Source organism: Macrotis lagotis, chromosome 1 (genome assembly GCF_037893015.1).
Source record: "Macrotis lagotis isolate mMagLag1 chromosome 1, bilby.v1.9.chrom.fasta, whole genome shotgun sequence".
NCBI classification, from domain to species: domain Eukaryota; kingdom Metazoa; phylum Chordata; class Mammalia; order Peramelemorphia; family Peramelidae; genus Macrotis; species Macrotis lagotis.
The window spans coordinates 932,761,296-932,830,120 of record NC_133658.1 but is presented as its reverse complement, the minus strand read 5'-3'; the positions used below and the strand labels follow the sequence as shown (position 1 = coordinate 932,830,120).

At 52.6% G+C, this 68,825-nt stretch overlaps 3 protein-coding genes and 2 long non-coding RNA genes across 8 annotated transcripts; 2 read left to right on the top strand and 3 right to left on the bottom strand.

Annotated features, from left to right (window-relative positions):
• Positions 1-7,770: 7,770 nt before the first annotated feature.
• ZNF787 (zinc finger protein 787) lies at positions 7,771-11,266 on the bottom strand. Its single transcript, XM_074220212.1, has 3 exons — positions 11,183-11,266; positions 10,541-10,635; positions 7,771-9,529 (listed from the first exon to the last, which is right to left on the bottom strand). The coding sequence occupies exons 2-3, from the start codon at positions 10,617-10,619 to the stop codon at positions 8,385-8,387; spliced, it is 1,224 nt and encodes a 407-aa protein (XP_074076313.1). The 5' UTR covers positions 10,620-10,635; positions 11,183-11,266; the 3' UTR covers positions 7,771-8,384.
• A 639-nt stretch (positions 11,267-11,905) lies between these two features.
• Positions 11,906-20,746, bottom strand: LOC141510140 (uncharacterized). The gene is made up of 3 exons (XR_012474778.1): positions 19,334-20,746; positions 17,314-17,404; positions 11,906-14,462 (listed from the first exon to the last, which is right to left on the bottom strand). It is a non-coding gene; the product is annotated as an uncharacterized LOC141510140 (long non-coding RNA).
• A 997-nt stretch (positions 20,747-21,743) lies between these two features.
• Positions 21,744-28,736, top strand: ZNF444 (zinc finger protein 444). 4 transcript variants are annotated; one of them, XM_074220209.1, is made up of 4 exons: positions 21,744-21,993; positions 22,409-22,727; positions 22,813-22,921; positions 25,054-28,735. In XM_074220209.1, the coding sequence occupies exons 1-4, from the start codon at positions 21,974-21,976 to the stop codon at positions 25,701-25,703; spliced, it is 1,098 nt and encodes a 365-aa protein (XP_074076310.1). In that variant the 5' UTR covers positions 21,744-21,973; the 3' UTR covers positions 25,704-28,735. The 4 variants fall into 4 exon arrangements, with proteins under 4 accessions (XP_074076310.1, XP_074076312.1, XP_074076308.1 ...); XM_074220211.1 differs by having other exon boundaries at positions 22,409-22,731; XM_074220207.1 differs by lacking the exon at positions 21,744-21,993 and adding an exon at positions 22,000-22,159 and having other exon boundaries at positions 22,409-22,731; positions 25,057-28,736.
• Positions 28,737-39,036: 10,300 nt separating this feature from the next.
• On the top strand, positions 39,037-45,882 carry LOC141510196 (uncharacterized). Its single transcript, XR_012474790.1, has 3 exons — positions 39,037-39,243; positions 40,608-41,075; positions 41,520-45,882. It is a non-coding gene; the product is annotated as an uncharacterized LOC141510196 (long non-coding RNA).
• Positions 45,883-46,163: 281 nt separating this feature from the next.
• Positions 46,164-68,451, bottom strand: LOC141510148 (uncharacterized). The gene is made up of 5 exons (XM_074220157.1): positions 68,236-68,451; positions 67,917-67,996; positions 53,635-53,830; positions 53,098-53,196; positions 46,164-49,102 (listed from the first exon to the last, which is right to left on the bottom strand). The coding sequence occupies exons 1-5, from the start codon at positions 68,246-68,248 to the stop codon at positions 46,299-46,301; spliced, it is 3,192 nt and encodes a 1,063-aa protein (XP_074076258.1). The 5' UTR covers positions 68,249-68,451; the 3' UTR covers positions 46,164-46,298.
• Positions 68,452-68,825: the final 374 nt, after the last annotated feature.

Here is a 68,825-nt window from a genome sequence, read left to right as displayed (position 1 = left end):
CTCTCATTTGCTCCTCACAGCTATATTTGGAGGGAGTTGCTATTATTATTCTCATGTTATAGTTGAGGAAACTGAGGCGGGCAGAGGCAAAGTGACTTGCCCAAAGTCCACAGCTAGTAAGTTTCCAAGGCTGGATTTGAACTCTGGTCTTCCTGGCCTGAGGCTCAGTGTTGTGGATACAGTACCACCTAGCCACTCTTAGGTAAGTAAGGATAAAAAGGGAAATGATTGAAGAGAGAAAAAAAAATCCTTTGGATCAAATTTCTCTGATAAAAAAGTTTGGTATCCAAGCTATACAAATACAATACACATTTATGTATACATGTATGTATGTATGTATGTATGTCTATACATCTCTATAAATCAATATGATTAATAGCCAGGTCCTAATAGAAAAGTGGTCAAAGGAAATGAACAAAGAGCTAGCCAAGGAACTGCAAAATAGTCACCACCACATGAAAGAATACTCCAAATCACTGATAATTCAAGAAATACATATCAACATGGCCCTCAGGTTTCACCTCACATCTGCAAATTAGCAGAGATTATTTTTAAAGGGCAATAGTCAATGTTGGAGAGGTTATGGTAGTTGTCCTCTGTTCTCAAAGTGACATCACTATGCCAGACACAAGGTACAGTGTATCCAACTGAGATGGATCAGACCAATAAGAGCTCGGAATACTCTATCACACAGCAGGCCCAAATGATCCACGTGAACACCTGCGGTGGGTTCTTTAGATTTGCACATCACATTTGCACATGTGGGAAGACAGGCACACTAATACATTGTTGGTAGAGCTGTGAAAGTGTACATCTATTTTGGAAAACAATTTCTAATTGTTATTAAAGTGACTAAAATATCCATGCTCTTTGAATTAAAAGTTCCATGACTAGGATGGTAGAAACTACTACCAAGTAAGTCATCAAGAAGAAGAAAGGTACCAAATACTCCAACATATTTATAGCGCTACTTTTGGATAACTAAGAATTGGCAGCAAAGGAGATATTTATCCACTGGTTAACGACTAAGCGTGGAATGGACTGTTCCTAAACTATGAGAAATATTCTGTGTGATGAATATAGAGGAGCAAATTAAGATCAACATGAACCACCACAGAGTCAGCAGAGCCAAGAGAATACAAGAGAATACATTGCAACAATGGAAATGGAAAGAATAGTGCACACATACACAAAAAAAGCACAATGTTTTAAAAAGTATAAAGATGGAGCAGGGCTTAGAGGAAGAGATCGAAGATTCCAATCCATTCCTTTGTACAGAAGGAAGGTCTACAAGTGCTACATGGAGCACAGGTTTTAGAATGCTTTTTGAATGTATCAAGCAGCTGTGCTTTTTCCCTCTCACTAAATAATACTATTTGTCAGATAGGATGGGATATATGGGATAATCTTGACGGTGAACTGAACAGAAAATATCAAAATCTAATTTAGAAATCAAAAAATAAACTTAAGGCTCTCTGAAACTGCTGCCTCCACTTCCTTTCTTCTCACTCTCTTAATCCCGAGGTGACTCCTTCCAAAGTCACCCTTCATCTTACCAAATTCAATGGCCTTTTCTCAATTCTTCTTCTCCTTGACCTCCCTGCAGCTTTAGACAAGGTTGATCACTGGATACTCTGCTGAATACTCTTCTCTATGGATTTTCAAGACACCCCTCCCCTTCTTGGTTCTCCTCCTACCTCTCCCACCACTCCTTCTCTGCTCCTTTCCTGACTCCTCTTCCAGATCACACCCTCTAATCACAATTATCCCCCAAGGTGCTGTCTTCTCTCTTTACTCTACTTCACTTGATGATCTCATGGATTCCATTTTCATCTCTATGTCGATGATTCTTAGACATATTTGTCCACCTCTAACCATTCTGCTGCTATCTAGTCTCACATCGCCATCTGCCCACTGGAAATGTGGACTTGGAAGTCTCATAGACATCTTAAATTCAACATGTCCAAAACTTGAACTGGTGCACCTCCCCCACATACACACATAACCTCTGTCAACATCAACAACCTAGGAGACATCCTGGACTCCTCACTCTCTCTTATCCCCCAGGTCCAATTTGTTGCCAAGGCCTGTTGATTTCACTCTCACCCCATCTCTTGCATATGCCCCCTCCTCTCCTCTGACACTGCTATCACTCCGGTGCAGACTCTCATCATCTCACACCTAAATTACTGTGCTAGTTGCTGGTGGTTCTGACGACCTCATGTTTTTTTCCAGTCCATCCTCCACTAGACTATCAAATGGGATCTTCCTAAAATACCAGTTCTAGTCATTTCTCTCTTACACACACACACACACACACACACACACACACACACACACACACACACACTCACTCTCTCTCTCTCTCTCTCTCTCTCTCTCTCTCTCTCTCAAAAAACTCCAGTGACTCCCTATCCTGTTCAGGATCAAATGTAAAACCCTCTGTTGGGCCTTCAAAGTCCTTCATAACTCAGCCCCCTCCTCCCTTTCCAATTTTCTTGTACCTTACTGCCCAACACAGTCATTGATGCAATGGCATTGGTCTCCTGGCTGTTCCTATACAAGCTCCAAGCTCTAGATATTTTCTCTGGCCATTCCCCATCCCAGGAATGCTCTCCCTCCTCCTAATCCCCTCCTGGCTTCCTTCAAGTCCACATACAACACTATCTCATCCAGAAGCCTTTCTCTCTTTCTCATTTTAGAGCCTTCCCCCTGCTGTCTCTAGTCCACTGTATGCAACGGCTTGCATGTTGAACTGTGAGCTCCTTGAGGCCAGAGGCTCTCTTTTGCCAACCCTTAGGACCAGGCATGGCATATAGTAGGTACTTAATAAATTTTATTGACTCTTGGAGAAGGGGGTGGGGAACAATTTATATAGGAACCACACAAGCAATTTTGAAAGACTTGGGAACTCTGACCTATTCAATGACCATGATCCCAGAGGACTCATAAAAACATGCTGCCTATCTCCTCGCATGAAGGATTCAAAGGATAGAGACAATCTTTTATTTTTTGGATGAGCCCAATGCTGGAATTTATTTTTTACTTTTCTATACATATTTGGAGTGGGGCAGAGGGTTCTTTTCTTTCTCATTTTTGGCAGGGGTAAATGGTAGATTTTCTCCCAATCTGATCTCATACAATTCACCAAAAATTATTACATATCAGTCGCATTCAGGGTCATGGGGGGGGGAGGGTTCAAAAACAGTGCCTGCCTTCAAGGAACTTAAGTTCTCACGGGGACATAAGACACAAACAGACAAGTTACCACCAATCTTTCCAGAGGAGGAAAAGGTAGCCACCTCTGGGGTACAGAGTTCAGAAATTCAATAAGTGGGGGAGGGAAAAGGAAGGCATTCTTATTCATGGGGAGCTTGACTAATGAGAGAGGCCAATCCTTGAAGCCTTTCCTAGTGACCCATGTGGAGACCTTCCTCAGTTTTAATCAAACATGTTTGCAGAGCCTTCTTTCAGTCATAAGGATTAAGACACAAGTAAATTTCTACTTTATTGAGAACTGGGCTGGAACCAAGTTCCCACTCAAAAGGTTTAAGCAAATGAGTTCACTGTCTTGGGGTGATGTTCTGCTTGTATTGCCAGGTGGAGCAAGAGCCAAGGCAAGCTGGCTCCAATCCCCTCCTGGCCACCATGTCCCTGAGTTCACAGGGTCTCCATTTGTAGAATGTCTCTTCTCATCTTAGATGAATGAGTCTTTTGTGGGGGGGGGGGGGGGGGATGCTTAGGATGGAGCTCCATCCAAGTTCCCTGAAGTCCCACCAACAGTCTGAGGCTCAGAGCCAGTGACAGCAACAGCATATTACAGAAAGAGGTGAAGACTATGTCCCAATGATCTGTGTGACCCAGCACTATCATGCACCAAGCATCAGTGGAGACACGATGATACCACATGGGTCATCCGTTGGGCAAGAAAAGAATTGGATGATCAAGCCACTCCTTTACACCAGGTGGACTTTAAAGGTGGGAGTGACAAAAGGGACTTATAGGACCAGGATTTAGAAGGGATCCTTTGGGCCCGAGTTCTCTGTAGATTTGCATCCTAAGCACCAACATTGGCCAAGTGCAGTATCTCTAGCACTAGAAGTTCCCTAGGTTAACCCCCTAGAATCCCAAGGAGAGGGCCAGTCACTTACCCTCCATGGACACAATCTGTCAACACAAGTGGAGGTTGGGTGACTGACCTCTGAGGGAGGGTTCTACAAGGCAGAGAGGTTCGGCCTATCTTGAACCTTGGAGGGGGAGATTAAATACTGAGTTTGGCAAACAACATGGTCAGGTGAGCTTAATGATGTTTTTGATGTTTGAACCTGAGAAGAGAGAAGTTGCCTTGAGCAGAAGAACTTTGAGCTCCAGCTGTAGGGGAGTGATGTGATCAGAGCTGGTTGGGGACAGCGGCAACCAGGGGTGAGGTGGGAACCTGAACTAGGGCTTTAAGATGGAGAAGGGGATAGAGGCAAGCAATTATGTCTTTTTAAAAGGTCAATAGGGGAGAAGAGGTATAGGGAAGTGAATTTCATAGGTTTTAATCCAACATGAAGAATGTGGAGACCAAGGGGGTGAAATACTGACACACAATACAACAAAAGGAGTTTGTGGAGGAATGGCCTCCATTTCCTCAGGTCACCTGCTGAGAGGGAAGGCAAGAGGTGGTTGGAGATGGAAGACTGGATGTTGGAGATTCTCAGTGAGAGAAGCACATGAGGATGCCCAGGCAGCAGTGGAGGCCCTGCTGGGCAATGAGAACATACTCTGTTTTGGACCTACTTGGCATGATGGATTTCCCCCCGCCATGATTCAGAAGCACATACAAAAGCACAGAACGCTGGTGGGGAGCTATGGAGAAGCGGACAAGAAAAGCTAGGGCAATGGCCCTGAGCAGCACCTTTGGCAGGCCATTCTACGGGGTGCCTAGACCTAGGAAAAGGAAGCCTCCAACTATACCCCAAGTCCTCAGTGTCCCTTCAGGAGGGGCCTTCTGGCTAAGATGTTGGCAACTGTTCTGGCCCTGACCCTAGTCACCTTCTCCTTAGTTCTGGGGCTAGAAGGATTGATTTGGGCTGTGCCACCTGGGCCTCACCAAGAACAGACCCTCTTCATAGGTCATCTTACAACAACCAATTCTCTTCCTTGCTTTTCATTCAACACCCCAGTAGTTATTGTTGGGTGACTGTTAAGTAGGCCATTTTTAAAAGGCATTTGTTTGCAGATAATCCTCCCCACTAACCCATTTCACTTGGCTGGCCTCTCCTTATCCCCACCCCCTCTGTGGTGAACAGCACTATTCACTCAGTAGCAGAATCATCAGGTGCTGGGGTCCAACTCCCCAAAGTTCGGCTGGGGTGGGATGTGGGGAAGAAAGATTGGGGCCAAGCAGGAGACCATCAGACAAAGGCCCAGCTGTCTTTGCAGCACTTGTACCTGATGCCAAAAGCTGACTGGTCAATGAGATGCTGGGGCAAAGCCCACTTACCCTGCCCTCACCCAAGCCATCTGACTTCATTCTCCCTCCCCCAGGTCCCAGACTGGAACGAATGTCTTCACCTGATGATTTCCTGCAAGTAGGAGCTACCAGTGAAGGAAGGCTCCAGGAGAGGCTTCTTTTGAAGGGGTAGATGGGACTCCAGACCCGAAGACCCTTCTCATATGCAGTTTGTTTGGAGTCTATAGTTCAAGCCCTAGGGCCCCTGGCTCCAATCCCTGCAATCTGACTTTAGCCCCACCCCCTGCATCCTGGTCTTGTCAGAGGAAGATGAAACCTCAAAGGCCTCTGCTGTGAGGCCAGAAAGCTCTACCCAAGCCTAGGCCAGACGTGGCAGCTTCTGTGTGAAATGCCAGAGACCAGGGAAGGATCTGATACAATGTGATTAAATGTGATGCTGTCATCATTTAGGTCGAGGCTATCTTCAGCACCAAGGCCAGAGGGAGGCCTGCTGGGCCTGGGAGCCACCGACTCAACTGGGACCAGTAGGATCTCCTCCAAGACCCCCTTCCACTGGTCCGGTCCATCTCTGTCCCCTAAATCCAATCTTTGCTTATTTTGCAGACAGCTGGAAGTCCAAAGTCAAGACTGCAAGCCCACCCTGCTGCCCCACCCTAACCAAACCTCAGGGTCACTGTCTTCACCTTCCCTTCTGCTTTTCTCATTTGTACACAAGAGGTCTGGCTTCCCAGGGAGCCATGATGTGACCAGAAGGATCTGGGCCTGGAAAGCCTAAGGTCTCCCTCTGCTCTTCCTGGTAGGGTCAGAGCTGGAGCCTGGACCAAATGTCCCCAGAAGGGTCACCAGGACAGCTTCAACGCAGTCTTCGCACCCGAGGGAAGGCTGAAGGAGCTGGGAGAACTGAGCTCAGAGAAATCAGACCCAAAGGCTGGCTCAAGGGGCTTGGCACCACTGGGAGGGCAGAAGGAGAGCACGAGAAGGGAAGGCACAGGTGGCCATGGCCAGGGCAGGCACCCCCTAAGGCCCACCTCCTCTCAGCTTGGGTTTTTCCCTCCAGTTTCTGCTGAGTTTCCCACACCTTCTCACAATCAAACCCCTCCAGCTCAGGAGAGGATGCCCCCCTGGGCCCCACCAAGCCCCCACCTGCTTCATTTGGAGGAGTGAAATAACTGAGCCAGGTCTTGGCCATCTTGAATCCTGCATCCCAAATTCCCCAGCCCAGGGGAGACCAGGAACAACGCCAAGAGGACTGATAGGCCATGGGGCCCAAGGCTACTTTGGCTGTTTCTCACTCCCCATGACTATTGGCTTAGTATGTGGTGCAGAGGCAGGCTCCAACACTTCCTCCTCCTTCCCATCTCTCCCTGGGGCCATGCCCCTCTCCAGTGACCTAGTGTCTGGCCTGGCTTGGACCCTCTCCCAGGTCATGCTTCTACCCTTTTCTTAGAATCAGTCCAATGCTCAGGGCAGTCAGCCTAGGTCTGCACCTCCCTCTGCATCAGGTTTAAGAAGCAAGTGCCATGGGGCATTTCCAACAATTCCAAGCCCAGACCCACCCCCCAGGACAGCCCCTGGCCAAGCCCACAGTCCTTAAACCATGCCAAGGATAGCTCCAAACCTGGCCATCCAACGAGGCCCAGGTAAACACTGCCCTATGCAGGATGGACTCTGCTAGCAGACCCAGGTCGGCCCTCTGGGGCTCCCGTCGGCCTTCCTGGCCATTGACTCCCACATAGAGGTGGCAGTCTGCCCTTAGAAAATTCCTGACCTGCCACCAAGTCATGGCCATACTGCCCAGTGAGGCATCCAATGATGCCTCTCAATGGTCCAGAAGCTAGCATCGTGCCCCCCCCCCAACTCATTTCCTGATCCCACCATCCTCCAAGTCAGTTAGGGTCATTGGCCAGGATTTTGTCCCAGAACAGACTGCAGCCCTGAGCTCTGCCCCACTTGGGTCTTCATCCCTCCCCAATGAGGCCCAGCTACTTGCTAGGCGAGAAGTCACCAACCATAGTGTCAAACACTCTGGTCCTACACTCTGGGGCCCTTCGTTTGCCAAAAAAGGACCATGTACACCACCAAGGGCAAAGCAGGAACTCTGAGCCCATCTGGCCTCTCTGGTCTGCCGCCATCAACCACACAGGTTACCACCCCATGCCTCCACACCTTGGGGGGGGGAACCCCACCTCTCTTAGGCCTTCTCTGCTGCTGGCCTCCTCCCACCCTCTTCCTCCAGATGATGATAGTCTAGTCACCCCTAACCTTGCCCTCTTCCCCTTTCCCCACCCAAAACTCAAGAACCACACAGGGAGGGACAATCTGATGGCTCCATTTATTGTTCCCCACTCCCCCTCCCCCTCCCCCAACCTTGTCTGGGGAGGGCAGATCAGCATGGCTGCCCCAATGGAGGAAGGGGAGGGAGAACCCCTAATGGAGTAAAGATTAGGAATAGAAAAGGAAGGGGGAAAGGAATGAGAGGAAGGAGGGGGGAAGAGAACTAAAATAAAATGCTAAATGAGAGAGAAAAGGGACTCCTCTTCCTCTTTCCTCCCCCCCCTTGGCTCAGGGAGGAGGGGAGATTTCTCCCCTTCCCTCATGGTTCCCCAGATAAGGGGGGGCGGGGGGGTCCTCTTTCTTGGTCTCTCTCTCTCTCTCTCTCCTCATGTGTCTAAATCTGTCTTTTGGGCCCAGGGAGGGGAATGGGGTGGAGGGAGGCACAGCACCAGAGGATCTGCCCTCATGTCCACACAGCCCAAGTCCCCTATCTCTGACCACAGGGGAATGTGCCACTGACCCCCCCTGCCCGCCACCCATCATTCACTATGTCTAACTCCTGCCGAGTGTCTCTTGGTCTGGCTCGATTGCGCTCTCTCTCTCTCTCTCTCTCCCAGCCCGAGGAGCCCTTCCCCCCCGGGCCCCGCCGCCCCTACCGGACCCGGCACTCACTACACCTGCCCTCATCCACGACCCCGGCGGCCACGTAGTAGTTCTGCCCACAGACGTGGCAGATGAGGGGGGCCCCCACGGCGTGGGTCTTCTTGTGTCTCCGCAGGGCGGCACCCTGGCCGAAGCCCTCCCCACACTCCACGCAGATGTGGGCAGGCTCCTCCCCTGCAGTGGCCTCCTCCCCATCCTCTTCTTCCTTCTCCTCCCTGTCCCAGCCCCCCAAGCCATGCTGGGCTCGCTGGTGGGCCAGGAGCTCCGAGCCCTGCATGAAGCCCTTCCCGCACTCCACGCACACATAAGGCTTCAGAGTCGGGGCTCGCCGTGGCCGGGGGATCACACCCCCGGCCCCCACTTCCACCTTAATCACCCTTTCTCCCATCTCCTCCTCCGACCTTGCTCGGCCGGAAGCCAGCCCCCCGCCATCCCCAGCGGCGGCCATGTCTCCGTCCTCCACCGTGGATCCCCCCATGGAGGCGGCGGCGGCGGCGGCAGCAGCGGCAGCTGCGGCGGCGGCGGCCGCCACCTCAGCCTCAACCTCAGCCACCACGGCGGCTCTGGCTCTGCGGGCAGCCGCCTTGCCCTCGGCAGCCAGCTCGGGGTGCAGCCGCAGGTGGCGGGCCAGGCTCTTGGCCTGGCTGAAGCCGCGGCCACAGCGGGGACAGACGAAGGGCTTGAGGCCGCTGTGAGAGCGCCGGTGCTTGGCGAGGCTCTTGCTCTGAGTGAAGCTGCGGCCACACTCGGGGCAGGCATAGGGCTTCTCGCCCGTGTGGATACGCTGGTGCTGCATGAGGTTGGAGCTCCAGCTGAAGCGCTTGCCGCACTCCGAACAAGCATAGGGCTTCTCGCCCGTGTGGATCCGCCGGTGCTGGACCAGGTGGGAGCTCTGAGAGAAGGTCTTCCCGCAGTCGGTGCAGGCGTTGGGTCGCTCGCCCGTGTGCGTGCGCTGGTGGCGCGTCAGCTTCGACCAGTGGCTGAAGCTCTTGCCGCACTCGTTGCAGATGTAGGGGGCCGGAGGGCGCGGCCGGCCCCCGGGCCCCGAGGGAGGGATGGGAGGTGGTGGTGGGGAGGGCTTGGGAGGGGGCCAGCTGGGCTCATCCTCATCATCGTCCAGCAGGAGGATGTCCACTGGAGGGAGGAAGGAGGGGGGAGGGAGGGAGGTCAGAAGGAGAGGTCACCTGGGTCGTCTCTGGGCTAAGATCTAAGGTCCTTCCTCTCTGCCTGCCCCCCCCCAAAGCAGACCACCCCCCCCCCCACCCCCGGCAAGTCCCAGGAGGAATCTGAGACAAAGGCCAAGAGTCCTCAAAGCTCGTCCAGCTCGGGCAAACCGGATCCCTGGGTTTCTCTCCCATAGACACCTGTGCCCCAGTTCCTTCAGCTGCTCCGCCCTGGGCCCTGGGCAGGGGTCCCGGCCCCCCGACAGAGCTCAGACTGGACCCAGACTCCTTAAAATATCAAGCTGAGTCTTCTGCACCAGCATCTTGCACCCCTGGGTGGAGTCTCTGAGCCGGCTCCAGGAACCTCCTTTTAGAAGGGCCCCGAGAGGCTGAAGTAGACTAGCCAAGGGCCCAGAACCCCCAGACAGAAGAAGGGGCCTGGGTGCAGACTTGTCAAAAGACATTTCCCAAGTGGTCTAAGCTGCCTTGGGAGGGAACGCATAACCCCCTTCCCTATCACCGAGAGCCAGGGCAGCAAGTCACCATGAGCTGGCAGCTCCCTCTTGTGAGGCTTTGGCCAGGTTGGGGGCGGGGGGGGGGGGGGGGGGGGAGAAAGAGGGAAAGTGGGAGAGAAGGGAGAAAGGGGGAAAAGGGGGAAGGGAGGAAGGAGGAGAAGGAAAAGGGATAAGGAGGAAGAAAAGAAGGAAAAAGAGAAAGGCGTGAGAAAGGAGGGAAGAAAGGAGGGGCGAGGAAGGAGATGGCTGGGAGAGAAAGAAGGTGAAAAAAGAAGAAATGGAGGAAAAGAAGAGGAGGCCAGGAAGGAGGGGAGGGGAGGGGGAGGGGAGAGGAAGGGGAGGGGAGAAGAGGAGGGAGAAGGAAGGGGAAGGGAGAAGAAAAGCAAGGGGAGGGGGCTGGGGCGGGGAGCCCCCCCCCCCCCCCGCCCGGCCCCCGCCCCCCGCCCCCCGCCCCTCCCCGCCCCCACCTGGGTGCTCGCGACTGGCCATCTGCTGCTCCGAGGAGTCCAGGGGCTCCGGGGACCAGTCTTCCTCCCGCAGCTCCATGCCGGGGGCCGAGATCCTGCGGGCGGGCGCCAAGCCGAGGGGGTCAGGGGGGCCGGGCCGGAGGGGCGGGGTGACCTTGGGCCAGTCACTCCACCCGGGGCCTCAGTTTCCCGGGGTGGGGGAGGGGAGGGGCCGGGGCGGCGGCCCCGCCGGTTAGGGCGGGGCCCGGAGGGGGGGGCGAGGCTCGCCCTGCCCCCCTGGGCCTCAACTTCCCCCTGGAGCCTCTCAAGCGGCTTCCGGTCTCGAGGCCAGGCCTGGCCAGAGGGGGGGAGGGGCAGGGTCACGTGTCCCTCCTGCCCCTCCCCTCCCCCCCGACATCCGCAGGAGGCGAGAGCGCGCACCAGGAGGAGCCCGCTACCTGGAGGCGCGTCCCCGAGCGGGAACGTTACCCCGCCCCTCCCCCCGCCCCGGGAGCGCGCGGGCGCGGCCCCGCAATGTCCTTGCCCCCTCCTCGCGCATGCGCGTCCCCGAGGAGGGCCCCCACTCCGAGAAGGGGGCCCTCCCCGCGGAACGCGCATGCGCGTCCCCCGGCGCTGCCCTCCCCGTACCCCCCGCCCGCTCACCGGCGCGGTTCCTGTTCCTGTCCGCGGAGGTCCGCTCGGAGCCGGACTCCCGGGGCCGCCGCCGCTCCGTCTCCTTCCTCCTCCTCCTCCTCCTCCTCCCCCTCCTCTTCTTCCTCTTCTTCCTCCTCCTCCTCCTCCTCCTCCCCCTCCTGGTCTTCGGGCCTCTTCCTCCTTCTCCTCCTCCTCCTCCTCCTCTTCTTTCCTGACGGCGGCGGCGGCGGCGGCGGCGGCGGCAGCGGCTCCTCGGGGCCCGGGGTCAGGGGGACGGCCGGCCAGACCGGAAGTGACCCTGACGTCACGTCCGTCCCCTGCCCAGGCCCCGCCTCCCCGGGCCCGGCGCCGGCGGCCGGCTCCAGGGCTCCGGGGCCGAGGCGGCGCGCTGCCTCGCGGGCCCTGCCGGCGCGTCGGGCGGCGGGCCGCCCGGGAGGGCTCCGCTGGCCGGCGCGCGGGCCCTGGCCGCCCGGGCCCCGCCCGGCAGCCGTTTCCGGGCCGCTCTAGGACGCCGAGTCCTCCCGCCCGCGCGCTCACTGGTCGGGGGCGGCCCGGGGGCGGGGCCTGCGCCGCTCCCTGCGCCTCGCCCCGCCCCGCCCCCTCGGCCGGCCGACCTCCCCGGCGGATACAAAGTATCGGGCGGGGGGGGGGGGGGCGGGGCGGAGCCGGAGGCGCCGGCTACTAAGTAGCGGCCCCTGACGTCAGCGCCGGGCTGGGGGCGAGCGGCCCCGGGCCAAAGGTCTGGAGGCGGGAGACGCGGGGCCCGTCTCGGGGAAGGGGACCTCGGACTTGCTCTCGGGCCCCGGGCCTGTGACTCCAGGGGCCCGTCATTCAAAAAGCTGTGGCCGTGAGGAGGGAAAGGGGGGGGAAAGGCCTGGCCTGCGGGCAAACTTGGGGAGCTCTGCCTTGGAGGTGCCGGGAAACTTCCCCTGGAGCAGTCCCCTGGGCAGCTAGCCATGCAGGGTGTCCCAAAAGACTTGGTGCAGTTTAGAATTTGGGGGACCCCCTGTAAAGGGCTGGGGTCCCTCCTGAGGAGGAAAGCCGCGATTGGGGAGTGGTGGACATAAAGGTCCTGATGCCTACCCGTGGTGCCCGGGAAAGGGTAAAGACCCAGCCTGCGGAGTCTGAGTTCAAATCTGACCTCAGACGCCTCGAGCCTCTGTCGGCTTCACTGTAATTGGGGAATGATGACACCAACCGCCCAGGATGGCGGGGGAGATCAAGGGAGAAAATACTCGTCGAGCCCTTGGCCCAGCTCCTGGTCCACACCAGGCCCCCCGTAGAGGAGAGCCAAGGCAGGACAGAGATAGCCGGAAGGATGGGAGTCAGCAGTCGGCCCAAGGGATCCCTCCGCAGGTTGCCTCCTCAGAGCTGGGAGTGGGCCAGCGGGCAGTGAGGCTACCAGCTCTACCCACCAAAACATGTTTTCACACAGGCTTTTGTCAATAGCTTTAGTTTTCCAGTGAAATCCAAAGTCTCCCTTCTTACCCTTCTCTTCTATTCCAGAATTATCCTTTCCCAGAAATTCCAAAATGAGCAGGGTTCCATCCAACCCAGGTTGGCCAGCCCAGTAGCAAAGGGGGTGAGAGGAGCCCTCCCGGGCTGCCTGCCGGGGCCCTGTTCCCCTCACTTGACCAGGGCCCTGCCAGACTTTGTCTACTCCACCCAACTCTTCCTGCCGCTCTGGGTTTCTGAGGACCCAGGTCTCCACTACATTCCGGGGGCCAGCCCCACCCCCATCTAGCGTCTGCTACTGGCCTCTACCACAAAGATTTTGCATATACTTGTGGTGTGTGGGAAACCTGGGGCTAGGCTGTGGAAGGGAGAGAAACCAAGTCAAGAGGAACCCTTTTACTGGGGGGGGAACCAGACAGGGAGTTAGGCCCACTGAGTCTGCCCAGCTCTCCTCTGAAACAGCCCCAAGCTTCTTCTGGAACTTCCTCAATGCTCCGGAACCTTTCAGAAGGGCTTGCGAAGGAGACCAAGATGGGCAGAGGGAGAAGTGCTCTGCTCTGTGAGCCAGAGCCTGAATGGCCTTCTAGGCTGCCCTGAGTTGGGAACTCAAGGAAGGAAATCTGGGCCTGATCTTTACACTAAGGGTGCAGGAAGAAGTCAGGCCGGGGGCGGGGGGTCCCCCTGAGGTGTGACCCAATCCAGAGGAAGAGGATACAGCAGGCAGGAAGCTGATGAGCAAGTGGGGAAGAGTGCCCAGAGCTGAGCCCTTTCTGAACAACACCTCCGTTCCCACCTCCCCCTCAATCTAGCCAGTGGTGCCCACACTACTCTCTCCCCAGGCCACTTCTTAGACCTCATCTTTCTCCACCCCTTCGCAGCTCAGGCTTGGCCTGAGCCTCTCCCACACCTAAGGCCTCTGCAGTAGCCTCCTAACTGACCTCCCTGCCTCTCCAAAGCTACTAAAGTAATGTCTGACCAACCATATCCCTGGAGCATTCCCTGGGTCTTCATGTAGGTGTTAAGTCTAAGTCCATTCAGCCCAGGGGAAACTGTTCCTGTCCCTCACATGGCTTGTGTGCTATAGCTTCCCCATGGTTATCACTTTGGAAGTTAATATCATTCATAGGGCATTCATCAGACTGCTGTAAACATATCCAGAGGAGGGGCTCAAGCTGCTAACATTAGAGAAGCCCTCACCCCTGGAGGGGAGGAGACAGCAGCCTGGCTCTGAGATGGCAAACCCCAAACATGCTTAAACAGTACCATGAACCAGGCACATGGTGCAAGATGGTAAGCCTACAGGAGCTGGCAGTCTAATGGGGGCAGGGGTCCAGAAAGTCACACGGATGGTGACATGGATGGTGAGTGGGGTCATGCAGGGTTCACGGACACAGCCCATCCAGAAGCAGAAGCCAAGATGATTTGGTGGAGATTCATGCTACGAGGGCTGGAGCAAAAATGCTGGGAGAGTCAGTCACCAACAGGAGAAGGGGGCTCCGGAACCTGAATTCATTTTGCTGGGAGGAGGGAGAATATCTCCTGGACCTAGACCTTCCTCACTTCTGCCTTCCAGAAGCCTTACCTTCTTTCAAAGGTCATTCTGGAGTGACTCCTGCCCCCTCCCCCCCCCAGCTGCTGGTGCTCCCTCTAAATTACCTTGCCATTATCTTGTATTGATGTCACCGTATGGGTGTTGTTTTTCAACCAAGAAAAGATGAGCCCCTGGTTGGCAATCAGCCCAGGGCCTGGCACTGCCCGTTGCTGCTAACTCCTCCTCCCTGGGTCTCTTTTGCTGTCATCACTTGTTTCCTTCCCTGTCTCAAACTCCTATTTTCTGTGGGAAAAAAAAAATTTAGAAACTAGGAAAATATCCTGATTCCTAGGTTTCCCTCTCTTAACTCATTTCTTCCAAGTTCCTCATATCATCACTTCCATCCCTGTCCCTTCAGATCTCTCCAGGTTGCCCTCGTGACTCTCCCCAGGAATTTCTCTTTCAAGGCAGAGACATCTTTTTCTACTGAAGGTAACCTCTCCTTCTGTTGACCCACATCCTCCCAAACCCTCCATTTTAAGGAAGAAGCCCAAGCTTCTCCAGGCTACCTTCCTAACTCTCCCCTTTCCTCTTCCTCCATTTGGAAGGAAGCTATGTTGAGACCAGGGACTAGCTTTCCATGGGCAGCAGAGAGTGGGCTGATCTCAAGTCAGAAAGACTCATCAAATCTGACCTCAGATACTTTCTAGCTGTATGACCCTGGGCAAGTCACTTGACCTTGTTTGCCTCAGTTCCTCATCTGTCACTGAACTAGAGAAGGAAATGGCAAACCAAGATAATCCCAAATGGAGTCTAAAGAACCAAATGTGAAGAATAATCACAAAGTATCTCTCCAGCTGTAACTGTGTTGCCAGCACAGTGTGCAACATTTTGCGAGCTGGTAATGAAGGCTTCTTTCCATGGTTCTTATTCCAGGTGCTGATGAAGAAGAGGCCCATTTCTTTTTTCTATTTTCCCAATTATATGTAAAGGTAATTTCCAACATTGATTTTTTAATAATTTTCTCCCTCACCCCCTGCTATCATAGCCAGTAATCTGATATAGATTGTACAGGGACAATTGTATTACACATGTTTCTATATTGGTTACACTGTGAAAGAAGAGAAAAGGGAGGAAAAACACAAGGATAAAACTAAAAAATGAAAATAGTATGCTTTGATCTGCAATCAGACTCAATAGTTCTCTGTGGATGGCATTTTAAAATAGTCTTGGAGGAGCAGCTAGGTGGTGCTGTGGTTGGGGCACTGGCCCTGGAGTCAGGAGGACCTGAGTTCAAATCCAGCCTTGGACACTTAATTACCTAACCCTGTGACTAGTCACTCAATCCCATTGCCTTGCAACCCCCCCAAAAAAAGAATAGTCTTGGCTTACTGTATTTATTGCTGAGAACACTTGTGTTGCTGTTAAAGTATGCAGTGTTCTCCTGGTTCTGCTCACTTCAATCAGTACATGTAAATTCATATTTTTCTGCAATTTTCCTGCTCCCCGTCTCGTATAAAACAACAGTATCACGTTCCCATCTCACGACTTCTTTGGCTACTTCCCAAGTGATGGACATTCCTTCAAATTCGAATTCTTGGCTGTTACAAAAAGAGCTGCTGTGCATATTCTTCTACATGTGGTTCTTTGTCCCACTATTGTTTTATCTTTTGGTATACAGACCCAATAGTGGCATTGCTGGATGAACGGATGTGCAGTTTCATTGCCCTTTGGGCATAATTCCAGATTGCTTTCCAGAACAGCTGGATTAGTTCACAACTCCACCAGAAAAACATTAGTTCCCAGTTTTTCCACATACTCTGCAACACTTAGCCATAATTATTCATATCTGATGGGGGTGAGGTGGTACCTCAAAGGTATTTTAATTTACATTTCTCTAATAGTGACAGTATTTTTTTCATTTGACTATAGATAGCTTTAATTTTTTCATTAAGTGCCTGTTGATATCCTTTCACTATTTATCAGGTGGGGAGTGACTTGTGTTCTTATAAATTTGACTCAGTTCTCTCTATATATGAGGCTTTTATCAGAAATACTGGCTGTAAAAATAGTTTCCCACTTCCTGTTTTCCTTCGAATCTTGGAATGTGCATGTGCAAAATCTCTCCAATTTAATGTAATCAAAATTGTCCATTTTACATTTTATAATGTTCTCTATCTCATGTTGGGTCATAAAAAGGCCCATTTCTTTACCAGCACCAACGCTTCAATGAGTACCATTAATCCCAAGACCTAGCATCTCCAAGATTACTCCCAACACTGTCCACATCTCTATCATCTTCAGCCTGTCCATTTCTGTCTCTTCCCTGCTATCTCAAAATGCCCAAGGCTTCCCTAATCTTAAAAATTCCTCACCAGACCCTATATAGTAGAAGCTAATAAATGTGTGACAATTGACTGTTTTGAGTCACCACCGTCTTCAGGTCTTAAGTGGAAATATTTACTCGCTCGATAAATTTCATCGGCTCCCTGATGAAGCTTGTCCTTCATTCTTAAAGAAGGCTATGACATCAGAGAGGTGATAGTATGACAAGCATGTGAACTGGATTTGACTAAGGGGGGGCTGTGCTCAGTCACCAGCCTCACTTTCTCCTCTGAAGTCATCTAGGTCCAGTGGTCAGTCATGAATCAGGAGGACTGGAGATGACCCTGGATGCGAGGCAATCGGGGTTAAGTGACCTGCCCAAGGACCCACAGATGGAAAGTGTCAAGTGTCTGAGGTGGGATTTGAACCCAAGTCGTCCTGACTCCAGGTGCTTTATCCTCTGTGCCATCTGGCTGTCCAGTGACTCCCTATTTTCCCTTGGCAGGATCAAACTTGAATTCTTATGTTTAGCTCAGAAAGCTCTTTCCAACTGGATTCCAGTCTGCTCTTCCAGTCTCTAGCCTTACATTATAATCTTTCCAGCATGTCACACCAAGAGTGTCTCACAAACAACATGCTGGGCTTCCCTCATGCCTGGAATGCCCTCGCCCTTCTTCTCAAGAGTCTTAGTTTCCTTGAAATCTTTGCTCAAACCTCACCTTCCTCAAGATATCTTTTCTTAGCCCCAGAAGCTAGGGCCTTGTCCTTCTCCCTCCACCCCACCCTCACCAACTCCTCAGAACATGTATTTATTTTCAGTGGAACTTACCTGTATATGTTGTTTCTACCAGAAGAAAGTAAGATCCTTCAGGGCAGAGACTATTTCATTATCTTGGAATTCTTTGAGCCCAGTACAGGGCCTGCACAGTGGTAAACAGTATATGGATTTTTATTAAAGTGGATGGTTGATTGCCCCAATCCCACCCTCCCCCCAAACTTCTTTATTTTTGGTTAACAGTCTCAGGCCTATCTTCAATAATTGCTTACTCAAGGTACACAATCTATGGTCATGTCTCCTTTTTAAAAGAATATTTTATTTAGCTTTTGCTTTGCATCACCTGGATTTATCCCCTGTAACCTTCCCTCTCCCAGGGAGTAATCTTGTAATAGAAAGATTTTTTCCTTCAAAGAAACAAAAAGGATAAAAACCAATAAAAAAAAACCATCAACACATAAAAAATATCTGCTTTTATATGTAACATCCTGTACAGTGGCCTCTCACTTCTGTGGAATGAGAGGAAGGCTCTTCTTACATCTTCCCTTCTACATGATTATAATTATGGTCAAAGGCACCATCATAAGAATCACCCTGTTCTCCTCCCTCACTCTCAACCCCCAGATCCAATATGGTACTGAAGCCTGTGGATCTCCACCCCCCCAAGCATCTGATTCAGGCCTACAGCACTTCTTCAACCTAAAGCATTTCTTCCACACTCCCCCATTCGCACCTCTGACACTGCCCCAACCTTAGTGCAGGCCCTCAATCACCTTGTATTTATTGTAAGAACTGCTGAGAGGTTGGCCTGCCTGAAAGTGTCTCCGCCTGCAGTCCCTCCCGCTTCAGTCATCAAAGTGAGAATGTCTGAGGTCTCTCTTTCTCCATCTTTCGGAATCTGTGGCTCACTCCCCCCCATTCTATCTGTCCCTCCTCTCTCTCCTCTCTCCGTCTTCCTTTCCTCTCGTATCCCCCTTTCTTTGTCTCTCATCTGTCTTGTTTTTTCTCAAGAAATATTTGTTCAGCAAGTCACTTAACCCCATTTCCTTGCAAAATTTTTTTAAAAAGGAAACCAATACACAAAAAAAGAAATATTTGTTCCAAAGTCAATGGAATGGAAGTTTAGAGGGAGCTGAATGCCTTCTGGGAACTGGCAGTATTCAAGGAAAGGAACCCTAGAGCCAAGCTAAGCCTCCAAGGCAGAGAAAAGGAAGGAGGGGATATGAGTGGAAACCTTGACATGGACCCTCAAGGGAGTGGGGGTGGGGGTGGGAAGAGTCTAGGAGAAAAGAACACAGAAGCCCTGGGCTTGCTGCCAAGGATGGATAGAGACTGCCTGGGCTCTGGGGGGAACCTGAGAGGGAAGGCAACCTGGGTCATGCAATCACACTCCTAAAGCTGACAGTATCACCACCCTACTCAAGAAGCTGCCATAGCTCCCTCTTGCCTCAGGAACCAAGTACAAATGTCTCGATTTAGCATTTAAAGATTTTTCACAATTGGGGTGGCTAGGTGGTGCAGTGGATAGAGCACCAGCCCTGGAGTCAGAAGTACCCGAGTTCAAATCCAGCCTCAGAAATTTAATAACGACCTAGCTGTTGTGGCCTTGGGCAAGTCATTTAACCCTACTGCCTTGCAAAAACCTAAAAGAAAAAAAATCTTCACAGTCTGGTTCTATTCTCCTCCAAAGCTTCTCACATCTCCTTCCAGTCAAATAGGTTTTATGGTAGGAAGTGGCTTGGACATGCAGTGAATAAGTCACTGGAAGAACTGAATTCAAATCCTACCTCAGATACAACTCTGTGAAGCTATCATTTTGCTGACTTTCTTTGCCTCAGGCTTCCTCATCTGGAAAATAGGGATGATCACAGCATCTACTGACTCTGGTTGTCACATGCAGTTCAAATGAGATACCTGGGAAAAGTGCTTTGCAAACCTTAAACTAGCCTTTAGATGCTGACATTCCCATCTGCCCTCTCCAGGTCTTGGCACAGGCTGACCTCCACCCCTGGAATGCCCCTTAGAATCCCTCAGCTCAGAAATGTACCTTGATCTCTGCCCTTGAGGAACTTACCCTCCAGTGGGGGAGACAGCACACAAACTCAGCTATACAAAGCAAGCTCCAGGCAGGATAGATAGGACCTTCAAAATGAGCATGCTCAGGTTTGTGGAGCATCTCCACGCTAATCATCGGCTTTTTGCCACAACCCTGGCAAGGAACGACTATTGTTATCTCCCCTTACATATGAGGAAACTCAAGTACAGAGAAGCCAATGTGCGCAGGGTCACATGGCTAGGATCTGAGGTCTTCCTATTTCCCAGTCTCATGTCACTTAGCTGCCAAACAGGAAGGAGGCCTAGGTCCTGTTCTGAGCAGCTGGGGGAGGGGGAGAGAGGGTGGTGTGTACGGGGTCAGGGAGGACTAGCCCTTCTAGTGGAAGATCTGCTCATCCACCTGCTGTGTTGACCACAGATGGGCTAAACCAGGTTGATAGTAACCCACGGCCTTCAAATGGGTCAGCGAGTCAGGGAAGAGGGCTCCTCCCCCCAGCAGAATGGGCGCATGAGAACAATTTGTTCCAACAGCCATGAAGGCAGCAAAGCAGGTGCTTCCAGCAGTTCCTCAGCATGCCGCCGGCCAAGATCCAGGCCCGGGTCCGAGGCCAGCGGCCCGAGAGCAGAGAGGAGGCTGTCAGGTTTCTGGAGGAGCTCTGGGCAAGCCAGGGGGGCGGGGGGAATCTTGGGACACCCCACCCTAAGGGACGCTTCTATCTTGGTTAGATAGGGAAGATGTGAAAGTCATCGGGGTCATGGCCAGTGGAGGGGTGAGGTTGAAGCCGGTACTGCTCTATCACTCTGCGGTCCAATTTCAGGGCAGACTAAGACCCTGACAGAGAAGGACTAAATGTCCCAGAGTGTAGGCTGGGAAAGGTCTTTAAAGTAAGAAAGGCTAAAGATCAGGACTGTCAAGGTTTCTCCATCAAGATGATGCAGAGAGGACCTCCCAGGAAGGTCTCCTTCTCCCAAATCTCTGACAATAGGCATTGCCTCTTGAATGTGTCAGCGAGGGGGTACCCCCATTAGCCAAGGGGTAGTTCTGTTAAGAAGGGGTTCCTTCTGTTGGGACTCAGAATGAGGACACAGGAGTTCTCTTGGCTCCTGGAAATAGAGGCCGAGGGTTTGGCCACAGGGGAGAGAACCCAGAGGAAAGGATGAAAGTTAGTCTCCCTCCTCCTTTCAGTTACCTGGGAAAACCACAGGGTGACCCCTGGCCACACTTCCTGGGCCAAGCCACCTCTCCCACTTGAACCCCAGGGTTCCATGACTGCTGTTCATCCTGGCCAGGCTCAGGCTTCAGTTTAGCTGCTGGCACCTCCACCTGCCCTCCCCTGCCACCACCACTTGACTTCACCTCCACTTGTCCACTCTCTGCCCTCATCTTTGTTGTCCTGCCTCCCCCACCGCCGTCCACCCCTTTCCGCCTGCCCTCCCCTCCTCCCTCAGCTCTACCCGCCCTCCTTCCCTTTCCTCATCTACCCATCCTTCTCCAGAATGCCAGTCGTCCATTGCCTCCCGTCTGCACTTGCCTTCCCTGCCCCCACCTGTTCATCCTCCCCCTTCATCTCCACCTGCCCTCCCTCTCCATGCTTCTCATCCCCCTGGCTCAGCCTGTCCCAGAAGGAGTCAGTCACCCCCCTCTTTTTTTTTTGCAAGGCAATGGGGTTCAGTGGCTTGCCCAGGGCCATACAGCTAGGTCATTATGAAGTGTCCGAGGCCGGATTTGAACCCAGGTCCTCCTGACTCCAGGGCCGGGGCTCTGTCCATTGTGCCTCCTAGCCGCCCCCGGTCACCCTCCTGTCCCCTGCCTGGCCCATCCTGGGGGCTGTGGGTTCGGGGACCATCTCCGCAGCCGTCCCAGCACACGAAGCTGTCGCTCCCCTCCCCCCGGCCCGGCTCTGGGGTCGCCGGTGGGTGTCCCCTCACTAAGACCCCCCTGCCCTGGCTACTGGCTGCCCCCCCCCCCCCCGGGCACACCCGGCAGGCCCAGACTCCGGACAAGGCCGGTAGACAGCAGGAGCTAAGTAAATGCTTGCTGACAAGAACTGAGCCGCTCCGGTCCAACCTCGGCCTCCGACCGGAGGGGGAACCGAGGCCCGCTCCTCGGGGGGCCGTCAGGCCCGGGCGCGAGAAGCCCGGAAGGCCGCCGGAAAAGGTCCGGTCCGACCCGAGGCCTCCAGGCCCGCGGACCGAACCGACCGAGCCCCACCCCCTCCGGGGGGGAGGGGGCATCGGAAGTAGCAGTCCGGCCGCTCCGATTGGCCGGGACTTCCACCGCCGCTGCTCCGGATTGGTCCGCAGCCAGGCCAGGCCCCGCCCCACGGCCGTCTGTCACCCCCCCCCCTCCCCCCGCCTCAGTTTCCGGCGGAGCCGCCTCTGCCCCTCCTCCTCTCCCTCCCTCTCCCGTCTCCCCGGCGACCGCCCCTCCCTCCCGGGGCCCCCACCGCGCACGCCTGCGCCCTCGCCGGGCTCCCGGCCCCTCCCTCGCTTTCTCGGCCACCGAGTCCCGCGCCTGCGTACTCCTCCGCATTCCGCGGCTCCCCGCCTCGCCTCCGGCGGACGGCCTATGGGGAGACGGACCGCCGCGCGAGACTCGCCGGGAAATGTAGTTCTCGCTGGGGAACCAGGCGCCTAGAGCCGCAGAGGCTCTCGGGACATGGAGTCTTCGGGGGGCTGGTGCGCATGTGCGGGCGACTGAGGGGGCTTTCGGGGGCGCGCGGGCGGGCGGGGGGCGCGGCGGCGGACGCGGACGCGGGCGTGGGCCGCGACACGGAATCGGGCGCGGGCTCGGAGAGAAGTGGGAGGACGGACGGAGGGAGAGGGACGGACGGACGTCCCCACGGTGAGCGACCCGGGGGGAGGGGAGGGGAACCCACGAGAGGGACCCCCTCCCCCCTCCCTCGGCCCCCAGCCCCTTGTGCCCCGCCCTCCTCCCTTCCATGCGCCCCTCCCCCGCCGCTTCCCGCCCTCCCCCGTCACTTCCGGCCCTCCCCCACGCCCGCCGCTTCCCGCCCTCCCCCGCCGCTTCCGGCCCTCCCCCACGCCCGCCCCGCCCTCCCCCGCTCACCCGCCCGCCCCTCCCCCTCCGCAGGCCGCATGGAGCCGCCGCCGCCGCCGCCCCCCGGCGCCCCGGTGAAGCAGGAGGCCCGCGCGGGGCCCCCGGCGGACGCGCCCTGGTGCCGCTTCCGCCACTTCCACCTGGGCGAGGCGCCGGGCCCGCGGGAGGCGCTGGGGCTGCTGCGCGCGCTGTGCCGGGACTGGCTGCGGCCCGACGTGCACACCAAGGAGCAGATGCTGGAGCTGCTGGTGCTGGAGCAGTTCCTGAGCGCGCTGCCGGCCGACGTGCAGGCCTGGGTGCGGGGCCGCCGGCCGGCCAGCGGGGAGGAGGCCGTGGGGCTGCTGGAGGAGCTGTGGGTGAGGACGCGGGGGGCGGCCCCGGGGGGGGGCCCCGCGGCGCCGAGCCGCGCCTGCAGACCCCCTCTCCCCGCTTTGCAGGGGCCCGTGACGGCCCAGGACCGGCCCCCGGAGCTCGGGGCGCAGCGGGACTCGGCGGGAGCGGCCGGCGGCCCCCCCGGCCAGGAAGACGGCGGCGCGAGGCCTCTAGGTGAGGACGTGCCCTTCCCCCTGGCGGGGAGGGGCCCGGGGCGCCCCTCCGGCACCCTGGGCTCCATCTCAGGCCTGCCAGCGCGCCTTGCCCCTCCTGCCCCAACTGACCCAGGTCCGAGCTGGCAGGCCGGCCCCTTCCTGGGGGCCGAGGGCACCTCCAAGCCCACCCGGCTCAAGCCCTTAGCAGGACGAGCTTCCCCAGCGCTCAGGGTTCCCCCCGGGCCTAGTGGGCAACCGGCCTCCGCGACCACCCTTCGCTGACTCCACCCTTACCTGTGGCCCCTCGAGCCTCCCTCCGCTCACGTCCGTTTACGCGCTTCCGAGCTGTGCCGGGGTGGGGGTGGATCAACGAGGGGAGCCTACCAAGCAGAGCCCGTGTGGACCCTGGTCCCTGGGGATCTCTGCCTCCAAGTGTTTGGAGGGGTTGCCTCGGGCCTGGTAGAACCCAGGGGGCAGGACCAGCAGCGGCCGCAGGGAATACCTGTTCCTGCTGCAGCACCCGGGGCTGGGCCGGTCATGTGCGGATCCCAGTGGAGAGGAGGACTGGACCGGGCAACCCCTTCCTGATGGTCTGTCTCCATTCCTGACTCTGTCTCCTCTGTGGGGAGTGACGTGTAGACGGACTTAGCCAAGCAGGCCCAGGGTTCTCACCTCCAAATTGCCCCCCCTCCCCTTACTCTGTGGCCCGTGACCCGGTCATTGTGTTTGCAGGTGACCCAAAGCTAGGAGGTTGTGTTAAGCTCCCCAAAAGATGAAGGTGGTGGGGTGGATCTCACACAGTGAGGTTGATGTTAGAGTTTAAGAAATGCATCCGGGCCACATAGATGGCATGTCCGACCTGCTGGTCCAGAGACGGATGTAAAAGGCCTTGCAGGTCTGCAAGATGGGAGCTGAGGTTCTCTGCCCCAAGGTTGTGTGTGTGTGACCTGAGGGAGAATAAAGGACAGTAGTAAGGTCCAGAACAAGGCCACGTAGAGGGCTGTTAGTGGGCAGCCAAGAGGGATTGTACCCCAAGCAGACCCTCTAAGAAGGTGGCAGCTAGTGCTGGGAACCCTTTGGGAAAGGGTCCAGGGGACCTGCAGGAGAGAACCCCACAACGGAAAGTTTCCTCTGGGAGGTGGGGGTAAAGAGGGAGAACCAGAGAAAATGCCCAGCCTCAGGAGGGAGGCTCTTGTTTTTGGAGCAGACCATGGGCTGGGTCCCTTTTGGGGAATCTGGTATCAGAAGAGAGGAGGCCCAGCAGGGCAGTTGGAATTGGATCCTACTGGAAAAGGAGACACTGAGTAGGTGCCGGGCCATGGCCAGACCTGGTCCACGGGTGACCAGCTGGCCCCCTGGGTAGCTGCAGTGGAACTTGAAGATCTTCCCCAGCGTCACAGTGGAGAAATGGCCAGGCTTTGGGATCTGGCGGGGGGGGGGGGGGGGGGAAGCAAAGGAGAAGGTAAAAGTGTAGCCCTGGACAGTTGTGGGGAAGGGGAGAGGAAAGAATGAGTGGATGTGCTGGGGGCCCCCCACCCCTCTCCAGCATAACCCTTGATCCATAGAACCTGTCCTGGGGTCTCTGTCAACCCTGCTGTGTTCCAGGTTGGCTAGCAGTTCACCTTGCCTGGCCCCTTTTCCCTCTCTCCTTTCCTGGGTCCCTCTCCCCTTACCTCCCCTTCCCTGGTCTCCCCTCACACTCACTCTCTCCTCTTCCTCCTTCCCTCACCCTCTTTCCATTTTCCTTGATTACACTGATCTGTCCTTGGTCAGACCCCAAGTGTACATTGATTGGCCTTTTCACTTCCTGCCTCCTTTGGTCTTGTCCCCAGCTCCCCGGCTGCCAGGTTTGGTCATCCTTTTTGGCTTCCCAGTCACCATCTTGTCCCACACCTGATCCTCAGACTTTCATCTCAGACAAGCCGTGTCCACATTAGGCAAGGACCTGGGGAGCTCGCTTGGCATCCACCAGTCCCTCCCAAGGAATCTTGGTTTTCCTCTTTTTTGTTCTTGGTCCCCTGTGTTTTGGCCAGGGGTTGCCACACCAGGCTCTATTTGGGCTGCTTGAGCTCTGGGTCCCTTTCCCTCTGGACGTTATGTCAGGGGCTCCTGTACCCGCCCCCAGGTCCTAACTCTGTGTCTCTGCTCTAGCAGGAGGTGAGCCGCCCTCAGGGGCCGTGACTGGGACCACCACCCCTGCCCCAGCAGGGGCCTCCTCGGAGCTGACCCGCCCCTACAAGCAGGAGCCTGGCAGTCCCCCGGCCCTGCCCACACTGCCCTCCTGCCTACCCTGTTTCCTGGGCCCAGCCACAGCTGTGGTGGCCACGCCTGCCTCCTGCCTCGAGTGCGGCAAGGCCTTCCTGAAGCCCGCCCACTTATTGAGACACCGGCAGAGTCACTCTGGTGAGAAGCCCCATGCCTGCCCCGAGTGCGGCAAGGCCTTCCGCCGCAAGGAGCACCTCAGACGCCACCGGGGTACCCACCCGGCCCCGCCACCGGGGACGGGACCCACACCCCCCTTAGGCCTGTGCGCGGGCCCCCGCCCTGCCCGTGAGAAACCACATGCCTGCCGCGACTGTGGCAAGACCTTCTACTGGCGGGAGCACCTGGTGAGGCATCACAAGACGCACTCCGGGGCTCGGCCCTACGCCTGCTGGCAATGTGGCAAAGGCTTCGGGCGACGGGAGCACGTGCTGCGCCACCAGCGTACCCACGGGCGACCCCCAGCCCCCTCTGGCCCGGCCACGGCTGTGACCGCCACAGCCGGGGGTGGGCCCTTTGCCCCATGGCCCGTGGGATAGGGACGCCGGCTGCCCACCTGGCCACAGGCCATCGCTGGTCGCTCCTTTCTCCTGCCCTCCTACCCCAGCCTAGTCCTCCACCTGTTCACCTCTCCGTATCCCCCATACCCCCAGGTGGAGCCCCCTTTCAGGAGGCAAGGAGAGAGCCCCAGACACGTGGGGTACTGAGGGAGCTGGAAAAAGGGCCTGAGAAGAGAAGGCCGAGGCACCAGGGCTGTAAGGGGACTGGACCCTGGGGGTGGAGGCCAGGTCGTCCAGAAGCCAAGAGCCGGACTTGATTGTACCCGGGAGAATGGATGGTCAGCCTTGGCCTGCCCTCACAGGTTGTGAGCAGGTATCTGCCCCCCACCCCAAAATAGGATTTGAAGCCAAGAATATAATAAAATCATTGAAGCTACGTATAAAAGGCCAAGGCCGGAGTCATGCTCTTGTCTCAGGCCTCCCAGGGAAGGATCAGGCGTAAGGGGACAGGACGGGGTGAGGGAGTGCCAGCTGCAGTGTGGGGTCAGATGTGGGTTGGAATCTGGAGCTCCTTCCTCCTGAAGCAACCTTTAAACTGCAGGATCCCCTGCCTGGGCCTTGGCTCAGGAGAAGGCTTCAGGGTCTGACCCAGGCTTGAGCAAATATTGGAGAAAGACTTAGGTCGATCTTGTAGGAATGATGAGGACTTTGGCCCAGGCCCACTCATCCCATTTGCAAGAAATGGCATTTTGAGGGTTAACGTCAGAAGAGAGGTCTCAAAAGATTTCTCCCAAGCCTGAATTTGATTTTGAAAATAAAAAAGCCTTCAAGTCCAAACCGAAGAGTGATGTGGGGTGTGCTATTTGTTGTACTGAAGGACTCGGACCATGGAAGCCCCAAGAGAGTGAGAGCAGCTTCAGGGGAACCTTTGGAGTTAGCCCCCTGGCCCACGAACAAGGAGAGTTGAGCCTGGGAGCACTGGACTCCTGGTGGAACAGCAGGATGGCCCAGAGGTAGTGCTCAGGGTCAGCTGGGGGTGGGGGCCATCACAAGCACACTTGGGAGTACTAAGAAGCTCAAGGAAGCTGGTCTGGCTGAAGGCAGGAAGGGAAGGGGAAGTGGACACAGAAGGAGCCAATAGGTCCAGAGAAAAGGGACAGTGACTGAACCTCAGCCTCAGGTTGTCACCACTTACAAGCCTAGGTGGAAGGGCAGAGGGAGGGGAGAACAGCTAGGGGTCCAGCTGGCGATCAGACGGAGGCCCTAGAAAAGTTCAGTCTCAGAAGAAAAGCCCCCAGGGACCTTCACAGACCTCAAGCCCAAAGGATCGGTGGTCCCTGGAAAAGAGCGGGCTTGTTGGTTCCCAGGAAAGAGTGGAGGCTTGCTGATAAAATTGAGGCCCTCCATCTGCTAGGTGCATTCTAGTCAGTGGCGAGCTTCCCAACCCTGAGGGTGACTCAAGAGGTGCCCTTGACAGGGCTGTGGTAGAATCCTTGCGCACTCTATGGCCATGGTTCCCTCCTTAGCGTCAGTGTCCAGTGTGAGGCCAGGAGACCCGAGTTCAAGTACTGCCTCAGCTACCCACTGAGGAACTTGGGTGAATCATTCAACCTTTCCCACACAGACTTGGGTTCATGGAGCATTGTTCAGCTGCCTCATTTTGTTGACTTAGAAATAGATCCCGAGAAGTTCATGGTTTTGTCCAAGACCTCAGTGGGGCACAATTGACTCCCAGATCCAGGGACCTTGCCTTCCAGGAGCTTAAGGCAATGGAAGCCAGCCCTATCCAGGATAAAGAGCAAGTGAAGAAGAGAAGCAAGGCATTAGAATTAAGAGGGTTTGGGGAAGACTTCCTGTGGAAAATGGGGTTTCTGTTGGAACTTAAAGTCACTGGAGTAGGCTTGGGGTGGCCAGAGAGAATTCTCAGAACTAAGAAACGGGCCCAGCCCAGAGGCCTCAATGAAAGAAAAAACGAAGAAGGGGACTGGGCTAGGACAGGAAGGATCCCCTTTCTCTACCTTCCCTAGGTGGGTGGTGCTCCCCAGGCCAACATGGCATCTACCTGGCCCACTTCCCTGACTACTGCCCCGGATCCTAAGCTCTTCCAACCAGGCTGGGAGGAAGCAAAGACCAGCCAAGGGGGTGAAGAACAGTTGTGCCTGTGATAGAAAAGAGCCAGTTAGAGGGAGGGAAAGGTTAAAGAGGAAGAAGCTTTATCAGTCCAGTTGGACAGAGTAGGTCCCTCTCCATCAGCTCCATCCTAAGGAAGCACTCGCTGCCACCAAGCCTGAACTGGTCTCTACCTTTTGACCCTGGCTCATTTCTGCTCTGCTCTCAAACTGAGCTTTTCTGTACCAACATCTCTGTGGCTGGTTCTCACATGGCGGGCTCTTAGATGCTTCCTAAGCTCTGGAGCTTTTGCTTAGGTCTCCTAAGTTTTTGTGGCATCCAGAACCATTGCACTTCACCACAGACTACAAAAGAGCTGGGGATTTTTTTCTCCCCTTTTCTCCTTGTTGCCCAAGATGAGGGGGGCCTAGAAGGCCAGACAGAGACCTGAGGGGCATCTGTGCATGAAGACCAGAATGACAAGGGACTGTTTTAGCAGGTTTTTGCAACTATTCCAGCAGCTGGTAAAGGTGGCACTGGCCCAGAGGGTTGGAGACCAGTGAGGAGCAAACACAGGATCAGTTAGCTGCCCTCCTTCTCCAGGTTGGAATGGGCAAGCAAAGCATCCCAATGTCTGGTGCACTGGCCCAGGCAGTCATACTGGAGTCATCTGTCTGGTCCAGCCATGGGATGCCCTGCCCAGCCCCCAGCAAATGCTCCTGGAACAATGTGGAGAGGCCAAAGGGTCATTAGGTGGAGGCAACGGGACCTCTGGGGGCCATGCATGCCAGTCCTTTGACAGATGAGAAAGGAAGGACCCCAACAAAGCACTTACTGAACATTTATTGTGAACCTAGTGGCTTCCAGTCATTGGGCCAGACTCGGGGAATAAGAAAGGAGGGGAAAACAATCCTTATCCCTATTCAATGAGCAAGAAGTAATGACCAGGGAAGACCCTGGATGGGAGGCTGGGGGTGGCGGGGTGGAGGGAAACTTCCGGTGGCAGGTTGGAAGCTGAGCATGTCAGTAGTAGGGGATAGTACCAGAGAAGTGTTCCAAGTGGGGTGGGGCATCCAGAGAGGTTCCCCAAGCCAAGAAGAAATGGAGAGCCTTATTCCTGGGATAGCCAGGAGGCCAGTGTCATTGGATAGAAGAGGATGGCTGGGGAGTAAAATGTATGAAGACTGGAAAGGTAGGAGGGGACTGGGTTATGAAGGACTTTGAAAGGCCAATGAAACATTTTGCATTTGCTCCTAGAGGGGATAAGGAACCACTGGAGGTTTCTTGAGTAGGGGATGACATGATCAAACCCGTGCTTTAGGAAAGTTACTAATAGGAGGCTAGAGTAGAGCAGCAAGATACTTGAGGCAGGCTGACCCACAATAAGCTACTGCAACAGCCAGAGAAGAAGCGCCTTCACCAAGGTGGGGAAAGTGACAGAGGAGAACAGGTGAGCTATTCAAGATAAGATTGACAGACCTTGGATGTGGGGTGGAAGAAAGTGAGGAATCCAGGATGACTACTAGATTGGGACCCCAAGGGACCTGAAGGAGGGCGTTTCCACTACAGTAAAAGACAGTAGAAGGAGGGGAGGGTTTAAGGGGGGAAAGAATGTGTCCTGATTTAGGCATGTTGAGTTTAAAATGGCTGCTGAACATCCAGATTGAGATTTCTGAAAAGCAGCTGTAGATGTCAAATTAGGGATCTGCAGAAAAATTGAAATAGGAAAGGTAGAATTGTTAGCATAGATGTGGTAATGAAACCCATGGGAGTCAAGGAAATAAATTTATATAGAGAAAAGAGTCCAGTACAGACTCCCGAGGGACTTCTATGATTAAAGGGCATTGCCTAGGAAAGGATCCAGCAAAGGAGACTGAGAAGGAGCATTTGAAGATACATAGAAAAAAAAAACTAAAAGTGTTGCCCCAAATATCTGGGAGCACAAGAGTATTGAGGAGAGAATGTTCAAGGCTGCAGGAGAATGAAGACTGAGAAAAGACTATTGGATTTGACAACTAAGAGATCACAAGGTAACTTTGGGGAGAGTAGTTTTAGTGGAATGAGATTGGAAAACAAAAGGGTTAAGAGTTAGGATAGAGAAGGAAAGGCGAAGAGATGGAAGTACCAACAGGAGGGGATCTTTTGAGTTAAATTATAAAAAAGATCAGGATGAAAGGATCATGAAGGGTTTTTGAGGGTGAGGTGACAAGGGTATGCTTAGAGGTGATAGGGAAGGAGCCAGTAGAGAAGATAAGGGAAAATTTGGAGATGACAGAGGCATCAGTTTGTTGAAGGAGATAAGATGGAAGTTCACCAGCAGGTTAGAGGAGTTAGTCTTGGTAAGGAGTAAGGCCACCCCATTGTGGGAGACAGAGGAAGGTGGAGAGTGGCAGGAGACACCCGTGGAATGGGAGATGGTGAAGGGCTAAGAGCTCATGGAGAAAGACCTCAGTTGTTTTTGGTAGGATGTGAGGCAGGGGTCTCAGCTGAAAGACTAGGGCAAGAAGCATGGAGGTTTAGGGATGGAAGAAAAAGTTTGGAAGAGTGAGCTAAGGGAGGTACAGTAGGATTACCTGGCAGTAGTGAGAGCCCAAGCTAGATGATTTAACAGATTTGTACTGAACTCAAGCAGAATATCATTTTCTCCACCTTTGTTTAGCAGCAGGTGTGAAAGTGATGTGGGGGGAATGATGCAAGACTGAGTTTTGACTGGCCATAATATGATAAGGGGTTGATAGATTCAAGAAAGTACTGTGTAGAGTTAAATTGGTTTGCCAAGAAATCAAAATGGCTAGAAAAGGAGAGCATGCTCAGTGCAGGAGAAATGGCCTGAGAGAGAGAATTGAAGTGTAGAGTTTACAGTGAAGGTTGGGTTTAGAAATGAAAGGCGGGGGGGTATGTAAGGAAAGGCGAAAGGAGAGATGAAAAGCTAATTCTTGAGCTTGGGGTGAGTCATGGTGCTAGTACCTTGTGAGTAATGGCAAGATCCTAGGTGTGACCAGCTTTGTGGCTGACCAGGGTGGGTGGAGGAGTGCCTCATGAAGCAATGAAAAGCAGCATCGGAGGACAGACATGAATTAGGGGGAAATGAAGAACTCTAGTCAAGTCACTCTCTTTGGAGGAGGCTGAACCAGATGACTTCTAAGCATCCCTCCTTCCTGTGTGCCTTCTGAAGTGACTGGGCTAAGAAGTTGACGTTTTTGGTATGATCCTTCCCCACCCCCTGGCAGCTTTGTCAATCTGGCTCCAGACGAAGCTCTGGGAATCACCTGCTCCCTATATCACAGGTATCTGCCTGTTTGGACATTTTATAAAAAATTCTTTTCACAGGGATAACAATTTCACTTTAAGGTTGGCAAAGTGCTTTAAAAGAAGATTTTATCTTTGACAAACCCTAGGGTGTAGGTGCTACCATTATCCTCATTTTACAGATGTGGAAACTCATGAGGTCAACAGCTCTAAAGTGACTGGCCCAGGGTCACACAGCTAGTAAGTGTTGAAAGCAGGAGTTGACCTAGGGTCTTCCTGACTCCAGGTTCAGTGAACCATTTAATGTGCTGCTACTGGTTCAATGGGTAGCCATTGGACCTGTCTGTGTCCCCTTTTACAGGGGTTCCCACCCTCAGGCATTCTATAATTAGCTGCATCTGGTTGATAAGCTAAAAAGAGGAATGTCATTCAGAGCAAGATTTAAAGTAATATAAATGTTAAGCACAAACACCCAATCCTACCCTGGTTCTTAGCAGGATGAAGATCAGTTCAAAGACGTCCACCAGTGTGACTTCAGCACTCCCAGGTCTCATTCCTCTCTCCCTCATCATGAATCCATCCTCTGCTCTCTGCTCTAACCTAAAGTCTACCCCTCCCCTTGTTCTCATTGCCCAAACTCAGTCCCTGAGTAGCCCAAAATCCAATTGCTCTCTAAGACTCAGTAAAGGAAGGTTTGACACCAGTTTCATGACTTTGGTGGAGAGTGGGGCTTCCAGGTTCAGGTCTGACTAGGAACCCAATGCATGGGCCAGGTTTGGGGTATTGGCCAATTGGGGTCTGGCCCTAGGAACCTATGACCACTTCTTTACTGACCCAGAAGTCCCACCCATTGTCTCTTCTTCCCTGGTCAGTCTCTGTCATCACAGTTCCACCAAGTCCCTACCCTGGTTACCATGACCTCTCCTAATCCTTGTGATTCAGAGATTCTGGCTTAAGTTTGAAAACACCTGCTGCACCTCCCTCCCCTCTCAGCCCTCCTCATCTCAGGTGTGCCTCTTTTCCTTCCATTGTGCCCTGGAGCTCTGATTCTATCATTAATCAACCCAACTCTGATCTAGACATCTTCCTCTCACCCTTCTGTGTGCTTTCTAGTAGACCACCCAATCGTAAAACCTGATAGCTGCCATCCTTCTCTCCTGGCTGCTCCTCAGACTCTCCCCCAATCACCATCCCACCAACCACCTCTCTCTCTTTTCAAGGTCACTGGCTCCTTTTTATTGTCTATGCAAACCCATTGAAATTAAAAAATTATTAAAATTGGATTTATTAAAAATTGGATTTTCTCTAGATAAAAACCCTCCAAACACTCTTTGATTAATCTTTGCCCTCTGTTGCCCAAGTCTCTGGTTCAGTCCGACTGCCTAATGGAAAGTCATCTATTGTCTGGACCACCAAGATGACGAGTCCCCTAGGGTTTAATCCTTCCCACAAATAAACACAGGTACACCCAGGAGTCAGTACATGGAGAAGAGACACACAGGGATGACTAAGGAAGAAAAGGCTAAATAGAATGGGGGTGGGAAAAGAAAAAAGGAGCTAAGTGGTTGATGACACCATCAGAGACTTTCCATCTCCCCTTGGGAGGGAGTTCAGCAACTCATGGGCTTCCCATCTCTCTGGATGCTCCAGGGCTTGAGTTAACAGGCACCTTATTGACCCAGCTCAACCTCCTCAGCTCAGGGACCCTCATTTGGCATGCCCCCCAGGACAGTTGTGTCTGTGCATCCAGAAGCCCCCGTCCACACACCTGAGCCTGTGCTTGACTCCTGAGGTCCCTTGTCCACTCTCTTCACCCTTTGGGTTCTCCAAGACCCACACTCACCATTGTCCAGAAGGAGCTGCTTTACAAACTAATGTCACCTTGTAAGTACAGTTGAAACTTGGATAAAACTTCCTCAAGCTTGTGAGCAGTGAACGAATGTGAGAGGTCTGGACTAGAAGTCCTCTCATCCACCTCCAACAGGTTCAGTGATTGGTCACCCTGGTTCTGGTCACCCTGCAAGGGAAAGCTGGGCCCAAGATGGGAGCATGAGCTTTCTTTGACCCCCAGGCTAGGGTTCCAGCTGCTACAAAAGGGTGGCCTGGGTCTGTGAGGAACCCTTTCCTAGAGTTCATAAGCTCAAAACTTTCCATAGAATGACCAAGATGTTTTCATTTCTACTAGGGTAACTGACCATAGACATGACCCACATAAAAGCTCTTGGGGGAGGTGGGTTCTCAATAAGGGTCCTAAGAGCAAATAGTTTGGGAACCTCTACCCAACCCATTCTACTTGTCCTCTGGGCCCTCCTTGTGACCCAGGAAACATTTTCTCCCTCCTTGATTGATTCTCAGCCCCTTCCCCTTCCCTTTTATCCGAGACCATCCTTTGTAAGGCCTCCATCTTGCCTGCCTTCTGATCCTTTGGAGCTGCCCCTGCCATCTCTCCTTTCCTCTACCTGGTTCTCTCATCAAGAGTTCTCCCTTTGCCTTTCCAACAGCAGCTCCTCCTCTGGTTCCCCATGTTGCCATTCCTCTCTTGATCTATTTTCCTTTTGGAAAATATCCTTTCTGGATTCACATGCCATCTCTGTAGCCTTTTCCTCCATGACTCTTTTCTCTGGTTTTTGTGAATCTGCCCTCTCCTGGTACTCCTTCCTCCTCAGTCATTTGTTCTGGGTATGCTTCCATGTACCGCTCATCAACCATGAGGATTTAGAGGTATAGGCACCCTGCATGGCCCTGGGTGTTTCCTATATAGGGTGGCCCCAAGCTATGTGTGTCAGTGTGCATAAATGTTGAGATATTTAAGCTGTGTAGTGGACCTGCCTATGGGTCCCGTATCAGGAGAAAGAGCATTTGGCTTCCAGAGTTGTCACAAGGATCACCCAAGATAATAGATCTAGAGTACTTTGCCAGCCTTAATATGAGGAATAATAAATCCTGGCTATTAATACAAATTCACACATAGATGCACAAATGTACATACACATGGATGGATTTGTGGAGGTATATTGCCCTTGAGTGCCTGCCCTTCACCCCTTGGAGGGTCTATGCTGGAGTTCCCAGGGGAATGCTGGGCAGAGTCAAAAGGGACTAAAGGGAACTGGAACCCAGCCCAAGAGTGATGTGGGAGAAGCCCGGAGACCCACCTGAGTCCTGTTGAGTGACTTAGGAGACATCTAGAAAGGTTTCTTGAGGAACAGGGAGAGGGGTTGATCCAAAGAGAAAATCCATTAGAAGGGAAGGGAAACCAACTGTGGCCTGGGTTCAAATTTCCCTTCTAATGGTCAAATCTGTGTGGCCCCAGTTTCCTCAGCTGAAAAATGAGGTTACTGGACAAGATGTCTTCTGAGGTTCCTCCTGAATCAGAGGCTCTTTTTTACCTTTGTGAGAATCCCAATCCTTACAAAGCACCATAGTGTACACACAGATGGCATGGAACCAGGAAGATCCAACTTCTGCCACTGAGTGACCAGGGTTTGTTACTTCACCTTGTTTGCCTCAGTTTCCTCATCTGTAAAATGAGCTGGAACAAACATGGCAAACCATTCCAGTATCTTTGCCACCAGATGAGATTACAACTGAAACAACTGAACACTCCCAACCAAAGAGGTTCCCCTTAATGGTGAACAAAGTTTATAGATCCCTGCTCAGAATAAAAATACTTAGTTGTGCAAAGGAGAAAATTTTATTTAAATGTAGCCTCAAGACCCTTGTCTAGACCTGGAATTCCTACGGATATGGCTCCATTGCATTTCACTTTGCTGGGAGCAAAATGTTCTGAAGAATTTGATCCTGTCTTCTAAAGCTTATCTTTCTCTACTATTTTACTTTAGAGTCGTTGTTATGATGGTGATTGTTATTAAAATACATCTATTTTGGGCCTAGGAAGGCATGTCAAAATGTCTACAAAAGTTTGTAAATAAAGTTTAGTCCTTTGGGGGAAAGAGATAGAAAGGAAGGAAGAACCTAGAGTATGAACCTAGAGGACCATTGCACATTTCTGCAATGGGAGTGAGTGTCTAATTCTGAGAAGTCTGGACCCTCACAAAGAACGGTGCCTTAGAACTGGGACACCAAGGTGGGGTTTCTGCATTCTATTGGGGTCCCTCTGAGGGGGATACACAGGGCTCAGAAAAGAGAATAATTGTCGGTGCCACATGGATTCTACATGCCAGTGTCTATAGGCTACATGGATGCTGCCTGATACTGCTGAGATTTCTCAGGTCCATAGGGAGATAGCAGAAGCTGGATGAGCAGGCCAAGGTGCCCAGCAGAATGATTTTTAGAGACTAGGATTTTAACCAGTGGGAGGCTATAGGAAGTATGAACTAGAGTCATTTGGCTTTTGTAAGCAATGTAGGCATATCTCCTTGGATACTCTTGAGAGGGCTGGGGGCATCTCTTGGGTTGGGAAATCTTTTGGCCAGTGTCTTCAGTGGAGAATGAGTGGCCTAGCCAAAGCGCTGGGGATGGGAGGTTCAGAGCTGATGTCTATCTCAATCTTCCCATACCTTTCAACCATATGGGGTTTTTTGAAAGCCTAGGGTGTGGATTCATTAAGATGTAAAAACCATAATGGTACATACTCCTTTAAGCAGTGAAAGTCATGATATGGGTTTCCTAGCAGAAGTCTCTAGCAGTAAAGTTCATGATGTGGGTTCCCCAGCAAAAGTTTCTATCACTGAAAGCCATAATAATGAATTCCTCTCAATGAATAATGAAAGCCAAAAGAAAATCCCAGAACACAACAGGGCATGACCAGTCCACAGCTTTGCATGCCCAGGACTCCACCAAAACAGAATTGATATGGCATCCAGGTAGCTGGGACCAAAAATATCAATCAATTCTCTCTAACATACTTTTCAATTCCTCCTTTCTTTCTTTTCTAGAATTACCATGGGAATTTTGGGGTGGTCTTTATGGGATCCATGATTGTTCTGTAGCAGGCACCCTAGACTGCTCTGGCATGAGTATCCCCTTTGATTAAACTTCTTATATAATCAATATGGAGCTCCCAGCTCATTTCTTTGATATAGATATTAAACTGAATTCTGTATTTGATAAAGCCTTGACTATCCCACCATGGGGGAATTCTGAGCAAAATACATAGTCTTGGCCTTGGTCCTTCAAAGACGATCTGATGGTTTTTGCAGAGCAAGAGATTTGGTGGAATTGAGAGAGGGTCTCCACACATAGAAGCCATTGGGTGAAGTCATTTTAACTGAATAGCCCCAGAGGAGGCCCTAAGCCTAGAGGTGGGAGCCATGACAGGCAGTGGCAGGATCCTCGACATGATGCCAGTGACCCAGGGAAGGAACAACCTCAGCATCCATCTAGCCAATCAGACCATCCACAAGCATTGATTAAGCATCTACTAAGAGTTTATGTATACAGATACAAGCTCTTGCCCTTAAGGAATTTCCTTTCCAGTGAGAGAAACAAGTCCCCATAACATAGAATAAATAAAAAAGAAATTCCAAGTATTTAACTGCAAAGTAACCTGGGAGGGAGCTCAGAGCCAGCAGGTGGGGGGATCAGGAAGTGTTTCCTGGAGGGGGCACTGACAGGAAATGAGGAAGTCTGTAAAGTAGAGGTGAGGAGGGAGGGCATTCCTGGCATCTGGGCCTGCCAGTGAAAAGGCATGGAGACATAAAAACTACATTGAAGTCTTTACAATTTCTTTGCATTCCACTTTTGCCTTCTGGGACCGTGCCATCCCTCTTCTGAAGGAAAGCCTTTCATCTATCTAAAAACAGCTTTTGCATCCCCTGAGTCTTCTTTTTCCCAGGCTTCCCAAGCCCATCTCCTTTGGTTGACTCTCATTTGACATCGACTCAAGGCCCTTTGCTGTCCTCACTACCCCAGCTCATCAAGGACCTTCCTAGACTGTAGGATGTTGTCAGAGCTGAGCAGCAGAACAGTTATCCCCTGCCCTCCTCATCCCCTCTCGTGGCAACAATAACTCTGCTTTCCACTAAAAGGCCTGGTCCTGCATTTCCTCCACTCCTTGTCCAGGGGACAGTGCTATTGACTGGGGTAGGCCATGTGCCTTCTCCTTGGATGGAGCAACTTGGATTCCTAAAGCATATGGTTTCTTGGAGAGAGTGTGGGGATGTGGACAGGTTGTGGTTGGGGCAAGGCAAGCAAGAAAAGGTAAGATCAAAGACTTGGACAGGTACACTAGTCAATAATGAAACACAATTACTAAGAAAAGCCCTTGGGGGTTATAATGGAAGGTTTCTTGGTGATGGATGAAACATGCTTAATAAATACATATTTGTATATTATATATAAATATACAAATACATACATACATATATATATATATATATATGTATACAGTTCAGGCTGATGTTGTGGTAATGCCCGTATTCATTTCTAAGTATCTGCATAAGGCAATACTTTCAACTTGTTACTCTCACATTGTCCATGATGATTGCAAAGATCTTCTCCAGCTGGTTGGGAGGTAAAGTAAAGGAGACACCCACTGGTATGGATGTATTGTGTGATAACCTCATTGTGTCCAAGTTTTGTACTTTTCTACAAATAAGAGACTCTTGAGTATGGTTGAAGCATAGAAAGGTCTATCTCCCATGAGACAAGGGGAAGGAGTTCAAGAATTTCCCTCTATATTCTAGGTTCCACGGAGGAAGTGACAGTATTGAAGAGGAGGGACATATTGGAGAAGTGCAGGGCAGGGGAAATGGATAAAGTGGCCACAGCGGGGAAATGGAGTGGAGATGGGAGGTGAAAAGGACCAGAGATGCGGGAGGTGAAATGGACCAGAGATGCGGGAGGCGACACTGACAGGCCTTGTGCCTCGTTGTTTCTGGGGGTCCGAGGTTGAGGGGTTCAGGGTGACTTCCAGGTTCGGGGGTCTGGAGCTGTGGGAGCCTGGCGGTGTCTTCTTGAGTCAACTCCATCCACCTGGGTTGGTCATTGCTTTTGCGAGGGGCTCTGCTGTGCCGGGTACAAAGGTGGTTTCTGCCCCCCCAGGAGCTCCCAGGCTCAGCCGAAGCTGCCCTGGGCAGCGTCCCTGGTAAGGGGCGTGCCAGGCTGGAGCTAGGCGGGTCCGATGGAGTCCTGGAGCCGGGGCCCCAGAGATTCTGAGCAGAGAGGAGTGACGTGGTTGAATTCATCTTCCAGAAGGATGAGTTTCTGGGGAGAACAGCCAGGGGGGGTTCCGGTTCGGACAAGGACACAAGGAGTGTAGTTGACCCAGAAGGGGCCAGTGCCGGGGGCGGGGCCAGCTGGGGGCCATTGAGGAGGAGGGGGGGAGGAGAAGGGGGGCGGAGGAGGAGGAGGGAGGAGGAGGAGGAGGAGGAGGGGGGCGGAGGAGGAGGAGGGGGAGGAGGAGGAGGGGGCGGAGGAGGAGGAGGAGGAGGGGGGCGGAGGGGGAGGAGGAGGAGAGGGGGAGGAGGGGGGAGGAGGAGGAGGGGGCGGAGGAGGAGGGGGAGGAGGAGGGGGAGGAGGAGGGGGAGGAAGAGGAGGAGGGGGGCGGAGGAGGGAGGAGGGGGAGGAGGAGGAGGAGGGGGGAGGAGGAGGGGGGAGGAGGAGGAGGAAGAGGGGGAGGAGGAGGAGAGGGGGAGGAGGAGGGGAGGAAGAGGGGGAGGAGGAGGAGGAGGAGGAGGAGGAGGAAGAGGGGGAGGAGGAGGGGGAGGGGGGAGGAGGGGAGGAGGAGGAGGAGGGGGGAGGAGGAGGGGGAAGAGGGGGAGGAGGAGGAGAGGGGGAGGAGGAGGAGGAGGGGGAGGAGGAGGGGGGAGGAGGAGGGGGAAGAGGGGGAGGAGGAGGAGGAGGAGGAGGAGGAGGAGAGGGGGAGGAGGAGGAGGAGGGGGAGGAGGAGGGGGGAGGAGGAGGGGGAAGAGGGGGAGGAGGAGGGGGAGGGGGGAGGAGGAGGAGGGGGAGGGGGGGAGCCCGGGTGTTCCCCGTCTGCTAAGAAGGGAAGGCGTGGGGGGGGCGGGCCCAACGCGGCACCTGACGGACTGACCATCTCCCCGCCCAACACGTGGGTCCCGGGAGGGGGCGCGGGGAGGTTTCCATGGAGACCGCAGCCGGAGAGGGGCGGGGCCGCGCCGGTCTCCTCTGGTCCGTCCGCCCGCCGGAAGCGTTTGCGCCTGCGCACCCTCAGGAGGACGCGAGTGCGAATCCAACTCCGACACCCGCCCCTTCCTAGCCCTGTGGCCTCGTCCCAGTCGCTGGGCCCCACCCGGAGAAGGTGAGGGCGGTGCCCCCGCACAGACCCCCTCGGTTTGCCCTTGTACGTTGCGGCTCCGCTGCGGGTCGGGATCCGGGGCACCCCCCCCCCCCGGGGCGGCTCCCGGTCTCCAGAGGGGCCCCTTCCCCCTCCCCCTCCCCAGGATGTCCAGGGTCCGAGGACAGAGGTGCCAAGACGGGGGGGGGGGGCCTGGGACCGGACGGAAGGGGGGGTGAGAGAAGGGAGAGCCCAGAGGCAGCGATCCCTCCCCCACCGCCCCCAGCTGCCACAGTCTCAATGCCAGGGCACCCCAGGGGGGCGATGGGGGGGGTCTGAGAGTTGGACCGTGGGGGACTGAATGGCTCCACCGGGTGGGCAGGATGGGGAGAAGGGCAGAGCCGGGGGGTACTGGGGCTCTTGGAGAAGAGGAAGAGTAGTTGGGGGAGCTGGGGGGGCGCCGGAGGAGGGGCCAAAGCCACGAGGTGACGGTGGGAAGAGGGGATATCAGAGTGGAAGCCCCGGGGACCAGCTGCTGTGAGGGGCCGCGTGTCTGTGGGGGGGCATGCCAGGGCCAGCGGTGCCCAGGTTTGAGTGTGGTTGAGTCGAGTGGAGAAGCAGGCAAAGGGGAGTGAGGAGGTCTGAGGGAGAGGAAAGATGGGGTGCCCAGGCAGTTGTCACTGAGGGCGAAGGGGCTCAGTAAGACGGGGTGAGGTCACTGTGTGATGGGGGGCAGGGCCTGGGAGGACCCCGTCTCTCCAGGGGGGCGAGGATCAGAGGAGGGTGAGGAAAGGGGCAGCAGCCGAGGAGGCTGGTCTTGGGGGGGCAGACCTCGAGCAGAGCCAGTGGACTAAAGCGGGGGGCGAGGACTAGGTCTGATAGGAAGACGGCTTTGCGGCCTGTGGAGTGGGCACTCCAGAGGGCACGGGTGCGGGCTGGTGGACTGAGGATGAGGGGGGGGTGGGGGAAATGATCCAGGAGAGCTCGGGTCACTGGCAGGAAGGCTCTGACTCAGAATAAGAATGACCATCTTGAGTGGAGGCCAGGCCAAGCGGGGAGGGCACTTAGGAGGGGTTGCGCCCCTTGGTCGGGGGATTCCTACTGGGCCAGAGCAGGAGGTGGCACAGGTGTATGCGCCTGGCCTGGCCCCTGGCATGGGAGGGCCTGCTGCTCCCTTGGGCTGGCTCTTGGGGGCACCTTCAGAGGGGTTCACCATGCTGCCCCGCGGCAATGGGAACCATCAGACACAACACAAAGCAGTGAGGATGGTTGTTGACCAAGTGCAAGAAGCATGGGGAGGGTCTGTGTTTCTATGGAAGAGCGAGATGGGGGAAGTGGTGCATCATGGGACAGCTGGGCCTAGCTCACCAGTAAGAACCCTCTAACAGTTTTAGCAGAAATCCATTGTGATGATGATGTTCATCCTTCATCCCTGGAGAAGACCAGGACATCATGGAAGCGATGCCATGACAAGGACATGAACTGGATTTGAGGAGGGGGCTGTGCTGGGTCTGGGTCCAGTGGCCAGAAAATCAGGATGATGGGAGACGGCCCTGGGTGTGTGGCCATCAGGGTGAAGTGACTGGTTCAAGGTCACACTGCCAGTGAGAGTCAAGTGTCTGAAGCCAGATTCGAACTCCCATCCTCCAGACTCCATGGCCGTTGCTCTGTCCACTGTGCTGCACAGCTGCCCAACAGAAGTAAATCTTGGAGAAATCACCATCACGACCCACCCGGTCAAGCCGAAGTAGATGAGTTGGAGATGTTGCCGAGCACAGAGGGGGAGCACGAGGTGCACTCTAACTGGTGTAACTGGTGATACTGTTCTGGCACCACACTGGTCTGGCATGGCAGAGGTGGGTCTCCAGGCCACAGAGCCCCAGCAGCTCACCCTCCTACAGGGAGGCCACGGAGGGGGAGGGGGGAAGAGATGGAGAGGAGAGCCCCTAGAGAAGGGAGCGGGAGGCAGGCTCATTCCCAGACTGGGTATGTGACTCAGGATAATTATGAGGTACCCCACTGGGGTTCCCCCCATTAGATCACAGGATCTCTGAGGAAAGGGTGAAAGTGGGAGGGGAGGTGGTAGAGACCCCCAGGTCTGGCCCCATGCAGGGAACCTTGATACTAACTAGAGTGGGGCAGAGGCCACAGGTGGAGACCCCAGGGGCTGTATCTTAGGTGGTCCCACAGAACCAGAATCCCCTCCTCCAACACCCTCCCACCATGGGACAGATATCACTCCTTCCCAATCAGAGCACCTCTTGCGAGGACTCTAAGGGAGTCCCCAAAATGTGCGGCAGGTGGATGGAGGCCTAAAAAGGGGCAGTCACCTGGGAGTCACAGCCTGCTCCTGGCCTCAAGGAAGGGGCTCAGCAGGGCGAAGATGAAGATGATCTGGCCCCAGTTCCCTAGGGAGGCAGCTTGGGTACAGAGCCCTGCCCAAGAGTCCATGGATAGTTAGTTGTGCCAGACCCCAGGTAAGGACAAGGGCCTCTGGCAGGGGAAGCTAAGGTGGGTACAGGGGGGAGGGAACCAGACCAAGGAACTGCAGGGGGCGGGGTTGATGTGGTAAGATCTGCACATGAAGGTGCCCCAAGTGGATTGGAGTGGGGATGGGAGCAGGGAGACCTATCAGGGAGCTACCCCAGGCTGAGAGCTGGCAAGAGTCCAAAAGACTCTTCCAGGCATTCCATGGCCATGGGTGAGTCTGTGAAAGGGACCCCAGGCCCACCCAACCCTGTGAGATCCCCATGATCAGATGACTGGCTGAGTGAAGGAGCTCCTGGGGTCCCCTTAAGCTGATGGCTTGTAAACATAAGGGCAACTGACCAGGAGCCCACCAGGAGGGAGTCAAGCCCAGAGACTCCTGGTGCACCTCGGGCTGACCGCTGGCTCACCATGAAGGAAGATCAACTAGGAGGCCTAAGGTTTACTCTAGACACCCCTGGGCGAGGCTCAAAGGGAGACCAATGGAATCTCCTTTGACTACAGACTTTCCCTGCAAAGAAAAACCCGGTTTCCCCACTCCTCACCGACATCTACCATAGCACCACAAGTGAACTCCTTCTAACTTGGAAACTCCGCGCCATCTATGACTGACATTGGACTGGAATGGGACCAGCACGGCCCAGGCCCAACCACCGCTCTAAAACAAATCCGCCGATGCTCTTTCAACACTATCCCATGAGGCTGGCATGGACTTTGCTGGGATGGAACTGGCACCTCCTGACTTCAGAGTCTCTTCGGTCCTACTATACCACAGCAACAATTCAGAAAAACATCCATGAGGGAAAGTTCTGGAGGGGATGTGAACAAAGCAGACTTGCGGTTATCTTGTGAAACTTTATTATTTTTTTTAATTCGACAAACTCAGTATTACAATTTCATATATATATATTCTCTTACTTTTTCTTGTGTATTTGAATGCTTTTTTTTGTGGATTACTACTAAGTTTAGAAAAATGGAAAATAAGAGGTGAAATCCCATAGAACTAGTTATGCATGTTAACGCTATAGAAATGCCAGCCATTATTAGCTTATCTATATATGTCTATCACACACACATACACAATACAGACACAGACATTGGACATTTCAGTAGTTTTACTAAATAGGTTTATCTTTGTGCATCTGGAATTTTTGGGATGATTCCTTAGCTTAGAATTACATAAAGAAAACAAGGCTGACCATAATATGGAACTGAATAGGAATAAATGCAAAATCTTACTCTTGGGTCCAAGAAAACAACTCCACAAATACACACAGGGGAAGGCATGGTTGGACAGACAGCGTTTGTCTGAAGACGACCTGGCGGTTCTAGTAGACTATAAGCTCAATATGAGTCAAATGTGATTCAGCAGCCAGGAAACCAGGGATGACGGGGTGGGCTGCCGGGGCAGGCTGCTGGCCCGAGGGAGGTATGGCTTCCAAGAGGGAGGAGGGCCCACCCCAGGCTCCCAGTCAGACCAAGGCTGAGGCCACAACTGAGGAAGAACTGCCTCCTACACTGGGCAACAGAATAATGTCCAAGTGCCTCTGGTCACACAGTGAGGACTGGCTGTAGGAATGGGGCCTAAAGAAGACTTGAGGGATATGACCATCTTCAAGTATCTGCAAGGCTGTCAGATGGAAGAGGAATTGCAAATCTTCCCAAAGGGCAGCCGGGGGACAACGGAAGATGTTGTAAAGAGGTAAATTTAGATCTTATAGAAGTAAAAACTTCGAGCTACCTCTAATGGAAGGTGCCACGTTGAGGGAGTGAGCCTAGGCTAAGGAAGGTGGGCATTTTCTGAGGAAGCCATCTGATGAGGCAAGTGACCTCCTAGAGTCACACAGGTACTGGGTGGCAGGGCTGGGCCCCACACATCGGCCATTCAGAGCCACACTTCCCTCCTGGAAGGCTTCGCTTAGGTTACAGTGGGGATTGTTTGGTGGACGAGGAAGAGTGGCCCTGGGAGTCTCTCCCAACACACATCTATACATGCATGCGTGTCTATAATTTATGTACACCCCCCCACCCCCACCCTGTAATACATCCATACATACACATATTTACACATCCATGTCAGTGGTTTAAAGGAATGGCAGCTGAGGCACTGTTGAGTTCAGATGGTGCAGGAGTACACCAACCACACTGACACAACGCTATTGCTGCCTGAGGGCAGCTAACGGAAGGAGGAGACGCAGGGCACTCTCCAACACCCAGCAACCTGGGGCCTGGAGAGAAATTCTGCCATCTTGAACCTCCAAAAGTCAACAGATGGCTGCTCTACGAAACCCTCCGCATTATTACATCCCTGCCTTTAACATCCAGGAAGACACCTTGGAAGGGGGACATGCCAAGATGGTTTAAGGGCATTCTATTTTAAAGAATTATGACATAATTTTCTATGGATATTTTGACATGATTGCTTCCTTACAAACAACTCCCTCCCAATGAACACCTCACTCCCTCCCCTAAGTTTAGCAAAAACTTTGAATATGGTGATCATGGAGAACCAGGTATCTAACTTTTCCTTCATTCAGCATTTCTGAACAGGAGCAGAGACCTGTGTGTTCCTCTGAGTCTTGGGGACCGAGGTTTGTCCTTGTGCTGGCTCTGCACTCTTGTCTCAGTCATTCCACACGCTGGTCTTCTGGTTCTGCATTCAAGCCCAGTTTCTTTCAGTACTGAACACTGCTTCAGATATATGTGCATACCAAAATTGGCTTGGTCACCCAATTTATGAGTATTTCCAGTTTTTTTGGTACTAGGTATGTGGTCACCTGCAAACTTCAGTGAGGATATGAAGATATAGAATAAATCACTAATAGTACAAGAAATTCAAATAAAAACAACTCTTCATTTTCACCTTATACTATGCAAAATTGGTGAAGACAATAAAAGATGGATGCTCTGAAGCAATCTAAACATTGTGGCTTTCAATGTAAAATCAAACAAAAAAGTATTCTAAACTGTCTGTACCTTTGATCCAAAGTCACAAACGGAAACAAAGTCCAATTTATAAAAAGTGTATCTATAATTCTCTTTACAGTAGCAAAACACTTGAAACAAAGTGTCTCTGGATTGGAGGAATGGGACAACAAATTGTGGAAAGCGAATTCCTGGGCAGTGAAAAGTGATGCCTATGAGGCAAAGTGAAGTTATCAGAATCAAGAGAACAACATAGATGAAGACAACAACAAAAATGAAAATATTACTAAAAGCAAGGCAAAATGAGTAACATAAAACCAATGAAGGTTATGGATTATAATGAAACAAAATCCCCTCCTCTCATGGAAGAGAGATGGGGGAAATACTAACATAAAACATTGTTTACATTATCACACATCATCTCTCTTTTTTTATTGTTTTGTTATAAGGGACAGTTGAATCTGGAAGAAATCTATAAAATATTTTAGAAGATTAAGGTCTGAGAGTGCAAATAATAAAACCTAACTTTAGGAAACAATATTGTATAGTTACTCAGATAATGTCTTAGCATCACAATTTCTATATAATCGTTTTTGTCAAAAAATAGGGTTCATTTTGGGGATGTGTGGAAAATGTGACATAAATACAAAAGGTATCAATTAAATTACATCTAAAATATAGCTGTGATGAATTTTGGTGCATATTGGCATCCCAATGGCATCCATGGGGGGTATAAAACCAATGGTGGAATAAAAGGGAATAAAAATAAACAGCTCTAACTCTTCTTGCATGACTCCAAATTGTTTTCCAGAGTGCTTGATTCAAACTGTAACTTAACCCACAGTGTATCAGGGTTTATCCAGAGTTCCTCCAACACAGACTATTTCCATCTTTTACCATCTTCACCAACTTGATAGATGTGATCCCTGTTGTTTTGATTTCCATTTCTCATCGTAAAGTGAATCAGATTTTTTTGGTGCAATTGTTGAGTTTGTATTTTGAAAATCCTTTGACTTCCCCTCCACTAGGGAATAAATTTTTAACAATTTTTGTTGTATTTTTGTTATTGCCTCCTATGTTGAATGTTCAAGATGTCTGATGCAAATATTCTTTCCTAAACCAAAATGTCCTTACCTCATTCCAGGTGCAGTGACTTTGTTAGTATAAAAGTATTTTAATTTTAAACAACTGAAAATGGCTAGTTTTGTTTTTTTGTATTTTTCTTCATACCATATCTGGTTAAGACTTCTCCCCAACCTTATTTGTTATTAGTACTTCCAGTTATTTTTGTAATGTGCCCTTTTATACTTAAATGAGTTATCTTTGATAAGTCTGACATTTAAAATCTATAAGGTATTGATAGATTCACAAGACTGAGTGATCCTCCAAGAGATAACTAGTCAAAGGATACAGACAGTCATCTATCATTACTCCAATCAAGTCATACTCTTCATTGTGGCTTAGAGGCAACCCTGGGTGATCAAAGGAATGAAAGCTATCAAGTCATACACCAAGGTGGAGAGGCTATAAGGGAAGCTGGAAAAGGCTCATAGCCAGATTGGTTGCAGGATAAACTTTTTCAGCTAAAGCAACTATAAAAGAACTCCTACGTCATCCAGGAGTTGTCTGCACTAGCCTAGGCAGTACCCACTCTGACAAAATATCAATTATCTGATACTTCCTAAGGAATCAGGGAGTGCTGCAGGTGTTTCTGCATTCATGGCATCTATTAGCTTTTCACCAGCATGGATTATCTCTTGTTCATTTAAGGGTCGGATCTGGCTGAATGGTTTCCCGAATTCATCAGACCCAAAGGGTTTTTCTCCAATGTGGATTTTCTGATGTTTCCTAAGACTGCCATATCGGCTGAAGAGTTTCCCACATTCGTTACATCCAAAGGGTTTCTCACCAGTATGAAGTCTCTGATGATGAAAAAGAGATGACCTGTGGCTGAAGTTCTTCCCACATTCATTACATTCAAAGGGTTTCTCGCCAGCATGTGTTCTCTGATGTTCAGTGAGGTGTACCTTTTGGCTGAAGGCTCTCCCGCATTCATTGCATTCAAAGGGTTTCTCTCCAGCATGAATTCTCTGATGTTTCGTAAGGTTTCCTCTCTGGCTGAAGGATTTCCCGCATTCCTCACATTTAAAGGGTTTCTCCCCAGTGTGAATTCTTTGATGTTTTGTAAGGCTTCCACTCTGGCTGAAGACCTTCCCACATTCATTACATCCAAAGAGTTTCTCACCTGTGTGAATTCGCTGATGATAAAAAAGGGAGGTCCGATGGCTGAAGTTCTTCCCACACTGATTACATTCAAGGGGTTTCTCTCCAGCATGAATCCTCTGGTGTTCTGTAAGATGTCCCCTCTGGCTGAAGGCTTTACCACATTCATTGCATTCAAAGGGTTTCTCACCAGTGTGAATTCTCTTATGTGTGTTAAGATGTCCTCTCTGGCTAAAGACCTTCCCACATTCACTACACTCAAAAGGTTTCTCTCCAGTATGAATTTTCTGATGGACAGTAAGGCTCACCCTCCAGCTAAAGGCTTTCCCACATTCACTGCACTCAAAGGGTTTCTCCCCAGTGTGAATCCTTCTATGTGCATTAAGATGGGCCCTTTGGCCAAAGACTTTCCCACACTGATTACACTGAAAAAATTTCTCTCCATTATGGCTTCTCTGATGCAAAGCAAGGCGTGAATTGTTGCTGAAGGCTTTTCCACATTCGTTACACTCAAAGAGCTTCTCCCCTGCATGAATCCTCTGATGTTCAGTAAGATTCCCACTCTGGCTGAATGTTCTCCCACACTCATTACACTCAAAGGGCTTCTCTCCAGTGTGAATTCTCTGATGATAAAAAAGGGATGTTCTGTGGCTGAAGTTTTTCCCACATTCAGTACATTCAAGGGGCTTCTCTCCGGCATGAATTCTTCGATGTTCAGTCAGGCAGATCCTTTGGCTGAAAGCTCTCCCACATTCATTACACACAAAGGGTTTCTCTCCAGTATGAATTCTTTTGTGCGCATTGAGGTGGCCCCTCTGACTAAAGACTTTCCCACATTCATTACAGCCAAAGGGTTTTTCTCCAGTATGAATTCTTTGATGCACAATAAGGCGGACTCTCCAACTAAAGGCTTTGCCGCAATCATTGCACTTAAAGGGTTTTTCTTCAGTATGAGTTCTCTGATGTATAGCAAGACATGAGGTGTTGGTGAAGCTTTTTCCACATTCGTTGCATTCAAAAGGTTTTCCTCCACCATGAATTCTCTGATGTTTAGCAAGGTTTCCTCTCTGGCTAAAGGATTTCCCACATTCATTACATTCAAAAGGTTTCTCACCAGTGTGAATCCTCTGGTGTTTAGAGAGACTTCCACTGCGGCTGAAGACTTTCCCACATTCTTTACATGAAAAAGGTTTCTCCCCAGTATGAACCCTCTGATGATAAAATAGGGACGTCCGTTGACAGAAACTTTTCTCACATTCGGTACATTTAAAAGGTTTTTCTCCAGTATGACTCCTCTGATGTTCAGTGAGGCTTCCCCTTTGGCTGAAGGTCTTTCCACACTGACGACAATGGAAAGGTTTATCTCCAGCATGAATTCTCTGATGTTCAATAAGGCTGCCCCTCCGAATGAAGGCTTTCCCACACTCATTACACTGGAAGGGTTTCTCTCCGGAATGAATTTTTTGATGTACGGTAAGGTTTCCCCTTCGGCTGAAGGCTTTCCCACATTCATTACACTGAAAGGGTTTCTCTCCTGTATGAATTCTTTGATGTTTAGTAAAGTTGCCCTTGTGATTGAAGGACTTCCCACATTCATTACAATGAAAGAGCTTCTCTCCACCATGAATTCTTTTATGTTCATTAAAATAGCTTCTCTGACTAAAACTTTCCCCATTGTATTGAAAGGGTTCCTCTCCATTATTCATTATCTGATGATAAATAAGGGATGTCCCTGGGTTGAAGGTTTTCCCAAATTCATTAAATTCATAGGGTTTGTTTCCAGGATTTACAGGGTGGAATGGAAAAAGATCTGGGGGGTAATCAAAGGGCTTCTTCCATTTATTGTACTTACAATGTTTATTCTCTAAGGACATTCCATTATATAAAATTAGGTCTGAAAACTGATCAAAGTTGTTTCCCAGTGGATCATATTTAAAAAGATTTTGTCCTGAAGGACCTCTCTGTGGTGGAACAAAAAGTGACCCCAGATCAAAATCTCTCCCAAATGTATTATTTCCATGGATACTCATCTCATCAAAATTTTTCACATTAACAGTTTCTAGTTGACTATATTGATTCTCTTGGTTGGCTTTCTGCCTCTCTACCATGATGTCATATTCCCAGTCTTCTCCCATCTTAGAATCCCAGAAACCATCCTTTGTGAGTTTCTCATCAGATGTTTCCAGACAAATGATGTGCTGTGGAACTGAATCCAAGGTTTCACATTTAATCTCCTGATTAAGGGAATCTGAAAGAAACACATAAGTATCAATGTTCCCTGTTCTTTGTGGAGAAAATTCCATTAAGGAGAAAGATTATGAAGCTGAAAAAGGTAAGGAAAAACTCTGTTAATTCAATTCAATTCAATAAGAACTTACCAAACTCCTATGAAGGGGCATATGTGTATGTTCAAGATCCAAAGACAAAATGCAACAGAAACTGCTTTCAAAAAGCAGGGTTCAGTGGGCAGAGGAACATGAGAGCAACAACTCAGAGAAACTGGAAGCTCAAAGCTAGGTGAGAGGACAGTAACAACACCCACAGTTAGACCAATGAATTCAACTCCAGGATGTTGGAAGCACGTGCAGATGTTCTTAAAACGTCACGGCTGGTAATTGCTGGGGAAATGTCTGTGTTTTCAAATGGAGAAATCAACTAATTCTGGAAACTACAAACAGATCAACCTGCCACTGATCTCAAACCAAATTCAATAAGTGATCATCTGTGAGTATTCAGAAAAGATCTTACTAAGAACCCCCCATGGGTTCATGAAGAATATAATTATTAAAACCAAGTTAATTTCTTAAAGACTAATGCTGCAATTATCAAGGATGTGGCTGGAGGGATTAGTGAACTGGGAGAGAGGAATGAAGGAAATAATGAAATATCTACTATCTACATCTAGTATCTCATTTGATTCTTCTAACCATAAGGGAGCTGCCACTATTACCCCCCCTACACTTTATAAAAATAATGGGAAAAACTAACATTTACATATGAAACACTTACACTGTATAAATATGATCTCCTTTAATCCTCATAATAATTCCAGGAGGTAGGTGTTCTTATTGTTGTCATTTTACAGAGCAGGAAACTGAGGCAGTGAAGTGCTTTGGTCAGGGTCATACAGCTAGAGAAGTATGTTAGGCTGGATTTGAACTTGGGTCTTCCTGACTCTAGGCCCAGTGTTCTAACCATTGCAGCACCAGTTGCCCTAACCTTCTGCAACATAGCTCATAAAAAAGCCCTTAGCTAAATATTTCCAGACAAGATGGAAAAGTCTCAGATCGCAGGAATTATGGATTCCTGGAATTTGATTGAATCATGTTTTTTCCAGGAGTGGTGATGAATGGATTTTTTAGAGCCAAGCCTCAGGACAGGCAGTAAGGTGACCCTGTGACAAAAGGGCAACTCTGGACTGAGCAGAAGACCCACACGGGTCAAACCACACAGAGTAAGCTCCTACTGAGTGCCCAGTGCCATCGGTCAAGCATCCATAACTAGAGGCCTGGAGAAGTCACATACTTTCTCCAAGATTCTGAGGCTTATGAGGGTTATTCTTTGCTGCTTCATCTTCCATAAGATGAGTCAAGAATGCATTTGTGGGTGGGAGAGGGACTCGGAGTAAACAGATCCTGGGTTCAAGGCCTGTCATGCTGATCTCTGGGCAAGGAACAAAGCCTGAGGCACCTCAGGAGCCTAGAAGACTTGGAAGTTGAAGATCTCCATTGTCCAAGAAGCTTTGTAGCTAGGGGCCCCTACACTGGTGAAACCAATCTGGACTTCCCTCAAAGAGAGAATAAATTCTGAGTAGTGAAATGGGGACAACCATAACAATAGCTTGCATGTACACAGAGCTTTCTAGAAATGTTGTCTCACTGGAACTGCAAAAGAACACTGAGAGGCAGGTGCCATAATCACCCCACTATAATGATGAGGAAAGGGGGGGCTGGCAGAAATTGAATGACTTGCCTAGGGTCACACAGCCAGTTAAGTATCTGAGGTCCTATTTGAACTCAGGGCTTCTGGAATCCAGGTCTAGAGTTCTAGCCACTATATCACCAAGATCCCTAATACTGGTACTGATCTCACAGGGCTGTGAGGGAAAAGGGAGATCGCACACTTCACAGCTTTACAACCCTGAAAATGTTACAGAGATGTTGACTACCACCACCATCATCATCATCACCACTCTCATTACAACCATAATCCTTCACCACCATCACTACACTATCACCACCATTACCATCCCTATCATCACCATCATCAGTCATTATCACCATCATCATCACCACCACCTTCATCATCAGCACCATTATTACCAACATCACCACCACCACCACCACCACCACCACTACCATCAATCATCCTCATCAATACCACTACTATCACTATCATTACTACCCATATCATCACTACTATCATTACCAGAACTATCAACATCATTACCATCACCATAAATCCTGCTCATCACCACCCTCCCTCTTATATACCCTCATCTTTTGGGTAGCTGCTAGCTTCCATGTCCCTTCCTACATGCCACTTTCCTCCATCTCTGGTCCTGACAAACCCAGCTTCTGCTTCTCACCTTTATCACTTCATCTCCTATTTCCAAGCCCTGAGGCTGGTGAGCCCTCCTTCAGCTCTGCCTCACAGTCCTCTCTCCGTCTCTTCCCCTGCTATCAAGTAGCTACCAGACCAAGCTAGAGAAGAAAGCCTTGGGCAGAAGGGCCCCTGATGCCATCGACCTGAACCTGAATTGGACCTGCATCCTGGGAGGGCATCAGGCTTGAGACACCTTGGATGTCAGAAGGGCAGGCCATTAATATAATGTCATCTGAACCTCCAAGATCATGGAGAGGTTTAGGTGGAAAAACAAAGGGGGAGGGAGGAGTGGGATGGTCCACACATCTCCAGTAGTAGTGGGCGAGGACACATGTATCCACCACCTCTTCTTGCTAAGAGCCTCCCAGACTAGGTCTTGACCACCTGTGAGACAGGTCCTGCAGGACTATTTCCCCCATTTTTCAGATGAGAAAACTGAGGCTCAAGAAGGCAATGACTTGTCCCTAGCCAACTGTTGCCTACCTCGGCCTCCCTTCTCCCCCCAGCCCCCTCAACAAGTAATGACCAGAAAGGGAAGCATCCCTTTGCATAAACTAGCCCTGGGACCACTCCCCATTTGGGCCAGTACTGAGAGATCAAAGGACTCGTCCAGGGTCATGGTGTCAGAGGCAGAACTAGCTCCCACAAAAGCCTCAGGGCCTCTTGGGCCTGGAGGTCATCTAGGTTTTGACCTCCCCCTCTTGGGGTCTCCACAGCCCATCCTGTACAAGAACCTCAGTGTCCAATTTCTAGGTTTTTTTTTTTTTTAGGTTTTTGCCAGGCAAATGGGGTTAAGTGGCTTGCCCAAGGCCACACAGCTAGGCAATTACTAAGTGTCTGAGACCGGATTTGAACCTAGGTACTCCTGACTCCGGGGCTGGTGCTTTATCCACTACTCCACTTAGCCACCCCCTAGGTCTCATTGCTTGTCCCATCAGAGATGGGGAACCCACCTCCCGGGTTGTAAGGATGGGCCTTCATCTGTATGTCTGCACTTTCCTCAAGGAGCTACAAGAGTCTCGTGCGAGCCTAGGGAAGGATCTTTCTTCCTTCACCCAGTTGAGCCTCAGTTACAAGTGGGCCCAAAGTGAAGCCCTCTTGATTAGAGCACCTCTGGCCTGTCTGACTCTTCTACTGTTCCCAAGATGCCACAATGCCCCCAAGGGGCCACAATGCCCCCAAGGACTCAATGGGTACTGTCCTTCTCTGCCAGGAAAGCGTGGTGGTCCAGAGAGAGGAGTGACTCAAGGGCAGGGGGCTCAAGGGCAGTGGGCTTGGGTTCCAATTCCCTCCAAGTGCCTGCCTTGGATACTTTGTCAAGCCAGATGTCCTAGAAGGACGACTCCAGCATCCCATACCACTGAGCTGACCCTGATAGAGCATGGGGGAGGGGACTCCCTGGCTTTTGGAAGAGAACATCTCTGGAGGGGAAGCAAGACTAGAGTCCAGCCTGGTGAGAGATAGGTTGGGTGGTCTTCCCGTCTGCGGGGAAGGGGCAGCCAAAGGTGTCTAAGGGGGCCATGGCCTCCTATTCACCTGTGAGTCCTCCCTAGTGGAGGAGAGGCCTGGGGAAGAAAGCCCCATCCCAAGGACTATGAGGATGCCCCTGGCCCAGGCTACCTGCTGCCTGGCACTCACCTGGGCAAGTGCTTGTGGAAAATGCTGGCTGCTCAGCAAACAAAGGGACTTCCCCTCTCTCCAGCTGGGAGATGAGCTCTGGCTTGGCCACAGGAAGCCCTGAGGATGGAAAGGAGGAGAGGATTTATGTCAGCCAGCATCTCCTCAGAGGGATGCCCAGACAGATGAGGTGGACATCAGCAGACTGGTGCAGAGAGGGCTCTGGGAAGGATCGACTGGGTGGGTGGTCACACACTGCCCACCATCTCTGACCTGCCAAGGTCCCGGCACCCTCTGGAGGCCCAAGAAAGAGGCTGCCCCCTCCTACCCCAGGAGCAGGAGAAGCTCGCTGTGTCCATGTGAGATCCCAGGGCTGGGCTCATGGGGGGGGGGGTGCTTAGGCCCAGCTGGATAGGGTCCAGGACCTAGGCCATGCAGCCAAAGCTTCTCTGGAAAGAGGGGCAGGGACCGTCCCTGGCCCACTAGGTACTTAATTGATCTTTTTTCCTCCACTCTTTGCTGCAAAGACTGACCCCGGGACAGATACTGAGTCCTTACCCAGGAAGACGAGGTTCTCATAGTTCTCCAACATCACGTCCCGGTATAAGACCTTCTGGGCAGGATCCAGCTGTGCCCACTCCTCCTGCGTGAAGTCCACGGACACATCCTTGAATGTCACCGATTCCTGAAAGGCAGACCTGCTTGGACAGCGGAGCAGCCAGGGACTGGTCATCCCTGGGACCGCTGAGGAAACCTGGAGGCAGAAAGGTGTGGGGGTCACATTTCTGATGCCTTCGGCCACCATGGGCCCAGACCGAGGCCTGGGGGCAGCAGAGGCTGCTTACAAAGCCTCCACAAGGGTTTCAGCAATCCCCTCAAAGGTATGGGAGAGGGAAGCCAGCCTGGGTATTGCCCTGGGCAATGTCCCAGCTTTGCAGAAGGCTGGCCACAAGGGCCGCCTGTGGCCTTAGGGGTCTCAAATGACCCTGTTCAGGAAGATCTCCTTCAGGTCCCTGAGGGGGGAAGCATGACAGGGAACATTTGGGGGAGGTGACAGGTGAAACAAATAGTGTCACACATGAAGCCCAGTAAGTGGAGGGCGAGAGGCCCCAGCCAGGTCAGGGAGAGGCGGACACTCATCCACCCAAACCAGAGTCAGAATGGAGAACAGCTTCACCCTTCAAGATAAAATTCTGTTCTCCAGGGGATTCTCGGCAGGTGGGGAAGGTACGGGGGACCCTTTTCCTCACTGAGAATCTCGCATCTGTGATTTGCACAAATGTGGCTGGAGATTCAGCACCCCAACAGGGGGCGTGAACATGAGGACTGCTGCCTCCAGGGGAGTGGGCTTTCTCTGGCAGAAGCTGGCTGCCAGCCTTGAGGAGGGGACTCCTCCAGCCAGGGGCTGCCCTGGCCTGTCCTCTCGGATTCAACCATTTTTTTACATTTTGAAGGAAAAAATCTCTTTTATTACAATCCCTCTAACCCACAAAGTTCAAGATCTGGTCAGTACCATTGATCCAGATCCATTCTCAACTATGTAAAAAACCTGGACTGTAACCTCACCAAGTCCAGCTTCCATGGATGTTCTGGGACCCAAAGTCAACTGAGAAGGACAGGAAGAGCAGGCTGTGGATCCTGCCCTCAAGACTAGGCCTGGGAGTCCCGGTGGGGGCAGGCCAGTCACCCCCAGGCTAGGCTGGCCGGGCTATGGGAATTGGGAGACAAATCCAACCATCACCAGCCAAAGCCCCACCTCCTCAGGAAGACTCAAGGACTCCAAATCCTAGAGCTGAAGGTCCTGATGGGGGCGGGGGGATAGGGAGAGGACCTTCCCTGGGGCTGGCTCCCTCACTAGAAGAGGAACCTCTGGGGAGCAGGGCTTGGCTTAGCACACAGTAAGCACTTAATACATCCTTCACTCATTCATCCATTTGGTCAGTCACTAAGCATTTATCAAGTACCACTACACTAAGCTCTAGGAGTACCTGCATTCAAGGGGCTCCCTATATAACAGGGTGACAACAAACAAACCCCTATGGTCAGACACACTACAAACAGAGTCCAGATGGAGGTCAGCGACAGAGAGAGGAGAAAGGTAGAGGCATGAAGGCTCTGAAGGCCAAGCCCAGAACTTTGCATTTGATTCTGGAGTTTACTGAGCCAGGGTCGGACCTGTGTTTCCACAGCCAGGAGGCCAGACTGGCATGAGGTGGGGAGGAGGTCCAAAGCCTTGGGCTGAGACCCCATGGGAGGCAGGAGGGTTCAGAGTTGATGGAGGGCTCACTAAGAGCTAAACATGAGAATCCATGTTTCTGTGGTACTTCCCTGGGCCACTTCCTGTTTCACAGGTGCATCATCCCCACGGGGTCATTGGTCCTCTGAAAACAAAGGACTGTGTCCTAACCTGGACCTGTGCAACCACACAAGGACAAGGTTACTACAAGGCTCATTTTACAGGGAAGGTAACTGAGGCAGGCAGAGATGAAGTGACTGGCCCAGGGTCAGACAGTGATGGATTTGAACACAGGTCTTAAACTCAGGTCCAGGGCACCATCCTCTGGCTGCTGTCTGGTTCATGATTTCCAGTCTGAAGAAAGTCACAGCAAAGACGTGATCACTGAATGTACTGAAGCTGATGAGGCATCGGGGGAAAGGGGGGCAAGTTAGGGAACACCCTGAGGCTGACCACAGGACAGCCAGTAGGAAGGATAGCCCTCTGTGCCATGAACCAGGTGCAGGAGGGGTTGACGGGGAGCCAGAGGCCCAGTCCTGTGGTCAGACAGGTGGGCAGGGGACCAGGAACCAGGAAGACAAAGTGAGCTGATGGTGTAGACAGACAGTAGGGAACAGCATGCCAAGGTTTGGCTGGTAGGACATGGAGGGGGAGAAGCAAAGGGGGGGGATAGGGGCAAAGCAAATGAGGAGCTTCTTGGCCCTTCAATGTGACATGGCAGCCAGGGGAGGAAGAAAGAGACTGGGGACAAACACAAAGCACAGGGCAGACAGAAATAACTCAGGGGCTAAAAACCCAGTCAGTAGGGCCTGGGCCGGCAAGGCCAAGAAGGAGGCTCCTGGGAGGGGGGCAGAGAAGCAACAGGGCAGCTCTCGAATCCCTTGTCACCATTTCATCTGCCTCAGAGAGGTCAAGGCTGGTCAGACTGAGCTCTGGGGGAGAGCCAGCCATTGATCACCGGAGCCCTGGGGCTCGAGGGGAAAGGAGAAGGCTAGGCTCCTGGGGGGGGGGGGGCAGGACCTCCCTGGGATCTCCAGCACCTCAGCCCAGGTCTGACACGCAGAAGGGCTCAAGAAATGCTTCTTCAGTTTGAGTCCCCTTCCTAACTGGTGGCCCTGGGTAAATCCCTGAACCTTTCCCAGCCTCAGCTTCCCCTTCTTTCCAGGGTGATGTGGACAGAACACCCACCTTTAGTGAAACACCACCTCAGTGCCAGACAGTGCGCTCAGGCACACTGCCAGAGCGGGAGGCACCGACACAAGACTGCTAGTCTGGTCAGGCGCCACGTGGACAGCAGCACCATGGGGGGGCGGGGGGCAGAGTCAGAGTCCAGGGCATTGGGAGAGATGTAGTCTTGTCCATCAGTACAGTGGGGCTGGCCACTGACCTGAGGGTGGGCCAGTCTATGCAACCACATCTGCCTTCAAACCCCAGTGTGGGGTGGGGGTGGGGGGGTCAGCAGAAGGAACTGGAGCAGAGCAGACTTGGGGCCAACACAATGCCCCCGAAGTATCCGAGGAACTATCCTGGGGAGGTCACCAAGGGGCCAAAAGCAGCTGGAGAAAGCTCCCCTCAGTTTGAGGGCACTCCTGCCAGGGGGGACACACATGCAGTAGCCAGGGTTACTTTTGGGTGGGTTTTCAGTACAGAGAAGGGGTGGATGGGAGAAAAGCTCTGCATGTGGAAGAAGAAAATCTGAGTTTCAATCCAGTCAATTCAGACCCTTAACTAACTGGGTGACCCTGGCAAGTCTCCTGCCTTTGCCTGCCTCAGGTTTCTCATCTTCCCCATCTCCCAGGGTGGTGAGGACCCCTTGAGATAGAGGTGGCGAAGGGCTTCATCAGGCACACTGGACAAGCTATGTAATGCCAGCTATTACTATGATTGCTTTCACTGAGTTGCTTCCTATCATGCCTGACTCTGTGACCCCATCTGGGGGTTTCTTGGCAGATGCAGGAGTGATTTGCCAATTCTTTCTCTGCCTCTCTTTACAGAGGAGGAAACCAAGACAGAGTGAAGTGACTTGCCCAGGTTCACATGGGAATAAGTATCTGAGGCTGGATTGGAACTCAGGTCTTCCTCACTCCAGGCCCAGCACTCTATCCACTGCTCTGCCTAGTTGTCTATTACTACTGTGAAATGCTAATTTTTAAAAAATAAATTTGTGGGGTCAGAGCTAGGGGAATCCCCTAGTCATTCCTATTACAGCTTGTTGGATGCAGCCTTGTCTGTTCTCATTGGAGGCCCTTCAGGAAAGAAGGGACGGAGGATGCTTGGCCAGCCTCCGGTGGGGGAGGAAGTCTTGTCTGAGCTCCCCCCACCCAGCCCTGAAGTTGGCCTGGGACATGCTGAGCTTGAAAGGGAAGGGGCCACCAGAGGCTGGGACATGGGAGGAGCAAGCATCCCCAAGGGAGAGGGATAGCTGAAGGGTCTGGGAGGACAGGACTAGGGGAAGAAAGGAAGGGGTTGGTCCAGGCCTGGAAACAAGGGCCCCATCTGTTCTGGGAGAGGAGGATCAGGACGTTCGTTGTAGGTAATGTGGCCTTGGGTCTGGTAGCTGGGAGGGCCTGGCAGAGATAAGAGGATAAAATGGAATCTGCCTTGTTCCGGGGCCCACCAAGGTCACTCATTAGGGTTAGGCCCCCAGTCTCCCTCCTAGACAATCCAAGGAGTTTTCTGCCTGGCCTCTGCTCCCCTGGCCTCCAAAATGCCATGCCAACTCCTACTCACTAAACCGTGAATGTGGTGTGAATGAATGTGAAGACATTAAGTGCCAAGCCTGAGGAAAGGGTAGGGATGATAACCTGGTTCATTTTCCAGTGGGGGAAACAAGTCCAGGGAAAGTGTCCCCTGCCATGGTCCTTGGGGGGCAGCAGCAATGCCAATAGCAAGGTCTCTTCCTTCATCTTCTTGCCACTGACAAGATCCCAGCTCTCTCTGATACTGAGTCACCCAACAGGGATTAGAATGTGGATAACAAGGGCTCTCCTTCCTGCGGCCTCAGGCTGCAGACACCCTTGGGTTCAAGGTCCTGGCCTGTTTCCATCAGGTCTGAGGGGACACAGGGGCTGGGGTGAGGGCCCTCAGTTGACTGGGCTGGGCTGGCCTGCCTGCCCTGCCCAGAGGTGCAGGTGGTAAGTAGAAGATCCTTCTCTGGAGGCTAGAAAGGCCTGACAGCAAGGAGACTACTGCCCCTCTCTCCCACTCCAATCCAATGCATCACCATCCTGGTGTCATGGTCTTCTTCAAGAACGAAGGACAAACATCATTGATACGAGGCGTGGAGGATGGTGAAACCCTTCTCCAAGATGGCTGGAGGGGCCCCGAGCTGCACATGCCTGACACAGGAGGGGCTGTCTAATCACTAGTCTCTTCCTGTTATCTCCTCTGTTCAACAGCAGAATTCTCCTCTCTTGAGCTAAATGGGTGCTCCCATTAACTCCTGCTTCTATTCTTCCATCTCTGTCCCAGCCCTCCTCATCCTAGCAGTCTGCCTTCTGCAGGAGGCCTCTCCTATCCCTGGAATCCCTTGGCTTCTTGGATACTACTCAACCTACAATCACCTGGAGATGCAAATGGTACCTCCCTAAGAGAAAAGCCTTATCTGGCTTTTGTCTCTCAAGCCCTAGCCCTCACAGGATGTGACTGCCACCTCCTCCCAGCCTTCTCTCTCCCAGTGCCCCTCACCCCTCCTAAACCCATTCTATCCTCAGGAGATCTCCAGTCCGTCCATTCCTCATGACTGGACCCAGCTACCACCCCCATCTGTCTGGCTCCACTCACATCCCTTCCCAATCATGCCCTCACAGTAAACCAGGTCAGTATACAAAACCTTACTAGAAGGCCTACTGTGTTACAAGGGATAAAAATGCAAACTATATAGCTCCAACCCTCAGGAGGTTCATATTTAAATGGGGAAAGGTAAGTGCTTACAAAGAGAAGCTGGATGGAAGAGAGTGGAAGGTCCCCAGGAGGGGACAAGGCTGCTAGAGAAAGCAGAGAAGTACAGAGAATGGGTGAGGTGAGGAGTAAAGAGAATCCCCTGGAAAGAGATGATCCAAGCTAGAGCTTGGTGGCAACCTCACCACTCCTCACCACTCACCAGGGGAGGGAAACTGTCAGAGACGTAAACTCTATACAGAGAGTAGAAAGTGGAAAGTATTACAGCTGTGGCGATAGGAAATGCCTTTGGCAGAAGAGATTTGGGCTGAATCTTGTAGACAGTGAGGGAAGTGAAGGGTAGAGATAAGGAGGGAGCATTCCACGAAGGAGACAAAAAGGCCCAGTGAAGAATATGGTGCTCTATAACTGCAAGGAGGCAGGATTGCTTATTACCATTAAGGCCCCCACCCCCACCTTCCCAGTTGCTCAGCTCCTAGTCTGGTGGTCACCTTGGCCTCGCTCTCTCTCACCCACAGACCCAAGGTCATGCTAAGGCCGATCAATTTCACCTCTGCTGCATCTCTGGTCCCTTTCACCTCCCCCATCTCTGGTGCATTTAACCTCCCACATCTCTGGCCCGTTTCACCTCCCGGGTCTGTTTCGTGGCATCTCAGTCCGTTTCACCTCTGCCTCCCCATCTCGGTCCCTTTCATCTTTCCCCATTTCTCCTCTTTCTCCTCTGATCCTGCCTCCACCCTGGACTATGACATGGCTGCTGGGGATTGTGCTTGCCTCCAACCTCTCCACAAAATGATTTTTCTAAAGCCCACATCCGATCATGTCAGCCCCCTGCCTCAATACCCTCCAGTGGCTTCCAGTCATCCATGATCCAATACAAAATGCTCTGCTTGACCTTCAAAGCCTTTCATGATTCAGCCTCTGGGCTATGTCCATCTCTCAGTCCTGAGCATTCTCTCTGACTCTCCCTGAGGCCTGGAAGGTTCTTCCTCCTCCACCTTGACTATTGACCTCCCTTGGTTTCTCTTAAGATCCATCTAAGACCCTCACCCCTCATATCCAAGATTTTCCCTCTATTCATTACCTCCTGTTTTGTCCTACAGACCTTTTAGCTCCAAGGTATTTAAGTACCAATCTCCTTGCTTGGATTGTATGCTTCTCAAAGCAGGGATGCTTATTCCTCACAAGTCAGTGCCTGGCACCTAGCAGGCCCAGATTTGATGGTTACTGGAAGGGCAGGAGGGGGCCAGGCTTGGAAGGGCTTAGATGACAAACAGAGGACTTCTGAGGGAGCCTTAGATTTTCAGGGGAGAGATGGCTCCTGTAATAGCCTAGCAGCTGGCTGTGAGAAGACCTGGGACCCTTAGCGGGGTGCAGTGGGCTAGTTCAGCTGACTAGATCCCTCGTCCCATTCACCTTGGCTCCTCTTCCCAAGCCGCTGAGGAGGGATGAAGATACCCCAACGTGGGACAGACCTGTATGTCCTCAGACCTTAGCCAGACAAGCCTTTCATACTTTCCAAACCTCCTCTCCTCTTCTCCCCCACCTTGCTTCTCCTTCAGACTGGATGTTGTGCCTGAGAAAAGTGAAGTGGTCATTTGCTGAGGACCTCCCTTCTCTCCATGTCTTACAGTTCTCCTATGGGCACTATCTTCTCTTCCACAGACCTCCCTCTTTTCTCATCTTCAGCTGCTACAAGTCTGTCAGTCTCTGCTGTCCTTCACACATTCCCTCAACTCATGTCCTTGGAGAAGTTGTCTAGTCCCTTTTCCTTTCTCCCTAATTCTCTTCTCAATTAGTGGAAGCCTGGCCTCCAGCCTCAGTCCTCTACTGACAGGCTTTCTTTGTTCTGGTCCACCCACTTCCCCCGGCACCTCCCCAGGGCTCTTTCCTGAAGTCTCCCTCTCTCCTACCAGGGAGCTCCACCTTATCATGTTCAGAAGGAAGATGAGCAGGTCCCTTAAGATCGATGTATCTAAGGCAGAACTCAACCCATTTCCCCCATTCATATGGGACACGTACACGTCCCACCTCCAAGCCTTTGCCCTGGCTGTGCCCATGCCTGGAACAGCTCCTGGAATTCCTGCTTTCTTTCAAGACTCAGTTCACTGCCACCTGCTGCATAAAGCCCCTGGAGATCAACCCAGCAGGCCTAGGTCTTTTGTACACCTCTCTGTACCTATGCTGTCAACTCCCTGGAAGGTAAGCTCCTTAAGAACAAGAGTTGTTGAGCCAAGTTCTAATCCAGCTTCAGATACTGAGTGGCCCTGAGTAGGTCACCTGAACACTTGGTGACTCAGTATCCTTCTCAGTAAAATAGGGGTCCAATGGCATCTTGATCTCAAGAGTTGTGGGGAGAACCCAGTGAAAGAAATGTCTATAATGCACTTTAGTCACCCTCACGCTTGAAGAAAACTCTCGCTATTCCTACAACAATAACAGAATTGAATGAGCAGCTGCTCTGTACCACACAGAGGGCTGAGCTCTGGGGAGCGGGGGAGGGGGTGAAAAGAAGACAAAACTCAACAGCTAGCTCCTGCTCTCCGCGAATTTCTAGTCCATTGGGGAGACAAACTGCCCACCTGGTGAGGGTGGGGTTAGAGAAGGGAGGGAACCATAGCTGGGATTTAAAGGAGATCAGGGTGGGGGAGGAGCAATTGGCATGTGCAAAGGTCCAAGTCTGAGGACTGATTATTCAGAGAGACAGAGGGCATCAAGGAAGGCCAGCCAAGGTCAAGAAGAGGAGGCAGGTGATGAAGAGCTAGGTTATTTCTGGCGGGGAGAGGGGAACTGGTGGCTGAATGACAGATGGGAGACAGCAGACCCCTCAATCCTTACCACATCAGGCTTCCCTGTTCCAAGGATCTGCTGATCACTAGTCCAGGGGTGAGGGCATAGCCGCAGGAACTAGTCCTGTCCAGGACGACACCAAATCCCCGGCCCTGGGGTGTGACCAACAGGATGATGCCACCTAGCCCTGTCCATCAACAGAGGCAGGAACCCCCTGGGTACTGTGCCTCTGGCCCCAGTGAGCGATGCTGGTGCCTGCAAGGCCAGCAGTGGATCTGGGCTGGTTGTGTGAGTCCAGGTTTCCAGGTCAAGGAGCCCGGCAGTGCTGCCTGAAGGATAGTGTCGATGAGCCCTCACCACTCCTTGGTGGGTTAGGGTTTTCTAAAGGCCCTCATGGTACAAAAGAGAAAACTTAAACTCACAGATGGTTCTAGGAAATGCCCATGGTCCTGCAGCCAGGTGGGACTTGAACCCTAGCCTTTCTGCCTCTAATTTTAGAGAGTAAGTGGGAGGGAAAGAGAGCAGAGAGTGCTCTGGGACACCACATCTATGTTGGGGCTGGTGGGAGGAGAGTTCCCTGAGCCTCAGGGAGGGCAGAGATGGCAGCAAAGACACACTAAGGCAGAAACAAAGTGAAGTTGAAAAGTTGTCCTGGGTGGCCCACAGGCCTCTGGGTCTAATCGGGCCCTGCCCACCAACAAGCAGATCTGTGTCAGAAAAGCAGGCTTATTCTGCAGTCATGAGAAAGCAGAGGAGAAAATGGCGCCTTCCCCAGAGGCAGCTCAGGTTAAAGCCCAGAAGAATCTGTGTGGCAAAGTTAATCCTGATTATCAATGAACCACAAGAAGGACCCAAGGCCCTCCTGGCTAGTTTCAGAAAAAAAAAGGTGAGCACAAGGTGACTCAACAGCCCCAACATCAGAAATCTAAGCACATGACTAACCAGATCCATTCAAAACAACTAAGGAATAAAAAGTCTGGGAAGAAGAAAGAAGGACCACCAAAGGATAAAAAGGGAGACGGAGATTTAAGGTGAACTAAAGGAATGAGGAGGAGGGAAGGGACTGGCACCTATAAGGAGTGCCTGACTGCTCCTTCCTTCCAGGACTGAGGAAGATCTGAGACAGGACACAGCCCCCCCCAAGGGAAAGGTTCAAGACCCCATTAGTGCTCCAGTCAATGGAGAAACACTTCCCAGGGCATCAGAAGCCCTACCCTCTGAATGTCCATAATCCCTTGTGGAAGCAATCACGGCCGGTGTCAGGACAGTGGAGAGACCCAAGGGGGAGAGGAAGAAAGTGACACACAACAAGATGGACAAGTGCCATGGATCCAGTTGCCCGTCCTGGGTGGGGAGAGCTACAAACACATCCATGCCCCTCGGGTGGGGAAGAGTAAGTCCCCAAAGCCAACATGTCCCACCTATCACAGAAAGCCAGAGGTGGGGCTGGGGGCTCCCCCTGAGCTCAACCAGGTCCATAGAGCTGGGGATGGACACACAGATGGAGTGAAAGCTAAAGGTTTAACACATTAAGTGAAGTCACAAGGGCAGAAAGAGGAGGGTCAGCTTTTCAACGCACTTGGAGCCCAACTAATTGCATGTGTGGGCAAGGAAGGCAGGCCAGAGGCAGCTGGGTGTGGAGCCTACCTGCTGCCCCTCCCAACTAGCCAGGGAGAGGGGACTAGGTCAGGGTCCCTCACTGTGGAGTGTCTGAGGCTGCCTGTGGCCCACCCAGAGACCCCTTGTGAGGGGAGACCCCCATCCCCAAACAATATCATCCCCCAAACTCTCCAGGATTTAATGGCCTGGCACACTGCTTTACCATGTGTGTATGTGCACTTGTCTCTTGCCTCCATTTTCCCCCCTTGCCTACACACACACACAGCCCCTACAAATTGTGCAAGGAAAATGTGGGAGGTGAAGAATCTTAGGAACAGTGGTGGGGCTCAAGGTGAGGAGGCACCATTGTGATGGGGGGGGGAGCGAGAAAGCCCCCAGGATGTCTTTGGAGCTTTCCCAGGGTTTTCATGGAGCCAACCCCTGAATTGAGGATTTCCAATCTTATTCCATGTTCTCCCAGACCCCATGTCCCCATGGGGGGAATGCCTCCAAAAATGGGGGGGAAGTCATAGCACTACCAAGGTTAAAATGGTTCATTTTCAAGTTTCAAGTATTTAATCTTTTTAAACTACTCCCTGACCCTCTGTACCCTCAGATCTTAGAGGATATGGGTTAATGGTCTCCCTGGCATTGCCTGGCTCCAGGCAGCTCCAGAACCCTGGACCAATCTGCAATGTGAGTGCAAGCTGGGGCAGCAGAATGCAATGACAAGTGGCAAGAAGCTGAAATCTAAACCCAGGAAAGCCCCCACCTCTGGGAGGGCAGCTAGCTGGTGTCCAGGGCACTGTCCTCTAGCTGCTAGGAGGTGCTGGGGATGCCTCAGTTGCCCCTTTATTTTTCTGGGCCAGGCTAGAATTGAGATCCAAGGGGCTAGAGACCCAACAGAGCAGCGGGGGGGAGGAGACCCCAGAGACCTGGCTCCCCCCCCCCCCGCCGCTCTATCCAGAAGTTTCCAGAGTGATCCCTAAGCAATCAAGGACATGTAAGATGTGACATGATCACAACCAGACTCAACAGACTGAGGGAGGTGGGGGGGGGGCAAAGGGGGAGAAGGGGATCTGTGCTCATGCTGCAGAAATAGGGGGGGGGGAGCCAAGGCTGGACAAACAGGTGGGGGCAAAGAGATGATCTGGGGGTGGGGCAAGAAGCCCCTTGTCCCTAGAGTGGCTGAGCCCAAATCCTGGGGGACCATGGAGAAGGGCTGCAATCAGCTGAGAGGAGGGAAAACCACTCTGAGGTACACAGGGAGTTGCCCTATTTGCTGGAGAAGCCATGCCCGGGAGGAGAAGCAAAAATAAAGACCAAGTGATACCCCAATTCAGATCTTCCTGCCTGACACCAGAGGTAACCAAGGTCAGCCGGGGGGGAGGGGCTCCTGGGCCCAGACCGCCCTGGTCCCATCCTCCAGGATGCTGTGGTCTGGAGCAATTGTCTTTTCCTTCTCTCCCCAGCCCATGTCTAGGCACAGCCCAAGGCTCTGACCCTTGGCTTCTCTCCAACCCCAGGCTCCCTGCCATCCTCCTCGGGTACCTATGGGCATTTCTGCCCCCACAGGCAAGGCCACCAGGCCTTGGAGGCTGTGACTGTGACACCTGGCTGGAGAGGTAGTACAGCTGACCCCAAGGATGTGGACTCAGCAATTTGGGGGAGTCCTGTGCGACCCTGAGGATAGTGGGAGCACCCCCCCACATCCTCAGCCTCACCAGGCTCCACCTGCTGCTGTCCAGGATTTTGTCTCAGACCCCATGGGCCTGAGCCCAAGGGCTGGCACATAGTGGGTACCTAAGAAACATTGATGAACAATGACCGGTTCTTCCGCTTTGGTGGATCCAGACCCCCATAGTGGGGGAAGCCCAGTCCTCTCTAAACATAGGCTTTGAGGGTGCAGCCAAGATGGCAGAGCCAAGAGAGGGGAGAATGCTCCCACATTCCCCTCTGAAAAGCTTTCAAATAATGCCTCAAATGAAATTCAGGAGGATCAATACCAGGCCAGGGGAGAGGCTGGGCCAGCAGGCTGGGGGCTGGCTGGTGCACAGGTGGGCTTGGAAATGGTGGCAGCAGCTTTCTCATCCAAGGGGTGCTGAGGGGGTCAGATGCCTGGCCAGGAAGAGTTCACAAGGAATCTGAGCTGGCACCGGAAACAGACTCTGGGCTGAGTGGGGCACCTGTGGTCAGGCACTCTTGGGTCAACACCAGAGTAACCACATCTCTCCCTTAGCACCCAGACCTTAGGGGAGGACAGAGGTTAATGGTTTCCCTGGCACTGCCTGGCTCCAGGCAGCTCCAGACCCCTGGAGTGCCCCCAGATCAAGCAGGAGAGGGGGGGAGGGTGGCGGTGTACATGCAATGCACACCTCCCAGGAGGGGAACAGAGCCCAACTTTACATAAAATTTAATGTCCAAAAAGGAAGACTAGAACACGGATCCCCCAACAATAAAAACACAACCCAACCATCAAAAGCTACTCTGGTGAACAAGATTAAGACTCAATCTTGGGGGGCAGTTCAGTGGAGCAGTGGATAGGGCACCAGCCCTGGAGTCAGGAGGTCCTGAGTTCAAATCTGCCCTTAATAATCACCTAGCTGTGTGACCTTGGACAAGTCCTTTAACCCCAATGCCTTGCAAAACCCTAAAAAAAAGACTCACTCTTGGAGTAAAGCCTCAAAAAAAAATGTTCATTGGACACAAGCCCAAAAAGAGTTCCTAGGAGAGCTAAAGAAAGCAAAGAGGAACAGAAGAAAACTTGGAAAAGAAACAAAAGTGATGAAAGAAAAGAGACACAAAAATGTCTTTTTTTTTTTTAAGAAAATGCCATCTTGGGGTGGCTAGGTGGTGCAGTGGATAAAGCACGGGCCTTGGAGTCAGAAATACCTGGGTTCAAATCCAGTCTCAAACACTAGCTGTGTGGCCTTGGGCAAGCCACTTAACCCCATTTGCCTTGCAAAAAAACCTAAAAACACAATGCCATCTCAAAAACCAGAACTGGGCAAGTTTGGGGAAGCTGAGTCCACAAGAGACCAAGAAATCAGAAAACAGTCAATAGAATGAAAAAACCTGAAGAAAACAGGACTATCTGATCAGAAAAACAAATGACCCAGAAAACAGGCCCCAGAATGGGAAGGGAGTGAGCTGTGCCATGGGAACACGGCACACAGTAACATCAGTACTATGTGATGATTAACTCTGAGGAACTTGGCTCCTCTCTGCCAGATGGCGATCAAAGATGACTCCCAAAGAACAGTGATGGGAAATGCCATCCCCATACAGAGAAAGCGCCCTGAGCCTGGACGCAGCACAGAGCCCTCGACAGAGCCCTTTTAAAACTTTGTTTCATGTCACTTTCCCCCCAGTTCTGATTCTTCTTTCACAACAGGACCCATATTTGTCCTTTGTCCTCAAAGAAGACCATGACGTGGGGGGGGGGGGGGACTGGACCCAGGCAAGTACATGGATAGGAAGTGACTTGAGGGGTGGGGCCGGGCTAAGCCTCCAGTCCCACTGTCTCCTCCAGAATCATCTGGGTCCAGGGGCCAGAGATGGATCAGGAGGACTGGAAGAGGCCCTGGATGGGAGGGTGAAGTGACCTGCCCAAGGTCACTCAGCTAGAAAGCTTCAAGTGTCTGAGGCTGGATTTGAACTCCCATCCTGACCCCAAGGTTACTGCGCCATCTAGTTGCCAAGCACCCAAGGCCTTCTCCAGTCATCCTGATGCATCTCTGGCCCCTGGACCAGCACGGCCCTCCTGAGGCCCCCTCCTCAAATCCAGTTCATGTGCTTGTTCAGGCAACATGACCAATTCCTTGTGGTCATGGCAGAGGGGGAGGGAAAAACACCTGGAACGATCTTTGCGTGTAAGAGATAAAATAAAATCACAGTGAAGGCCAGATCAAGGGGGGAGAGAACCGAAGCCCACCGCCTCGCCCTGCCAGCCTGGGGGACGGGAAGCTCACTCTCTGGAACCCTAGATTGGAGGGGAGCTATCTCCCCGCTGGTGAATGGGGGTGGGGGGAGAAAAGGGAGGCAGCCTGCGGGGCTTCCCCTGTATTGCCCCCCTTCTCAATGGGGTTGGGGGTGAGAACTCCCAATTTTGAAAAAGAACGTGAAAAGCCAAGCCAGGTCCTTGGAGTCGGTGCCCGGGGACCCTCTGCAGACACTGGGTCCCCTCTGGAGGGGAGGGCCAACCCACGGGGGACCGGCCACCGGGCCCAGGGAAGCGGCGGGGCTGATCCCGGCCACCCTCGGGGGCGCCTCGGACCCCTGCCCACCCGAGCCCCCACGACAAGCGGGCACCGACCTGGAGAGCGGCTGCCGGCGCGTCCGGGGCCTCCCTGGCGCTCCTCTCCTCACAGAAGGGCGAGTCTTGGGGGGGCAGAGCTGGGGAGAGAAGACGGCGCTGGGGGGGCTCCGGGGGGGCTCCGGGGCCCCGCCCCCCTCCGCGAAGCCCCCCCCCCAGGAGGGGCGGCCCGTGTGCGGGGGCGCCGGGTGCTGAGGCCTGGCCGGCCGGGCCGGACCCCCTCTGGCCGCTCCTCCTGCCCTTCCGCCGGTTCCCAGAGCCGGGGGGGCCCCGTCGGGGACCCCCGAGGCCTCTCTCCCTGCCCTCGGGCCCCGCTCACCTGGGTCCTCCATGGTCGCCCCCGCCGGACGGCTCGGCCGAGTCTTCTCCCTGCAGGGCGGGGGGCGTCAAGGAAGGAGCCGGGGCCGCGGGGACCCCGGGCTCTGGGGGGCGGGGGGGAGGGGCCGGGGGCGGGGCCGGGGGGAGGGGGCGGCCGAGAGGCAGCGTCCGGCCGCGGCCAGGTCTGGGCCTCCGGCTCCTGCGCCGGCGGCTCCTCCGCCCCCGCCCTGCGGGCCGACTGCGCCTGCGCACCCCCACCCCCGAACCACTACTCCCGCCGCGCACCGCGGCCGCCACACTCTCAGAAGAACAAAGGCCTGAGCGCCGCAGGGGGCACTGCGCTTGCGCAGAACGGGGCCCCGAACTACAACTCCCACAAGGCCCAGGGGCGCCGAGGGGCCGCCGCGGCACTCGCCGGACAAAAGCCTTAGGGCGGCGCCCGACTCGGACTGGGCTTGCGTACTTTTCCTCCCCCCACCCCCTCTCCAACTACACTTCCCAGGGTCCCACGACGCACCGCCCTCGAGGGCGCTCACGGGACAAAAGTCTCCAGAGGGCGGGCCTCGGGAAGGAATGCGCCTGCGCCGAGCA

Coding starts and splice junctions, on each gene's coding strand:
- ZNF787 (XM_074220212.1), bottom strand. CDS start 10,619: ATGGAGCTGCGGGAGGAAGACTGGTCCCCGGAGCCCCTGGACTCCTCG. Junction 9,530..10,540: donor GGCCAGTCGCGAGCACCCAG/GTGGGGGCGGGG, acceptor TCCTCCCTCCAG/TGGACATCCTCCTGCTGGAC.
- ZNF444 (XM_074220207.1), top strand. CDS start 22,000: ATGTGCGGGCGACTGAGGGGGCTTTCGGGGGCGCGCGGGCGGGCGGGG. Junction 22,160..22,408: donor GACGGACGGACGTCCCCACG/GTGAGCGACCCG, acceptor CCCCCTCCGCAG/GCCGCATGGAGCCGCCGCCG. Junction 22,922..25,056: donor CGGCGGCGCGAGGCCTCTAG/GTGAGGACGTGC, acceptor CTGCTCTAGCAG/GAGGTGAGCCGCCCTCAGGG.
- LOC141510148 (XM_074220157.1), bottom strand. Junction 53,197..53,634: donor TGAGAACCTCGTCTTCCTGG/GTAAGGACTCAG, acceptor TTCCATCCTCAG/GGCTTCCTGTGGCCAAGCCA. Junction 49,103..53,097: donor TTCCACAAGCACTTGCCCAG/GTGAGTGCCAGG, acceptor TGTTTCTTTCAG/ATTCCCTTAATCAGGAGATT.